Raw genomic sequence first — 70,368 nt, 5'->3', positions numbered from 1 at the left:
TTTCTCGAGCCAGGAGTCCGTACCCCACGGAGGAGAGTCCTGCACAACCGTAGCCCTGTATGGTGGGTCCTAGCACCCCCAGCTCGCCCAGCTCACGCATTATAGCAGGATCAAACACTGCATTGGAGATATACATGATACACCATCCACAGGATCAACAAGAGTCATCAGAAGATAACAAATCCCCCCAAAATTCGAAAACCAGATCATCTGACTGATACAGAAGTATTTCAAAGACAGGTACACCAATATGAAAAGAGTCCAAGACAAATTACTGCTGTGGAAACGGAAAAATAAAAATATTCTAAAAATCCCTAAATTTCTTCTTTGATAGGCATTTAGAAGTTGGAGTACTAAGTAAGGATAAGAATTTATGGATTGTCCATCCATAAATTCTTATCCTTACTTAATCCCTAAATTGCAAAACTCACCAATTAAAAACCTGGTCTTCATGTGTGCAAACTTTCATGAAAGAATACCTATTAGTTTTAGAGATATGATCCGGAAAAACAATGATTACGGACGGACAGACAAGCTGATTGCCATATCCCCCATAGTACATTCCGGGGGATAACAATGATTGAATTGTAAGACTTTGAATTTCATCATTTGCATTTCCTTGTCGATGACTGTTTGTTTGGGCTTGAAAAATGATTGAGTCTGGACCAGACATATCATTGATTGATATTTTGATTTATGATGTCCAATGTTGTCATGGTACTTTATGAGAGTCACATGATGAACCATGTGACTGGCTGTCAACCCAATCACCAAACCTGACCACCGATGTGACAAACAAGGTTGTTGGGGATCTATTCTAACCCAACAGGAACCTTATCAATGAATCACACTGATTAACTCATATATCATTCAAAACCTGAATTACACCATAAGAACAAATAGTTGATACATTGAAAGATGTCTCCTTCATGTTCCTATTTGTTTGTTGTTTAACACATCACTCAGCAATAGTCCAGCTATATGATGGCGGTCTGTAAATAATCGAGTCTGGACCAGACAATCCAGTGATTGACATCATTAATCGCCGCATTTGGGATACGATGACATGCATCAAACAGTTCAGCGAGTCTGACCACCCGTTCCTGTTAGTCACCTCTTACAACAAGCATAGTCACCTTTGACAGCAAGTATGGGTTGCTGAAGACCTATTCTACCCCGGTTCTTCATGTTCCTGAACTGATCATTATCATACAGCCCTCAATTTGATTTCTTGACAATTTGAAAAAGTCATTATTCAGGAACACAGAAAAACAACACTACTGAGTGAGTTAGTGAGTGAGTATGGTTTTACGCCGCTTTTAGCAATATTCCAGCAATATCATAGCGGGGGACACCAGACATGGGCTTCACACATTGTACCCATGTCGGGAATTGAACCAGGGCCTTTGGCGTGCTGATGACACTTTAACCACTAGGCTATCCCACTGCCTCTCAACACTATTGGACCTGTGAAGATCCAGGATAGAATACGAGAAGACCAACCCATACTTGCCGTAAAAGGCGACTAAGCTTATCGTAAGAGGTGACTAATGGGATCGGTTGGTCAGACTTGCTGACTTGGTTGATGCATGTCATATTATCCCAATTGCATGGATCGATGCTCATGATGTCAATCACTGGACTGTCTCATCCAGACTCGAATATTAACAGAATGCTGTCATATAGCTGGAATATTGCTGAGTGCAACATTAAACAGCAAACAAACAAACAAACAAACTCAACACTACTGACAAGGTCCTCTGCATGGGAATACCACTGGACTGTTCAAGCTGGATGAGTGCAGACTGTGCTATAAACATAAGACTCAGGCTTTGGATTACAAATCACATACTGTCGTCATACCTTCATTCCTGTTTGCAAGAAGGATCCTTGGCATGAGTTTTTCCTGGCAGTAGGATCGAAACTGGTCACGCACAATTATTTCCTCTTCCGTCAAAAGGCTGTTGAGGTTGAGGGCATCACGCCAGTCAAATGCCACTGAATGCAAGATCATAAAGACTTAATTTAATGTTGGTAAATCAACTGACATTCTTGTGTTATTGCAACAATTATCAAAGATACTTATCAGAGATGTCAATGATTTTGGTGAGGTGAGGTTAAATGGGGTTTTACGTTGTGTCAAAGATTATTGCACTTATATAGCAACGTGCATGTACGTGTGTGTGTGTGTTTGTGTGGCTGCTTGTACTAGTCCGGACTGATGCCAATTTGTAGTGCTAGCCCACTGAGATACCATGCAGCAGTCTAACATGAATACACCACTCAGACACAGTATACTGACTCCGAGCCGACCAGTCCTTGTTTTAGCCCCTTAATGCCGAGCGCCAGACAGGGTAACAACAAGTACCATCTTTTAACGTCTTTTGGTATGACGTGGCACAGGATTGAACCCTGGACCTTCTGCTCTCTGGGCGGACGCTCTACCACTAGACCACGGAGGCGGTCCCATGATTTTGTCACAGGTTATCATGGTTATAGGGTTAAATAAAATTCAGTATATTTTGTGTCATTTATCATGGTTATTGCATTAAAAACTTTGATTACCTTGGCTTTTGCTGGATTTGTCTTCCTTGTAAAGTTGCTCTGATAGTGTCAAGGTCATTAAACATTATGAAGCATGCATGAGGTGTATCACGCTGACTAGCATCACCTCTATTAATCATTGTGATCATCAATCATTGTTCTCATCAGCATACACAGTGGATACTGCAATGCCTAATCATGTACTGAGCAAAAAGCAGTTATGGCCCAAAAAGAAATCTGACTAAAAGGCTTCTGTATATTACCAAGACTGATTTAAAGAAAATGCTTTTTTGTTTGCTATTTATATATCTTTATTGTTGTTTTTGTTAGTGAAAAACAAATTTGTTACCATGATCAAGAGAGAAAATCTGATCATAATGTTATTGTTGATGCAAACAATAATAAGAAATGATGAGATCTGATTGGTTCACGTGACTGATAAAATACTACCATACTCCCTGGAACAGAAATTAATTTCTGAGCGGGAGAATAAATCCCTTATATCCCGCCACATGGAAGAGAGGCTCCACATGGTTTTCTGAGCGGGGGATAAAATCACTTATACCTCGCTTCAAAGAATAAGACCACAAGTCAATGAAAGTCACACGACATAGCACAAGTTAACCTTAGCTCAACTGAACAGCTGTTTTCTATCAATTTTGTTAATTCTTTTACAATGGCAGAATAAAACATGTTGGTAAGATAAATTTGTTGCAGCAGTATCACTTAGGGTGAATGTGGTTTTATGCATCCCTCATCAGGTTAGTTAAAAACTAAAGCGGGAAGCATAAAATAAAACCACATGTACCCCGAATGATACTGCTACAACTTGTATTATACAATTTGTATTATACATTACTGGAACCAAAAGAGTACTTGTGAAATTAACAATTGTGTTTAGAGGAAACTGGTTGAACACAGAATTTTAAAACAAATTTCATCTTTTCAAAAGAAAGTGTTTCTGGTTTTTTGGCCTGACAACTTATGGATATGATAAACAAATCACAAGCGAAGTGAGGTTTTCTCGCAAATGGAATTATCTGTTACTCACACTTTTACATAACTATATCTAAGCTTGCTCGGCAGTCAGTGACCTTGAAACACATTTCCAGCCAATCAGATACATGAACCAAGCACACACCTCCCAATCTTCACAACACAAGTCAAGTGATTATGTATCGGAAAATCTCAATAATTAACACACGTCATTATACTTGACAATGATTATCCCACAGAAACAAACTATGTTTCTTGATGTTACCGTGATACAAACTTGGTGTGCTGTCAGGACTTGCTAACTTGACTGGAAAAAGTTATAGCCCGACTGTTACAGTTTTGCCAAAAAAAACAACAGGTACAAAGTCCTCCGTTCTACAAAATAAATGGATACTTTCTGCTGTTGCCGTCGTTCCTTGAAATCTTCTCGATCCATTCCTGGCTAGATATTTACAGAGCGTCAGAGCAGACTTGTTCAATGACATGATGCAAACGTGTTCTCAGCCAAATGATGTTTACGAAACACACTTTTCGAGACAGTGTATTTGCGTTGGTTTTATCGACTATCGCGCTTTTCAAGGGAGACAACTCAGCGCGCGTCTTATATTGCAAGCTAATTAAAGTCAGCCAGTTCGCGTTTTTTAAGACTGCTTATGACACTATGATAAAAGGACATGCATACAATTTTCCATTTATTAATCAGCCCATATATCGTCAGTTGAGTGGTCATGTCGTTTATGTGTTTACGTTAGACGTGGCGGACGTCATATATTGTATTGAGATGGTAGTAATGCGATAAGTTTGTCTGACATTTATAGACAGAACCCAGCTACCGTAATGTTTTCGATATTACCGCCCGTGTTCTTTGAACACTTGTCTTCCCATATCTGCATATTTTGTTTTCCCACATTGCGAGGCATATTTAATTTTGTTTCAGTAAAATAGGTTTCATTATTTTTTTAGAAATCAAATGGTTGCTCGTTTTGCAAACAATAGTTGATTTTACCTTGATCTGCTTCACAGTTCTGATTTTTTCCGATTTGTGTAAAGTTTTCAAATTTGTGATTTAGAAAGTTTTAATCAGACATCACATAGCATCTTGCACCGACAGTTGATATAATATGAGCAATATAACGTGTCTTTATACCCAGTAAACATCTCGTCATGGCCTAATGTAATGTTAAAACCTCAGAATGTTAGAAAATAGGTAGGTTTATATAAGTACAAAATATTTAGCTTCTAATTGATTGATATTTTGAATATTACTTCAGATTAATATCATAATGTTCCACATGATAATTATATTGAGACTTTCATCCTAGGTTATGTATTATTAAACACTGGTTATAGGCCTATCTATTTTGTTTCAATTTGAAAGAGTTTCTTCAAGTGACTTATTATGGGAAACTTCAAAGAAAGACTGCATTAAAACATCAAATGTGTGTAAACAGAAAATAGGTTACTAGTATTGAAAAAGGTTACTATTTTTTATGACCTGGAGCACACTTTATGAGTCTGAAAGGATTGGAGTTTTTCGGTGTCTATTTATTTGATCGCTGTGCAGAGCTGTTATTATCCCCGTTAATGTGGCTGTGAAAATTGATTGATTATTTGGGAGCCTCTAGGATTTTTTTTGGGGGGGGTTAGTCGATATGGATGCCGAATCCTGTGCTTTTTGAGCCCGGGTCAGAGGACCCATCTGTGTAAATGTGGCACCAATTTGGCCATTTTCGTGAATGTATGTTAGTGTGGTGGATTTAGCGGTATTTGGATCAGTTTCTTTATTTAGTTTGGTGGAGAGAGATATGTTGATTTGGGGGGTTTGGAGTTTGGGTGTGAAGGTGTTATTTGGTGCTGTGTCTAGTTTTAAATTATTTAGGTTGTGTGTATTTAGGTAATTTATTATGCGATGAGAGATTGGTATTAATTGAGGGGTTTTGCGAGCTAGAGGTTGGAGTCTGGGGCTTATGTTGGTTTTAAGTATTTGTTGGATTTGTGGGTTTTGTTGGGTTGAAGCCCAGTAATTTATTGTTGGGTGTTCTCGGCGTAGATCCAGAGGTATTTCGCCTGTTAGAGCCTGTAGCGATATGCGCGGCGTGGCTTGCTGAGTGCGTGTAATTATTTTTAGTGCTCTATATTGAATTGAGTTTAGTTTATGGCTTAATGAGGAGTTTAAGGTGTTGTATATTTGGCATGGTTACAGGCCGGCAAAGCCACATTTCGAAAATAGATAGCCCAAATTGATGTGGCTCTCGCGGCAATGGTTATGGTTGCGTGATTGTATAATGTGGCTCTCGCGGCTATGCTGTCAAAACATGCTTTGTGATTCTAACAGGTTACCGTATATAACAAAACAAGGATAACATATTCATCAAAACTTTACATTGATGAATATGAATAGCATATGAATATCATAATGGATTTAATGTCATTACTGCAGATGAAGGAGGTCGCCAACGTGGTCAGCATATTCCATCTCACTCAGGTGTTGGTTCAGGAGCTGGATCTTGAGGGACGCAATACGTGCATCGATTGCCTTGTACTTCTTTCTTCGTGAAGGTTCTGACCACTGGTGAGAGACTCTCAGGACTGCAACCTCTTTGAGTGACTGCTCCCGCTGAAATAGCTTCACTACCTCGTAGATGTTCGGGTGGCACTTCTTGGTAAGTTTCTTTATCTTGTTGTGCCACCCTTCCAGGTGATTGTTCGTACGGTGGCCTTGGTTTTCGAAAGGGTTTCAAATCTCTGGCATGAAGGCCCCTCCTTGAACCCAACTGGTTGTCACGTAGTCCATGAAGGCAGTCACTTTAGGGCCAGCAGGAGAGTCAGCAATGGCATCAAGCCACACATCATCCACTTTGTCACGAGGTACTAGAGGGAGGGCAGCAGCTCTTCTCACCAGCTTCTTCACCTCCTCATCTTCCTTATAGTCCATCACCAGACCTTCTTTCTGCACCCTCCTCCAGATACATTGGCTGAAGTGAAAGAAACACCCTCTAACTAATGTCCCAGGAAATACATCAGTCACGGCATTGTGAGCTGCACGTTCAAATTCCAACTGAATTGTAAGTGGGGCAAAGTCTAGACCTCCTCTACTAGCAAAATCGCATAGGTACTGAAACATGTTGACAGAACACTCTTTTGTTCGATTGGACAACAAACAGTAAACTAATGGAAACATATGGCCAAACACCTCAGCATGTAAACAATAAATCTGATCAAACAACTTGGGACAGGCATAAAATGTACCATCACAAAATACAATGTCTGCAGTAAATGTGGGACACTCATTTAAAGGTATCGGTAATCGGATTAATTAATTACCCGCTAGAATAGTTGAAATGCACTCAGCTGAAAATGTGGCTCTCCCGGCAATAGCCATTTCTGAAATGTGGCTCTCCCGGCTAGACACCATTTGGCATCCATAGTCTATTTTTTTATATCTAATTAGTGATTTGTAAAGTGATACTAGGGTCTCCTTGGAGGCCCCCCGGTTTGAACCTGTCAGGCAGCGTAGTGTGTTTAGGTCTTCAGTGCATCTATTTGTTAGGTTTTTAATGTGAGCACCCCAGGTGAGTCCAAGAAATTTGGTGTCTTTTTGGAATTGTATGTTTTTTTTGTTTGATTGTAGTTTGGGGGTGTTTGCACGCTTATTTCTGTGTTTGCATACTATCCCTGTAGTTTTTTCGGCATTTAGTGAGAAGCCCCATTTATTTGCCCATATTTGAATCTTACTTAATGCATTCTGCAGTAAAATTTTAGCCATATTTGTGCTTCTGGTGCGGATCCAGGGGGCTCCATCATCCACATATTTGAAATTTCGAATTTTATTGGGTATTTCCTTGAATAGGTCATTAATCATAATGTTGAAGAGTGTTTGGCTTAGAATGCTACCTTGGGGTGTGACATTTTCTAAGGGACACTGGTCGGATAGCGTTTGGTTGACACCCACGGTTATTTTGCAAATAATTAGGAAGTCTTAAATATCGTTTATTATTTGGCCTATGATTCCTGCTTTTTTTAGTTTTTGTATTAGCCCGTTATGCCACACCATATCGAAAGCTTTAGAGAAGTCTAGAAATATGCCTACTGTGTATTGTCGGTTTAGTTGACCCGTTTTGATGTCTTTTTCTAATCGACGAGGTTTTCTAAGGTTGAGCGGCCTGGCGTGAATCAACTTTGATGCTGGTTTTTTATATTGTTTTGGTCTAGATACTGTTGGAGTCTATTTTTGACAATTGCCTCCATGATTTTACATAAGTTTGAGGTACTTGATGGTTTAATTGATGGGCTATCTTTAGATTTGTGTAGTCTCGTTTAGCTTTATTAAATGTGCTTTTGCGGTTTTTTCTAGTTTTTCTAATTTCCTCGGTCCACCAGGGTACCGTGGTTTTGCCTATTATTGGTGTTATGAAGGTGATAGGGTTTTTTTCTATGTTAATTATGCATTCTGTTAAGTTTTGGCTGTTTTGTTCGGGGTCTTTATTTTTTAGATCTGATGGGTTGATCTGTTTTACATAGTGCTTTGAATTGAACACTGAGTGTGCCTTGTTGTAATTGAATTTTGGTTCTTGGGGTTCATTGGGGGTTTGGATATTTATGTTTCCTATGGTTATGTGGATTGGAAAGTGGTCGCTGCCGAGTGGCTCCTCATGCACTTCCCACAAAGTGCTTTGGGCGAGATCAGGGGTACAGATTGTTAGGTCTGTAGCCCACATATTTGGGAACTTAACCAAATCTGTCTGTACTGCCAGTTGATACAGAGATAGGTTGTACTTATTAGTGTTGTATGTTGCATAGAGTAAAACAGCACTGCCATACTTTTCAAGCATTGTCCTTTGCCACTGTGTTGACAAGTAAGAAGGTGTTACCCGAGGTGTCGCTAAAATTTCAAGATACCTTTATACACAAATATCTTTACAAATGTCAATTTATCAAAGGCTGCATGCCATTGTATCCCAATTGCCTGAATCGATGCTCATGATGTCAGTCACTGGATTGTCTGGTCTAGACTCCATTTTTTAAGGGGTGAAACAACAAATGTTTAGATAAACAAACTTCAATATACCAAACACAGTGAAGAAAGAAATATGCTTGCAGCACTGGTCTATAATAGTTACTCTACTAAAATTCTTCATTTTTGTAGAAGTACTCCTTGCATTGTAGCCAGAGGTGAATCAGGTCGTTGTTCACTGTAAGTTAGTCAGTGTATGGAATTATTGGTTGCGGTTATGGTATCAGAAAACTAATATTATTCTCAAAAGGTCGTTATCAATATGATTTGGCTGAAAGTGAACGTAGATGCTTGGCATTACAAGTAAAAACGGATGGATGAATCATAATGTTTACTGTTAAATCTTTTTCAAATGTATTAAAAAAAAAGGTGCATCTATCCATGTTAGCATATGTGGGTCACATGTGACATCACTTTATATGTTTTGTATATCTTCAATTTTAACATAACGAATATTGGGGGCACGGGTGGCCCAGTCGTCTAAGGCGCCGCGATTCGCTGTGCTGAGTTGCCTCCCTTGGGCACGCCAGAAAGCTATGATTGTGGGTTCGAGTCCGGTTCGCCCCAATTATGTTTCTAGTTTTGTCAGCACCATACCCGTGCTCTGGATTTCACCGAAGTGGTAAACGTCTGAGACCTGTATCACTTGGGGCTTTCCTCCCACATTAAGCTGACACGCGGGGATATAACTGGAATACTGTTATACTGAAAGCAGCGTTAAACCCAATTCACCCACTCCATCACTCATAACGATTATTCCATTCATGGGGAATAATTCTTAGATTATAGAAATGAATAGAACCAGTTGTCCCAATAAAAGATCGGTGTACTGTTAGCTTATCTCCACTGTCATAAAGATAAAATGACTTCACATCCATGGATGTATCATTCAGTACAGACGTGGAGCAGGGCTAATCAGCACCTTGCGGCTGTTTGTTTATAGTAAGAGGCTTGTGCCATGGGGAGTGGACATCGGCATGTCTGATGACCATGAGCTCGTGACTGCTGATAAGATGCTGACAGTTTTATTACTAAACAAGATCCTTTTGGATGGGTGCACCGCTGGCGAAAGGCACAGGAGTAAGTGATCAATATTCTAGCATGAAGTGACACCCTACATTGGCATAAATCAGATGTGAGGAAGCCTCACAACCGAGGCGGGCTTTTTGCGTGACAAGCCAACGCTTCAACCATTCTACCTCACCACAACTGCCCCATATGAATACACGAGTGACTGGTGAATATTGTTTATCGCTGACATCACAAGTTCCATGTATTATAAACAGTTTTAATCCTTATTTGTTTAAAATGCAAAACAGCACATGAATTTGAATTGAAACATTTGTCGAGCGAACGTGCATGTTTGTTGAATCGTCATTCATTAAGTAGAGTAGAGGTTATGTGATCATTCATATCGTAGTATTGAAACAATATGGTTTAATTATAAAACACTACAGTGAGATGAACAAATGGTACTCCTACAGCTGTTGGTCATTTTCTACAACTGTCTCAAATGTACTGTTAAAATTAAATATTGGTGAACAATTTCTCTTTGATATCAAACCACATTGGGTAAATCGTCAGTCAACTTCTCATATACCAATCTAGAAACCTGTGCAGTCATATTAACATTAATGTTTACGCAGCAGTTAACGACATAACCTGTTGTTTCGTTCAGCTGTGTGAATGTCGTCGTATAAATCCTTCTTGGTTGGACTGAACTGCCGATTCGTTGAATTTGGTTCTGACGGCGTAAACTCCTTCATAAATTCCTCTACCCTTGCTCCAAGTTTTCTGGGTCGCGTTTCACCAGATTCCACGATTTCATGTACTTTGTTTATCACAATTTTGTCAACCCTGTTCGTGCCACCGCTCTCCTGCAAATTATTATTTTCTATAATAAACGGTCGATCGAAACATTCAAAAATGAGTTGTAAGGGGAGGCCCAAACTACCTGGACTCGCTTATAGGTTTCATGTGCATAAGTATGCTGTACTTAGACGTGAATGGGACAAAACAAATCTTCATACAGAGAGATATGGAAAGCTAATGTTGAATGTGTGTACCTACATAAATACTGAGGACTGCTGAACGTTGATATAAAATAACCATGCAAAAAATGTAGGTTACCTTTAAGGACATTAACAAACTTAAATGTACATCGATCGCACATCGTAAAAAAAATATTTCATGTTTGATACGCATTTCTTAGAAGTTGACGGGTGAAAAAGTAGACAAAAATGTTTTATGCATGGATACAACCTCTTTATTATACTGTTAAAAAGAGAGAGTAAATGCAGGGAGTCCTGCACAAAAAAACAATAGTGAACATTATTTATTATAGAGTCTACATTTAAACATATTGTTAATCAGTGCGGCTACAGGGTTTGACAAATCTTCGCACTGTATTAGACATTCCATTCGGTCTGTAGGTGACCAAGATCTGAAATGTGTGTATCACATCCAAATGTCGCAAAAATGCTAGGTTATGTTCTGTCAGCAAAATCACAAACAGTGTGAAACGCTCAGTGTAGACTTAAACAGTCGGTTTGTCCGTAACTTATTACCATTAATTTGCCCCCAGAGTTTTCTGAGCCATGTTTCCTTATCAATGCAGATTAAGTCTATACGTATTCAAAAGAAAAGGGTAAAACATGATCTATACAGTCATGAAAGCGGTAACTATAAAACATTAAACATGTTTATAACTGTGCAGTCCCAAGACTTTGGGAATTAAAATGGCCACCTTTGTACTAATTTAGTGAGCCTACTTTCTTCATAAGAACAGAGCTTTTCTTTCAAAAACGTTGAAATTTCAATTCTTTGTTTAGTAAAACTTGATATCCCACCATTTCACCCCTTACTGCCAAATATGGTGTTTTATTACCAACTCCCCCCCAAAAACCGATACGCTCTGTTTTGTATGACATTAATACAACTGAATTCTTTTGTACCCCAAATGGCCGAACTATATGATACAACAGGCTGAACCAAATTATAATACAAAGTATTAAAAAACCCATGATTCATACCGCCAACCCGTTTTCTTTACTGCATAATTCAAATCCAAATATTTCTGTAACCAAAGACCAAGATATTTATAAGACATTGCTATTTCTATAGTTTCACTACCACACGTAAAATGAAAAGATGACTTTACAGAGGAGGGATTACGGTAATGAAAAATCTTTGTTTTTTACTTTTTATCGCCATTTCTTACACCAGTTAGCAACACAGTTTAACATCAACTGGAGTGACATTTCATCCGCTGCTAATAGAGCAACATTATCGGCATACAGTAAAAGACTTATCATGGTGTTAAAAGTATCTACACCACATTACCTCTTGTACCAAGTCATTAATGAAAACCGAAAATAGTGTCGGCGACAAAACGCAGCTTTGTTTCACACCACTAAGAACAGCGAAACTGTCAATTTGCCATTTCACAAATACCTGCGAGCGATTATTTTCATATAATGATTTAACCCCCAAAAGACCTTCCCGTTTACTCCCAATTTTAATAGCTTGTAGTAAAGAGAATCGCGATTCACTCAATCGAAAGCTTTCATTTCATATATTTATATAGGGCGTCGGCGCTTTTGAAAACAGGTGTTAAACCGTGGTATATTGTCACTTTCTATCATTTTTAGAACTATTAAGAAATCCATCTACACTTTTGTTGCAGAAAGTACCTTTCTAGCTCGTCTAAATTCATTTTAAAAATTCGTTGAAAAATGGTCTCCAAAAGTCTGTTGATATTTATAGAAGGCGGCCATTATGGTCTCGAAAAGTAGGTTGGTGATATTTATATAGAGCGTGGGCGCTGTGGAAAACAGGTGTATATTGTTGTCACTTTCTATCTTTTTTTTAAAACTATTAAGATACCCATCTACACTTTTGTCGCTGAAAGTACCCTTCTGTCTTGTCTACATTCATTGTTAAAAAGCGGTAAAAAATGGTCTCCAAACTTCTGTTGTATGGGGGCGGTCATGTTTGTCTCCAAACGTAGGTTGGTGATATTTATATATAGGGCGTGGGCGCTTTGGAAAACAGGTGTCACACCGTTGTATATTGTCACTTTCTATCTTTTTTAGAACTATTAAGATGCCCATCTTCACTTTTGTCGCTGAAAGTACCCTTCTGTCTCGTCTACATTCATTGTTAAAAAGCGGTAAAAAATAGTCTCCAAACGTCTGTTGCATGGGGGCGGCCATGTTTGTCTCCAAACGTAGGTTGGTCTCGAAAAGTAGGTTGGTGATATTTATATATAGGGCGTGGGCGCTTTGGAAAACAGGTGTTACACCATGGTATATTGTCACTTTCTATCTTTTTTAGAACTATTAAGATGTCCATCTACACTTTGGTCGCCGAGTGCTATATTCCCATCGGGCGGAATAAAATAAGAAAAAGGGCTATATTCCTATCGGGCGGAATCAATGCATCTAATGGCAGTCATCGGGGCTACCTAATCAGTAATCTCTCAGCCAATAGAAGCAAGGAGCTACACTTCTTAAAAGATAAGACTCTTTCTTATGACCTACTACTTAAAACCCGCGACCTCTTAAGCTGTGTTTCTGCGATCTGTTCTAGGGTGAATTACTGTTTTGTCAGCTCTAATACACCATTTTTCAGCCATCTGTGACTCTTGAGGTAGTTGTCCGATTTTTCTCAATGTTCGATGTCATTGTGAGTTAGATACAGACTCAAAGGTCTGAATATTTAAGACTAATATCTATAAATTAATTAATTGCCGAAGTGATGCAGGTCTCAGACGTTTACCACTTCGGTGAAACCCACGAGCACGGGTATGGTGCAGGACAAACCTAGAAACATAATCGGGGCGAACCGGGATTCGAACCCACAATCATAGGTTTCTGGCGTGCCCAAGGGACGCAACTCTGCACAGCGAATCGCGGTGCCTTAGACGACTTGGCCACCCGTGCCCCCGCCGTAAAAGACGACACTGCTTGTTGTAAGAGGCGACTGACGGGATTGGGTGGTCAGGCTCACTGACGTGGTTGATGCATGTCATCGTATCCCAATTTCGTAGATCGATGCTCATGGACTTTTAGTGTCAGTAAACTCCCCCGCCCCGGGAAGATGATATCGGTGTGATGCTGACACATCAAGAATCATTATCAGACTAAATTTGGGATTCGAACCCATGATCAGTGGAACCTGGCTTGGAGGGAAAATGGAAGATACAGAATCTGTACTGAGGTGCGGATAACGGTTTCTGTGATAACTGAAAATAATTAACAAACTGTTTGCTTGTTTATTGTTTAAGGATGCAAAAAGCAATTTTCCAGCTGACTTAGCCAGTGACTGATATTTTGTGCAACGATCCACCGCGCCATGCAATCAATCAGATCACCGAGGTTGATCGCCCGATCCGTTTAGTCGCCTCTTAACAACACCGTGGTTAAGCGCGTCCATGCCAAACCGGAAATTGGTAGGTAGCAACTACCAACTCTTCTACCCCGAGTTCCATGCGGTCGTCACTGCGCCGGTCTATGGCAACTTCCATTTTCACGCTGAACAGTGAAACTTTTGATTTCACCCGAGCACATGGTGCATGATTTAGGCCATTGTTGATGCATGTCATCGTATCCCAATTTCGTAGATCGATGCTCATGGCGTCAATGACCGACATTTGCGGATTTGGTTATGTTTGTCACGAGCAGGGTGTTGGTGACGTTAGTTTTTCTTGCAGCTGTTCAGACAGGACTTGCTGGATTGTAACAAACAGACTAACCGATAATTGACAAGTCTTGCAAATTAAGGTATTATTGGTAATAGAATATTAATTTACAGCTTTCAGAAATAGACGTGTGCTGTGCTTGCAGCTGTCCAGATAAAAGCTGGGCTCATTTGTGACTGACGGTGACGTCGAAGCAAACGTGGGCGCATTGATGGTCGTCGGGGCCGGATGTTGTGCGTCTTCAGCCACATGTGTGAGTATCATGCTCCCAACAAACACTCAAACATCCAGAATGTCAGCCGTGTATGAACATGCACGTGCAGTTTGTGAACCACGACCTTAAAGTAGAAGATATGTCTTCATGAACACATATTGAAAGATTATTCAATTTAAATATTAAAATTTCAGAATAAATGTATTTATATTGATCTTTATAGGAATCAAAGTTACTTTTCCCCGCCAGTAAGGTTCAGACACCACTTTGTCTGCCAAATTAATATTAATTCACAGTTTTTGATTACTCTTACTGCAAAGTCTCACACAAAGAACTAATAATAATTATCTCGTCTGGAAATTGGCAGAAGATCGTTTAGCAGATCTCTCTTCACAGAAAACCCAAACACCACTTTGAACAGTGTGTCAGTAATGTCTTTGCATGAGAGGGAAAAAGTCTCAGATGTTTTCCAGTTTGGTTTAACCCACGCATATACTGGGCCATCTTCCCGTGGCAAGCGAGTTAACTGACTGTAAAGGTCCAGTTTTCACCCTTGCCGAACTAGGCTCGAATTATGGAGTTATATTTGGCTGGACTAACGAGTCTATGCATAGTCCAATCAAAGTCGCGTAACGAAATCAACATCCGGTTCGTAAACTGCCGTGAAGATTACGGTCGATTGTAGGATTTGCAAAGCATATTTTGCTAATCTTTTCATGGTTTTTTTATCAAGGTGCCCACGTAATTTGATGCACTTCTCGAAGTAAGACCCGTATTGTTACAATATAGATCTTGATGATAGATCCTATCGTCTTCACTGGGCGCCGCCATTTTGTTTGAAGCAAATGCAAGTGACATGAGAGGTGGAATCTGATTGGTCAATAGGAGGGACATACAAGGACATAATAGCCAATGGTAGCGCTACGATCGAACCCAGAAATTCCGGCCTAGTTCGGCAAGGGTGAAAACTGGACTTTTAGCGTCAGTTAAACCCCCGCCCCGGGAAGATGATACCAGTGTGATGCTGACACATCAAGAATCATAATCAGACTAAATTTGGGATTCGAACCCATGATCAGTGGAACCTGGCTTGGAGGGAAAATGGAAGATACAGAATATGTATTGAGGTGCAGATAAAACGTTTCTGTGATATCTAAAGATAATTAACAAACTGTTTGCTTGTTTATTGTTTAAGGATGCAAAAAGCAATCTTCCAGCTGACTTAGCCAGTGACTGATATTTTGTGCAACGATCCACCGCGCCATGCAATCAATCAGATCACCGAGGCTGATCCGTTTAGTCGCCTCTTAACAACACCGGGGTTAAGCGCGTCCATGCCAAACCGGAAGTTGGTAGGTAGCAACTACCAACTCTTCTACCCCGAGTTCCATGCGGTCGTCACTGCGCCGGCCTATGGCAACTTCCATTTTCACGCTGAATAGTGAAACTTTTGATTTCACCTGAGCACATGGTGCATGATTTAGGCACGTGTTTCGCCCTTTTATTTGATATTTTGAACTAAATCACACATATATCATGCTCCGAAGGGCTTCTTGACCATAATCGTTATAGTATTCGTATAGGACACTCATTAAAAAATATTATTTTTTTTACTTTACTTCCGATATCATTGACCAGGAGCGATAGAGTCGAGTCGAAAAACAGGTTGTTTTTTTTCACAGGGTGAAAACGACATTATCATTTCACACAAACGCATTTTTGAGTCAATTTTAGCTTCATGGGTTGTGTTAGTTTTTTTCCCGTGTATTACCGTTATGTGATGTAAATATTCTGAGATATTTAACAACACAAATGCTGTACTGACTTGGTTGTTGATCTTCTTTACAAGCTGACGCCATGTATGAGATATATATCCTTCTGGGGTTGATGGAAACCATTTTTATTGGTATAACTGATTACAGCGAATCATTTTCATGTGAAGTGACGGTATATTTTGACTTGTCTTCATGCACATTCACACACATCTTCCCGAGGCAAGAGAGTTAACTGACTTTAAAAGTCCAGTTTCCACCCTTGCCGAACTAGGCTGGTATTATGGAGTTACATTTTGGCTGGACTAACGAGTCTTTGCATAGTCCAATCAAAATCTCGCACCGAAATTGAAATCCGGTTAGTAAAACTGTCAAGCAGATTTCGGTCGATTGCAGGATTTTCAAGTAATGTGCACTGCTAACTCGTTGTCAACAGATATTTTCTTAATCTTTTCATGTTTTTAATCAAGGTGCTCACGTGATGTGGTGCATTTCGCGATGTAAGACACGTTTTATCACAATATAGATCTTGATTATCGATCTGATCGTCTTGACTGGGCGCCGCCGTTTTGTTTGAAACAAATGCAAGTGATACGAGGGGTGGAATCTGATTGGTCCATAGGAGCGGCATAGAAGCCACGTAACTCGTAATAGCCACTGGTAGCGCTCCGATCGAGCCCAGGAATTCCAGCCTAGTTCGACAAGGGTGGAAACTGAACTTTTATAGTCAGTTAACTCACTTGCCTCGGGAAGATGATTCACACATTAAATCATGTTTCTGTTTGACGTGAATGCTTGCTGCTAAGGAACTGGTGTTACACGACACACTTGACATTTCATTTGCCCCGAAACCATTTGGATTCTAAAAACAATTCAAAGCATTTGCTTTGTTTGTACAATCAGGTCAAACATTTGATTTTCAACTTTGTTTACTCCCAATCCCCAAAATAACGTGTATATTGAATTTGGACATTTAGTCAAGAATTAGGCATTCCCATTGGTAACGTTTTTTTGCTGGATTGTTTTATTTTGAAAATGACTTTCTGCTCGGTTTGGTGAAATGAAATCAAGAGAATTTAAGCTTCAGGTGTATCCCCGATCTGATGTCTTTGAATATTGGTTAAATAGTCAATTCCCTTCCACTGATTTGCCCACCTCATCTGTTTCATATTTAGATTTATGCATAAGGACTCAGAGTAACAAATACTATCCAGTCCGTATGACAGGGATGACTTCATTTTTCACACCCATTTTGCCTTTTACGTACAATGGAATCGGTTTCTTCGGACAATCGAGATTGGTTATTCTCTGGCGTTGACATATTTTATCAAACTTTCCAATATTCAACTTTTCCTTTATGTGGAGCAAAATGCTCGCAGCTTCATCCTTTGGTGTCAACATTTCCCAAGTTTCGAGAGACAATCGAGCATGCTCTTTCTTAGAAGATTTTAAAGAGCGTCATACGGCTGGTGCTCAAATGTTTGTTTTGTCAAGGTTACAAATTTAAGGCCTCAATAAAGCTATAGAACGTTTTGTGGTAGACATGTGGAGGACATATCCAAATTGTATGTACATGCACATAAAGAATACCAGCAGCTCTAGCCTTTAGTGTTTACATGTTACATCTACATTTTCAAACGTTGTGAGTCCCGGGTTACATGATAGAAAAAGTCATGTATACAGAAGGTTTAATAGTTGACATGTAGTGGACATTTGCAACGTTGAAGCATCAGTGACGAAAATGATGTTCTATGCATTTTTTCAAGTGAACAATTGACTTGCCTTTACATGTGTTTGTGAAGGTCACCTGTTGGGCAGGATTTGGGCATCACTATTTGATATTGGTTCATAACCACCCGCTTATGATGTAGTCGGGATCGTATAATGGACTCTGCTTTTAGAAGATGCTTATTTATGATTATTGAAATGACTTTTGTAGCTTTTACCCAAAAAATGATTGCGTTATTGTTCAACGCGACATGAGTAAGTCTGCAGCTATGTGCGGCCAAAACAAGGTAGTGAGGCACCAAATGTACAATTGTCAGAGTGGTACACAAAGTACGTGATCTAAACTACCAGTTGTCGGACTTTCATTTTGTGGAAACCTCTGTGGCTGAGTGGGTTAGATCGCCGACTTTGTGTGCTTGCGATTAGGTGCCTCACTCTAGAGAGTGTGGGTTCGAATCCCGGATTGGAGTTAACCCCAAAAGTACTAGAATTTGTACTTTACCAAGAAAGTATTATCCCAAATGTATAACATTTGTTACATTTGACTACTTTCTAAATGGCATTGTGTCCTCGCGTCCAAAATGTTTTCAACAAAAACAGCTTTCATCTATTCAAATCAATACAAAATTATATTACTACCTAAACAGTTTTTTTCCAACACCTCGATGGTAATTTGTTCACGCAGCCAACTACCATCATCTCGTCTTTTTTGTTTAATATCTCTGAATATATACATCACGCAATCCGAAAACATTGATACGAACTCAGACTCAGAAATCTAAGATTTGTACACAATTGCGCTGGTATTAAATAATGGCATTTTCACACTGAAGGAACCTTGACTGTCGTATGTGAATACCATAACGATTTTGATCCGGAAGCCTTTCGGTGCATGATATGTTAAGATTAGTTTAAAAATATCAATTAAAAGGGCTAAATACTGATCTAAATCATGCTACATGTACTCTGGTGAAATTAAGTTTTTTACTGTCCAGCGAAAAAATCGAATTTACTACTTACCAACTTCCGGTTTGGCTTGGACAGTGCTTACCCGCAATGGCTCATGACCTGCATAGGTTGCTGTAAGGACTACTTATAAGCCTGAATCTCCATAAACAAATAGAGACGATTGCAAAAGTCATCAACTTAAACATCACTTCTCACATTGCAACATGAGGCACACCTAGTTGATAACAAATCTCTGTTGAGAGAAAATCTCACCCAGGTGTCTTTTGATATGAAACATATATAAACAAGTTGATAAAAAACTCAGAGACTTCAAACCGATGATTTCACAATGGTCTGCAAAGCATTGCGATGCAATTTCATTGATTCAAGGAGATAGCTTGATCTCACCCAAGCGATATTTCCCGTGGAAGCTAGTTTTGGATGATCAATAGACTTCTTGTCATTGTTGATGACACCCTCGCCCTGGGTATTTTTATCGGTGCAGATGTTCCGCCTACACAGAGAAGCGTATGATCTGTATACCTACCTGAAAATCGACAGACCAATACCAAAGCTAGGACATTGACAGCCACCGTTTGAAGTCATGGATGATGTTTTGGACACCATCTCCTATGTGCGATAACGGTCGCCATGGCAACCGGAACACTCTAGTCCAGGCTATTTACCCATTAAATAAGACATATTCTTTTCTTCTTTTTCCATAGTAATCCTTCACCGAAGTGGTAAAAGTCTGAGACCTGCATCAGTTCGGGCTTTCCTCCCAAATTAAGCTGACACGCCGTTATATAACTGGAATACTGTTAAAAGCGGCGTTAAACCCAACTCACTCACTCACTCACTCCATAGTAATCCGTACAAAGAGAGATTGCTGTGTGCAGCATATGTACCCTGAAACCCCTGTCTCAAAGATTAACCATAACCATTAAAATACAATGACGTAAGGTCTTTCTTTATATTCAGAAAAAGTATTTGAGACAAGTGTATTTAATACTATGTGGATTCTCTAAAACAATTTGCTTGAATATTTGCAATCTCAAAACATTTGATTTTCAACTTTGTGCACCATTATTCCAGACGACTAACTTCATTCCTTAATCCATTGGGCATTTGTTTCTAAAGGTGGTCACTGTGGTTATAGTTATTTGTCTGTCTTCAGAAGTTCAGGACAATCTGAAGTTTACTGAGAAAACAATATGTGAAATGCTTGACTTCCTCATTGATAACATGTATGTAATATTTGGGGGAAAGACATTTAGGTATGAAGTAGGCATCGCCATGGGGCTCAACTGTGCCCCATGTCTTGCGGGTCTGTTTCTTTATGTATAGGAATCAAAATTGCTGTTCAGATTGTCAAAACAAAGGTAATTTGGCCAAGACGCTGTAAAGCTTCATGTTTATCGAGGAACCGATATCATTCAATAAATGTGAAATAACCAATCCCTTTCCACTGATTTACCTACCTGAGCTAGAAATAAAAGAGACCCGTGAGACCTAAAGTCTGTTTCATATTTAGACCGAAGCATAACTATTCAGAGTGAGAAAACACTCACTACAAGACTGTATGACAAGAGGGATGACTTCAACTTTCCCGTAGACAACTTTCTCTTAAAATGTCCAGCAATATTCCAGTAGCTCCAGCCTTTGCTGTCTACATTTCACAACTTTTGAGGCGCAATTGAGCATGTTCTTTCTACAATTATTTCCAAGAGCGGCATAAGACTCTTACACAAAGGTTGTTTGATCAGGGTTACAACATTCAAGGCCTCAGTAAAGCTTTCAAAACGTTTAATGGTAGATGTCGAGGACATTTCCAAATTTAACGTATCACTGACAAAATTGATGCAATTACCTATTTTGTCTTGTTTCATATATTCCCATGTTTTTTGCACGTGTTTGTTGCCACCAATGGGGCACGATAGTATCACCACTATTTAATAGTGATTCATAAAACCATGCTCATGATATGGCTCTTAACCCTCTCGCGAGAGATGCTTCTATATTCTCCTTGGTGGTGGCAATTGAAGGTCTTCCTGGCCTTCGAGAATCTAAGGGGCTATCTTTTCCACTCTTGAACTCCACTGCCCAACTCGTAACAGTGTCAAAGGAAGTAACATTCCCCCCTGAAGTTGACACCATGATGACTGTTGGAGTTAGCCCTTTCACATGGATATACTTGATGACAGCACAGTAGCAAATTGCGCACATTTTCCTCAACATAGAATACGTAGTCACTTTAACGTCTGCAGACATATCCTGCCTTGTATTTGGTTCGAATGCAGCATGTAAGCATGTAATTGTACTTAATATATGTATGCAAACTGTTGAGGATATACTATCCTGCGTAGTTAGGCTTAGGACTTTTCAGCCAAGTTTTCGAGTTTTCTCATAGTCTCCTCGAAAGCCCCTTGTACACTAAACCGTGGGAATCAACAGCCCAAAGCTACAATGAGCAGAACTTAAACTATGAACGATAACGTACTCACTGGATGTGAAGACAATTCCTCAGCCAAAAAGCCGTGTATCGTATTCCATGCCCAAACAAACAGAAACGCATCATCCAAAATATACAAGTAAACTAGAACGTCGTGGACAAGGTTATCAGTAAATGAATCCGTTGTGTTTGTGTCTGTGGGTCTTTGTTCTTATTGTAAAGGAAGGGAACAGCTGTTAATTATTAACTGTTTATCAATCAAATTGATCTCATCACGTAGTTCATCTAAGGCACCATGCTTTGTGACAGAAGTAGAAATATTTGCATGAGGCGTGTCATCTCAGAAGAGAAACTGTCATCATCTGGAGTATGCATCAACCTATGTGAGTCACTGATTGAATAAATACTCCCACCTCGGCAGTCATTAAGGTAGACCTGAGACGACCATCAGTCACAGCTGTTGAAGGAGACAAAACAATTGCAGTCAACAACGTTATATCTCTTCATTGGAGAAGACAGGAACTTCGCAAGGACTTCCTTCAACAAAAGGTGTCAGTAATCACTAGCGATGGCGACTAGATTCATCAATGTTATTCGCTCCTTCTCCATGTCTCTGACTGGGGGGAGGGAGCGTTCTGGTCCACAGGTCTGTCGTCTTCTAGCATGTGGCCCAAAAGATATAACTCAGGCGCTCAAGCAGACCTTCGAGACACAAAGCCAGAGGAAGTCGGCATCTCTGGACACCCTCAGCATCAGCAGACTTCAGGGCCTAGCAGCTGGGTTGAGCCGACTCACCGTGAGCATGAGTGACGCTTTCATTCTAGTCTTCTACATGGACGATGAAGAATGTTTCCAGACCATATCAGCGTTCAGGGAATGTATAAATGAGTTGAAGGGAGAGGACGTGCCATTGCTAGTTGTTGGCTACAACCGCGCCACATCCGCTCCGCGCATCATGGGCCCAGAGACCGCAGACTGCCTTGTCACTATCGAATGGGGACTGAACTACAAGGAGGCTTCGTATGGCCAACCGGGTGATCTAGAACAGGTGATTGAGGAGATGTTGAACATTGTCAGAGATAAGAAGTCATCGAAAACGGCAATTGACCGCAGAATGACAACGTTTTGATAACCTGAGAGGTAAGGCTACCACAGAGACCTTTTCTCAATAATGTAAAGAGATGGGTTGTAATTTTAAGGGAATTGGTGACTTCTGTGGACCTATGGTTGAAGGAGCCGCAACTGCTGTCAGGATCTGCATGTTGTTCATATGTATGATGTTCCATGGTCTGTCAACTTCTGCTGTTTTAAGTGTCCAGGAGCTACGACCACATTCTTTTCCAAGAAAACTTTGAGCTGACACGTCATGTTATAACTGACATTCTCTGCAAAGCTGTGTTGATATCGACAGACCTATTACGATTCTATGGAAAGCAGGTATTACACATCTGATTGCTATGTAAAGCTAAATTGGCTGGTCTGTTCTCAACCACTGAACCCCTACGTACATAAACTTTTTGTTGGAGAAATGCTGCGATTATAATAACAACGGTTTAAATGTTAATAAAGCATGTACTGATATGTTTGTGTTTCTGATCTTTTACTGTACCAATGAGGGAGTTTCACAGGTCTTAGGTTACTTACGAAACCTAGGAATGCATTCTCTGCAGAGGGGTGAAAGTGATGTAGGTTGGCAAGTGTCTTGTCAAAATCACACAACCTCCATGTACATAAACAGTTCGTGAAATGAATTGTGCTGTGAACTTAAAATGATTTAATGTGATTTTTTTTATCTCTGATTGTGTTCAAGAAGGGTAGAAGAACGTCAAAACTATGATAGGCTTATGTCGAGATATGCATGGAAATTGTGACCCATTTGGATATAAGTAATACTATTGAATTGTGGAAAATGTTTACGTTGACAATCTCATGTAATTATTTGACAAACAGAACAAGAGGTGAAAATGGCAATACCAATATATTTTTCACACGAAGCCTTTGTTCATATAGAAGTATAAAATGTTTTCGAAGAAGGCGGTAACTTGAAATAGTGTCAGGTATAACCCGAGGTGAATCTTGAATAATCAATAGCCATCACAATTCGATATCCTTCTCTTAAGGTGAAAGTGACGTGGCGAATAAGTAAATGCACGGAAAGGGAACTGAATGTGAAATAGCGATTTCTTCGAATGTATACTTATAAAACAAAACATGTTGTTATATCCGCCTGCAGGAAAACTGACCTGAATGTTACCAATATAAACAAAGACATTCATGGCTGCCATCTGACGTCATGGATGAGGTGCTGGGCACCACTACCACACGCGATACATGTCGCAATGGCAATACAACTTAAACACTACAAGTACCCGCTATGCACCCATAATCATAAATTAGCACATACTGTCCTCCCTGGTTATAATGCCACCTTTCGTTCAGTGGAAAATATGGCATTATAACCAGGGTGGCGTTAAAACCAGGGAGATAAAACTAGACTTTCCTGACATGATATGTGGAAGTTTAAAGAAGAACAGCATCCTCTGGCAGTCAAAAGTTGGGAGGAGGTGAGGACGCAGAATTTGGTCTATGTATTGGTTTGCTGTAAGATTGCCCTGAACAACCACTAACTGTGATCTACCCGTGTAGGATATGGCTCCCCACACCATGACACTCCCTACACCAAATCGGTTGTCTTCCATCCCGTCGTTGAAGAAAATAACGTGTCTCATCGCTGAACCAAATGCGTCGTCAGTTCCTGAGATCCCATGCCTGTATTCTGTTGCACCACTGGACACGTCGTCGACGGTGTAGAGGTCGCAAGACAGGTCGAACTTTTGGTTGTCTCGCTCAAATTCCCAATTCCCTCAGACGATTTCTGATGGTTCGGAAATTCTTTGCATACCAGGCACTTGTACTGCACTGTAGCAATTCGATTCCGAAGGTGATGCAACCGGATGTACCGATCATGAGCAGGGATGGTCACTCTTGGTCTTCCACTTCTGGGATGATCTTGAGTTGAATTAGCGCGGGTATATCGGTTGCATAGTCTAGATATGGTGCTTTGGTGAATGTTGAAGTGTCTTGTAACGGCAGACTGGGACTCCCCTGCTTCCAAACATCCAATGGCTATATTTCAGTCAGCTGCAGTTAATCTTGACATTTTTCGATCTCCATTCACGTCAGAAAATTCGTTATGAACTGATGAATTTTGTACGGTCTTTTATAGTCAGTGTCTCTACTCTTGTTTCCAACACTTTGCACATGCATGATTCTGAAAACTTTTTCTGAAAGCAATTTCCGTGCATCCTTTGCATTTTTGCTGATAAACGTTTACAAAAAAAACCATTTTGAGATGTGTTTGCGCACAATGCACAACAAACATGACATGACTAACGGGAATCAAACATAAGAATTGTCTTTATGACTTTTGCTGTGAGAAAAAATCTTATTGGAATTCTCAAAACATCTATGCATTTCTTTTTTTGAAGAGTGTAATTCAGTATGGTTTGAGAACATCTTATTGAATGTATGCACCTGAAAAGTATTTTAGCACTACCAATATCAAAATGATTCATAACCATAAAGAAACAGATAAACAAGTACTTGAGCACTTCTTGCCTGAATGTCCTATCCACAGATTTAACATAGTTGACATCTTGGTGTCTGGAAGTCTAGCATTTGCATATTTCAGATGACATTTTAAAAAGATTGTCCTGAATCTTTCAAAATAGAGATGTACGCTTACCTATATGTGTGGTCACCATGTTTGTTGACGCATTCCTCATGGTTTAAAGAAATAGGTTTTGCCTTACGTTTGTCATGTGGGATACTGATGCACAAAGTTAAAAGAACAATAAATTTGACAGGAATTTGACAGAATTGAACTTGCAGATGTCTGCCTTAGTTAACATATTGGCCTTATATGTGACATTATTTGATATGTCGCTTATACAAAGTTGTTTAATTGAACAATTTATGTAGTGATGTTTTTCACACACCAAGAATCTTGTACGCTAGGAAAAGCAAGCAAATGCTTGTTGCAAAGTATAGCAAAATATAGCTAAATACAGCAAATCCTTTACCAAGGTTTGTGTATTGTAAGAAATTTGTGTATATTCCTGCTTTTGGCGCAATAGGGAAGATAGAAGATCTAGTTCTTTTTGTTTTTGTTCTCTACAAGCTTCTTTTTGCTTTTGTTTTTCTTCCAGATAGTCCCATGCTTGTCTTTTCCATTCTTCTGTATGTAGACATTCTTGTATGTCTTTAGGCAGAGGTTTCTTTATTTCGTACATGTTTAGGCCAACGGCCGATGGTACATATATTGGTCCACAGTATTAATTATTGACTCACGGTAGATAAAGGCATAATACAAATACATTGCGGTATTTCGAATTGTACTTTGGTTACAGTCAGACATTAACATATTAAATTTATCCAGGGTAGGATGGACATAAAACTTTTCATGGATATCTTGTTGTCTTAAATTATCATAGGCTTTGCAAATTAACAAAAAGTGGAATTCATTTTCCACATAACCAATATTACATAATTTACAAATCATCAAGTTTCTAGGTACACGAAAACGAGCTATTACCGATCTAAATTTACCAATAGTTACAGCAGATATATATGGTTCAACACAAAATGACATTTTAAATAATGAATAATGATACATTTTAGAGCTTCCGAAAATTGCTGACTGCGAATCCTGTTCATAAATACATTTTAGACGTGATACAAATTCAGTAATAAACAAGTATGTGGAATCAACACCCTGATTTTCCCAAACATAGCCAAACCCAAATTTATACAAGAGCAACTTGATTTTAGACACCCAATTACATTTACCATTAGAGGCTTCAAGAAACAACATATTGTAGCTCTCTTTAGGGTAACGGGAATTGGGCATATTTGAAATCTTACACCAATATGAAATGCAGCGTTGATAAATTGAGATATATAAAGGATATCGTCCACATTCACCACGGACAGTATGGTCTGATGTGGAAGCTTTAACACCCCAAAACTGCTTACAGGCTAACAAATGGACAGATTCAATTTCCTTGTAATTATCTACTCCCCAAGTTTCTGATCCATATAAAACAATCGGGGCCACTTTAGCATCAAATATCCTTAAAAATACATTATAATCATAAGGTTTCACATTCCTTAGTGATTTTAACACACAAAACAAAAGTTTTTTAGCCTGTAATGATGCATTAGATACATGTTTAGTCCAATTTAAATTCTTAGTAAACGTTACACCTAAATATTTATAAGAAGATAGACATTCTATAGGACTATCTCCATAATACCATTTTTCATATTTAGACAAAACTCCACCCTTTTTAAACACAACTATTGTTGTTTTATCTAGATTTACATTGATTGAATACCTATTACAAAAATCTTTGAGAAAATGATTACGTTTCTGTAAACCATAGACAGTATCAGCAATAAGAGTGATGTCATCAGCAAACAACAAGAGAAACAACTGAAACGACCCTGGATGGAACTGAACTCCTCCTTCAATGTTAATGTTATTCCCGAGATCAGAGAAGTCATCATTTCCCAGCCTGTCCGCAAGGTCATCACTAACTGATTAAGGGTCAGTACCCGTTCTTGTGTTGAGATCACCGCCCATTAGAATATGGACATCACCATTTTTTTGCAATACATCAAAAAGCGAGTCAAATAATAAAGTTATTCCACATCCAGAGAGTTGGTTTGCATACCATGATGATCCATTCGGGTTAACGTAGGAACATACAACCAACAAGTCTTTGTCTACATCAAGTACTAACTTATCAAACACTAAAAACACAGCATTTTGACCAATTACATAACCTTTCACATAGTCTTCTAATGTTTTCCTAACAAAAACCACAATAGCTGGTAGTTCATAATATAGGAATAGACCTGAGAACTGATCACATTCATGCTCCTTGCACCAAGTCTCACTTAGACTAATAACATCAAACTGGTGTATATAATCAATGAAATCATTGTCGTTTAATCTGTTTGCAGTAAGTCCAGATATATTCCAAAATAGAAATTTCAGTGGATGGTTTAGATGGGCAGAACTACCAAGGCCACGTCCACACCCCTATATGTAACCTGTTGCCTTCTGTTGATCTTGAGAGCTGGGGTTTTGCCTGATTGAGTCAATTTCCCCACGGAATTATCTTCACGTCGTCCACGTCGTGACAATGAGAGGTTATCCTCGACAACCAGTCTGCCATTTTTGAAGTAACCTCTCTTATTCTGTTGGCGTAGATTCTGCAGTAGATTTCGCTGTGTCAGAGTTAGATCATTTGAAATCCCTATGCCTGAGTCCTTAAGTTTGCTTCTCAGACGAATAGCTTGAAGTTTTATGTCCATACTAAAAAAACGCACAATAATAGGTCATGTACGTTGTGATTGTTTTGTCTTGATGCAATGTACGTTAACAAAGTCAGAGTGTTTGAAGGCTTGCTGATCACTTGTTAACGTGGAGTTCAAAATATCACAAACTGATTCTTTTAAAGTATCACTGGTCTCATTGCCATTATCAGACACACCAAACAGCAATATGTTTAACCTTTCTACTGCAATGTTCCAAGCGATCAATAGTAATTTCCATGTTTTTGACCTTCTGGAGAATTTCGGAGTTATCATCAGTTGAGGGTATTTTCGACTCGAGACCATCCATACGATCTGATATCGCATCCATATGCAGGCGCATCACAGTTTGTTGTTGTTTTAGATCTTCCCCAATACTAATGTTCATTTTCCTAGTATCAGCCTTGACTTCACGTATTTCTCTGGACAGTTCCTGTAAAATATAACCTTTGAGTGATGCATATTCATCAACGTTTGGTGGCCCCGGGTTTAATTCGACATCACCTGACAGCAATAAACAGTTTCGTGTCTCAATTAGAATTACACTCAAATAAACAACAGTACAAAGAACCAGAAATGTACCTGTGAGCCGATAGCCAAATACATAATTCAACGACCATCTCGTCCACGGAGTATACTGTCCAACATGGCCAACATTTTTCGTGTGCCTCTCGGGTGGGAGAAACTGCCAATCCGTACGTCTTGTAGATAATTTCCTCTATCTTTCGTAGACATGGTGTATAATTATCTTCCTTTTGCTATTCCTGGTACTTCTTGCAGATTGTATTTGGCCATGTCTGTACCTATAGCGTGGCATTTTGCTGTTCTCCATTCCCTCTCTACTTTTTCTGTAGGTGGCAATAGAACACTTGGAGACACTGCATTTTTGTGTAGTTGTGTTGGCTTTTTGCTTGCACACAAGATAGTTTTTGTATCTTTTGTTTTTGTATAGCAGCATAGAGGACCTAGTTCTACACCTTCTTCGTTTGCGGATAGAATTTCTACCTGGAATATTGGGCAGTTTCGGAAACCAAAATCTCCTGTAGCCCATCGTATAGCTCTATTCCATTTTCTGTCGTCTTCAACAGACATTGTTGTTGGACAAATTCGTACTCCAGCTATTCTTCCAGTTGTATGTGCATACCAAGCTACAAATATAGTTCCTTGTGGGCGATCTGCTAGCACAAAGCAACGATCTAGGCAACAAGCAAGAATTTCCCATTGTTTTGCGGGTGGTTGTACTACAAACAAAGGGTTGTTTGCTGGGGAAACTATCCATAGAGCATCTTCTACCAAATAGTCTGCTGTTTCTGTATCTCGTAATTCATCGTTGCAAGCATACAAAGAAACTTCTATACGTGTGCAGCCTCTAGATTGTACTTGTGGGTGTAGAAATGTCTTGCCCAAATGTTTGTTTGGACAGTCTACATAGTCTGCAAGATGTCCGCCAAGATGTCCTGGTATTTCTCCTGCTTCGACATTGGGCACGACTTTGTTGTACAACTTCGTTCTTGTTGTATAGCCATCGTAGGTGTGTACCCATGTACAAACATGTTTTCCAACGCTATCTGTAATTGCGAGAATAGTTGGAGTATTTTCTTGCATAGCTGCTGCGAGGTCGCCTTGTTCTGGGAAACCATGTTCTTTGCAGAGATATTCTTACTAGTGTACCAGAAAAGTCCCTCGTGTAGTCTAAAAAATACAAACTGTGTGGTGGTAGTGGTCTTTCGAAGTCTGGCAAAGCGGCATGCCATTCTTCTATAGGTATTTCAGAAACATCTATCGTTACTACAAACAAGCCATGTGCGTCTTTTTCTGGATATAGTTCTTTCCACTTCTTTTTCGCTTTCTGCTCTGTATCTTGCTCTATTGTACTCCGTATGGCACTATTTTTGGTTTCGGTATGTGCAGAAATAGTATGCAAAATTGTTGTATGGATATGTCCTCTTTTTTCGCCATCTTGAGTTTCTCCCATACTTGTTCGTACTGCTGTAGAGATTCTAGATACAATAGGGTCAAGGTAGGCCTTTTAACTTTTAAAAGTTGCTTGGTTGAATTTGTCATGTCAGAAAACATATTATTAGACACTAAAATCATGACTATCGGACAATGTTAACTGTGTTTGTGAATTTCACTGACTGCCAAAAGTGCGTTGACCTTTCAACGTTTTTGGCCATAGCTCATATATTTCTAGGTTTCTTATGACTGGACGAGTAATTTGATATGCATATCGACACAATTTTGAATTTTGACCCCTGTTTGTCCTTTGTTGACCCTTCCCAAAAATGCCCGGGATTTTCAACCGGGCAGCCCAAGTCAAAATTGTTCAGTATACATCAGGAAACTCAAAAACATTTTCAAACCTTTGTTTCCATGATTTGGTCACGGGACCTACAGGTTGGTCCTTGACTATAAAGTTGTATGTTTTTTTTTCTTCGAGTCTTTTATGCATAACTCTAAATATGATTTTACTGGTCTCTTTTATTTTTAGCTCAGGTGGATAAATAAGTGGAAGTTAAGTAAAAGAACGGTACACCACACGAAGGGACAGTATTTCCTATATTCACGCATGTTAGAGTAATGCGAGGTCCACATGACCAGCGTTTGACATGTACATATCACTTGGCCGCCACATTTGCACACTGTACGCAGGTCTTGAAATAAATTAGCGACAAGTGACTATGAACATATATGACAGAGGTGTGAAACAATGGCCTTCGTTTTTATGTATTTTCTAGTGATAGTGCAGTAGTCGTTACTGCTGTGCACATATGACACAGATTGTAGTACCTTTGAAATCTCGTATGACAATGTTGAGTTTCATCCGATGTTCATATGGAAAAGACCCATGAAGATCTGGGTTAGAATAGGTCTTCAGCAGCCCATACTTGCCGTAAAAGGCGACTATGCTTGTCGTAAGAGGCGAATAACGGGATCGGGTGGTCAGGCTCGCCGACTTGATTGATGCATGACATCGATCCCAATTGCATGGATCGATGCTCATGATGCCAATCACTGGATTGTCTGGTCCAGGCTCGATTATTTACAGACCGCCGTCATATAGCTGGAATATTGCTGTTTGCGGCGTTAAACAACAAACAAACAAACAAATGTCATGGAAGATTGCCATATTAGTATGTTTTTCAATGTCTCGATAGTAGAACTGCAGTATATTGCTATCTTGGCTCCTTAGTGTGTGGAAACTACGTCAGTGGCGTCAGGAGGTAATTAGTAACATATGGCGAGGAAATACACTTTGCTGTGCACTGACAGTTCCCACAGTCCAAATGTTCGCAATGCAAAATTCCCTGTTTTATGCCACCCTGTTTCTAATGCCATGGTTATGTTTCTTAGACCAACCGTTCAAATACCCTGGTTACAATCATGGAAGTCCCAACATCATAAACTCCAGCTTAATCTTCTGATAGACCGTATTGACACTACTAAACTGCCCGCAATAAGGATGATGTAATAACCCTACGCCTACCATCAAAGTCTACATGCAAACACTACATCACGGAAGTGATCAGGAGTTTTGAGGCACAGGCCAATCCACAAAGGAGGATTTTGGGGTAGGGCTTATACTTGATTGACCCACTGACATAATAATCAGCTATGTCAACGACTCTCTTTTTAAAATTACAATTGTCTGCATTTGACCCCAGGGTTGGCAATATGTATGGATGCAGTCCTGTTTGAAAAAAGTAACATGTATTGAATGGATGTTTCTTGGATCTTCTTTAAACTTCCATATATCATGTCAGGAAAGTCTAGTTTTATCTCCCTGGTTTTAACGCCACCCTGGTTATAATGCCGTATTTTCCACTGGACGAAAGGTGGCATTATAACCAGGGAGGACAGTATGTGCTAATTTATGATTATGGGTGCATAGCGGGTACTTGTAGTGTTTAAGTTGTATTGCCATTGCGACATGTATCGCGTGTGGTAGAGGTGCCCAACACCTCATCCATGACGTCAGATGGCAGCTGTGAATGAATCACTTACACCTTGAGAGAAGGATAACGAATCGTGATGGTTAATAATTATTCAAGATTCACCTAGGGTTATACCTGACACAATTTCAAATTACTGTCTTCTTCGAAAACATTTTATACTTCAAATGAATAAACCGGTCTGTGAACAAAGGCTTCGTGTGAAAAATATATTGGTATTGCCATTTTCACCTCTTGTTCTCTTTGTCTAATAATTACATTAGTTGGTCAACGTAAACATTTTCCACAATTCAATAGTATTACTTATATCCATATGGGTCACGATTTCCACGCATATCTCGACATAAGCCTATCATAGTTTTGACGTTCTTTTACCTTTCGAGAACACAATCAGAGATAAAAATCACATTAACTCATTTTAAGTTCACAACACAATTCATTTCATGAACTGTTTATGTACATGGAGGTTATGTGATTTTGACAAGAAACTTTCATCCCTCTGCAGAGAATGCGTTCCTCGTTTTCGTTCGTAAACTAAGACCTGCGAAACTCCTTCATTGGTACAGTAAAAGATCAAAAACACAAACATATCAGTACATGCTTTATTAACGTTTAAAACGTTGTTAATACAATCCCAGCATTTTCTCCCACAAATAGTTTATGTACATGGGGGTTCAGTGGTTGAGAACAGACCAGCCTATATAGCTTTACATAGCAATCAGCTTCTTACCTGCTTTCCATAGAATCGTTATATGATAGCGTGTTGATATTAACACAGCTTTGCAGAGCATGTCAGTGATTACATGGCGTGTCAGCTCTAAGTGTTCTTGGAAAAGAATGTGGTCGGAGTTCCTGGACGTTCATCACTAAGTCTTTAAACAGCAGAAGCTTACAGAACATGGATCACCGTACATATGAACAGCATGCAGAACCTGACAGCTAAAAGATGCAACTGTACACTATGAGTTGCGTATCCCTCGACCATAGGTCCACAGAAGTCACCAATTCCCTTAAAATTACAACCCGTCTCTTTACATTATTGAGAAAAGGTCTTTGTGGTAGCCTAACCTCTCAGGTTATCAAAACGTTGTCATTCTGCGGTCAATTGCCGTTTTCGATGACTTCTTATCTCTGACAATGTTCAACATCTCCTCAATCACCTGTTCTAGATCACCCGGTTGGCCATACGAAGCCTCCTTGTAGTTCAGTCCCCATTCGATAGTGACAAGGCAGTCTGCGGTCTCTGGGCCCATGATGCGCGGAGCGGATGTGGCGCGGTTGTAGCCAACAACTAGCAATGGCACGTCCTCTCCCTTCAACTCAATTATACGTTCTCTGAACGCTGATATGGTCTGGAAACATTCTTCATCGTCCATGTAGAAGACTAGGATGAAAGCGTCACTCATGCTCACGGTGAGTCGGCTCAACCCAGCTGCTAGGCCCTGAAGTCTGTTCATGCTGAGGGTGTCCAGAGACGCCGACTTCCTCTGGATTTGTGTCTCGAAGGTCTGCTTGAGCGCCTGAGTTATATCTTTTGGGCCGCATGCTAGAAGACGACAGACCTGTGGACCAGAACGCTCCCTCCCCCCAGTCAGAGACATGGAGAAGGAGCGAATAACATTGATGAATCTAGTCGCCATCGCTAGTGATTACTGACACCTTTTGTTGAAGTATATAGAAGCCTTTTAGTCTCGTGTTGTAGCTTTGTATGGAATATTTTGAGCTCCTCTTGAAACGGTTCAGTCCTGGCGAGGTTCCTGTCTTCTCCCCTGAAGAGTTATAACGTTGTTGAATGCAATTGTTTTGTCTCCTTCAACAGCTGCGACTGATGGTCGTCTCAGGTCTACTTGAATGACTGCCGAGGTGGGAGTATTTATTCAATCAGTGACTCACATAGGTTGACGCATACTCCAGATGGTGACAGTTTCTCTTCTGAGATGACACGCCTCATTCAAATATTTCTATTTCTGTCACAAAGCATGGTGTCTTAGAAGAACTACGTGATGAGATCAATGTGAATAACATGAATGTTTATAATTAACAGTTAAGCCTTTTCTTTACAATAACAACAAAGATGCACGGACACAAACACAACGGATTCATTTACTGATAAGCTTTTCCGCGACGTTCTAGTTTACTTGTATATTTTTGATGATGCATATCTGTTAGTTTGGGCATGGAATACGATACACGGCTTTTGGGCTGAGGAATTGTCTTCACATCCAGTGAGTTAGTTATCATTCATAGTTTAAGTCCTGCTCATTGTAGCATTGGGCTGTTGATTCCCACGGTTTCGTGTACAAGGGGCTTTCGAGGAGACTATGAGAAAACTTGAAAACTTGGCTGAAAGGTTCTGAGCCTAACTATGAAGGATAGTATATCCTCAACAGTTTGCATACATGTATTAAGTACTTTTGATGGGTTTTGGAATAGTTTCTAAGAAAGGTTTGATGAATAAGTAGATATGTGCGGAATATATTTATATGTATTTATTATACATAAGTCAAACTTTGTGATGAATCTGACAATTCTTCTTTCATTATGGTAACCGCAAAGCATAACAACAAGATGGACGCCCTTTACGTCCAAGTTAAAAATATTTAGAAATATTCTTAAGAAACCTTATACGGTAAGTTGAATACATACATAGGCGGGGAGATACTGTAACTCCTGTCTATGGTATTTTAGAACCTAGTCCTTCTTTGCTATCATATATTGCACGCACTGTTGAACAGGAGGCACAGCAGGCGACAGGAGCTCAATTCTTGCACATTGATAGTCATCCTTTTTTTGTTATCCTATACGAATCTTTTTCATACACTTGTATCACCAATGGGATGCAGAACTGAAGAATTTTCCTCACTCAGCTTCAGTCAAGTTATCTGGAACCACAGGTGTTATGTAGCCGCCTGTTTGAACTTGGAGAGCCCGTTTACTCTCAAGAAATGAGGAATAACTCCGAGGAATGACGAGAGAATGCGAATGAAAGATACGGCAAAAACAGTATAAATAACACAACGAAAGCCTCTTGGTCGTGATCCTCCTTTGTACACCACATCCATGCATTGAACAGGGTGTTAGCTTATGATTATGGGTGCATGGCGGGGCCTGGGAGCTAGCTAACATCACGTTTTTAACATTTCTGACCCACCAGGAGGAATGGGGCCTTATGGAGTGAGTGAGTTGGTTGTAACGCCACTTTTAACAGTATTCCAGTTATATCACGGAGTGTCAGCTAAATGTGGGAGGAAAGCCCGACGTGATGCAGGTCTCGGACGTTTACCACTTCGATGAAACCCACGAGCACGGGTATGGTGCTGACAAACCTAGAAACATTATCGGAGCGAACCAGGATTCGAACCCACAATCAAAGGTTTCTAGCGTGCCCAACTCTCTATACACTCTGTGAAAACTGTATACACTATGTACAAAAAGACATGAATTAATCTTAAATTGTTTGTTCAAAATGTCTGCCAACATTACGCATGCACAAAACTTGAAATTCAAGGACTCCTTATTTTTTTACACTGACGTCAGTCCGTTTCTGAATAAGAAACATTTAGAACTGGCTGACAAAATTGCTATATCATTGTTTGTTATAACTGTGCTATTAAGGAAACCACATAACTATTAACCAGAACATAACTAAAGTATTCTTATTGTGACTCTCCTGAACCAAACCACCATCCTATGAGGCATAGCCAGCCTATGCCACCAATATGTATACGTGCATTGACACCCTGTCTAACTGTACAAAACATCGCCATTTGACGTGATGGATGACCAAGCTCAATACTGTTCAAATCGGCGTTAAACTCACCGATCACTCACTCACTCCTATAACAACTAACGGATCCTTTTTCAACGTGACGATGCATGGCCACATACAGCATGCAGTATCCTTTTCTTTGTGCAGATTATTAACATCAACGTTTTCTTTTGGCCTTTGGACACTCCTTGCACGTTGCCAGTAAAACATCTCTAGGACCACCTTGATCATCTTCCCGAGGCAAGGGAGTTAACTGACTGTAAAAGTCCAATTTCCACCCTTGCCGAACTAGGCTGGCATTTCTTGGCTGGATTATAGCGCCACCGGTGGATATTACGAGTTACGTCCCTTCTACCACCCTCCTATTGACCAATCAGATTCCACCTCTCATATCACTTGCATTTGCTCCAAACAAATGGCGGCGCCCAGTCAAGACGATCTGATCGATGATCAAAATCTTTATTGTAACAAAACGGGACTTACGTCACGAAGTGCATTAAATCATGTGAGCACCCTGATTAAATACATAAAATGATTTGGAAAATCATCTGTCGACGCCAAGTTGACGGTACAAACCCTTTGCAAATCCTGCAGTCGACCGAAATCTGCACGTTGAAATCCGTGTTGTTTACGAATCGGATGTAGATTTCGTTACGCAATTTTGATTGGACTATGCATCGACTCGTTAGTCCAGCCAAAATATAACTCCATAATTGCAGCTTAGTTCGTCAAGGGTGGAAACTGGACTTTTACAGTCAGCTAACTTGCCATGGGAAGATGCACCTTGGTGGTCAGATCAGAAAAACGCTGCTGCAAACAAATGAGATATAAAACAGGCACCATGGAAAGCCCTTCCTGGCGCACCTCAGTTTTATCCCTTGGATTCGGGTTTTCAATCTCATTCAACCCGCTGACGTATTTTATCCAACACAATGGGAATGTTGACTATTTGAAAGTTCAAGTATCGATCAATCTTCAAGTATCGATCAATCTTCAAGTATCAATTCAAGCACTTAAGAGGCCTATAGTACATGTGACAGAGATGTTGCACACATTTTAACTAATATTTACACATTTGGTTCTTTATAACAGTGCGTGGAATATATATATGGCTAAGGTTTGTATTATGTGTGTTGTCGGAATTTCACAATATTTGGATCATTAAAGTAGTATACAGGAATGTATATTTTTTCTCACAGTGGAGTTCAATGGACATACAAGTCAAAAGTGATATTCATCCTCTATATCTCGGCTCTTACACATTTTACATAATCGTTCTGACCTTTCAGTTTTTGTGTATCTCCCACTCTCGATGCATATATCATAGGATGAACATCGAAATCTTGCCAATGAATTGCGGTATTTCTTTATATTCACATAAAACAGACACTCTTAGGTGTATATATGAGTTTTCAACATTATATAAATTCAAAATTTATTTGATAATGTCAACGAAAATGACCACGATTGCAGATAAATATCTTTTAGCCTCTGTAGAAATGAATTGGTATATACGCTTTCAGATTGTACAAATTGATCATACCAAACATTTCCAAAACCACTATTGAATAACATTGTTTTCACATCAGTTACCCAATTAGTCTTTCCATTCGTATCGTATAACATTATCATATTGTAACATTTCTTAGGGAAGGAGTTTCAGCCAGTACTTTATGACTTTCAGCTGTGAATATACAAGTAGAGGAAATCTACCACATTCCCCATAAACCATTGCGCTAGATGAGTTGGGTTTTACACCAAGAAATGTTTTACATGCAAATAAGTGGACCTATTTGATATAATTAAATTGTTTTAATCCCCATGTTTCAGCACCATAAAGTAAAATTGGGTTCTCTGCCGTCAACAAGTTAAACCGACTTTCATCAGTAAACAGCACTCGACGACAATTTCTCACTTGCCAGCGTCGAACCTGCCTCGCCCATCGCAGTCTCAGGCGTCGATGTTGAGCAGTCAGTACCATTCCTCGGAAAGGACCACACGCTCGGATTCCAGCAGCACGAAGTCGTCGTAGTAGTGTACGTTGGCTAATGGGATGTCCCAACGCTGTTGCTGCCTTCGCCGTCGCCGTCGCTGTCGCCGTTACGAATCTGCTTCGCAGGTGAATGAGTCGTATCTGACCGTCTTCCAGTGGTGTTGTCACTCGGGGTCGTCCGGTTCTAGGCCTGTCCTGTGTGCCCCCTGTCTGCCTGTACCGTTGAATCAGCCTGACTACTGTCAATGGTGTACAACCAAACCTTCTGGCAATTTGGACCTGTGTTGCCCCCATTTCGGTCATACCGATGGCTCTCTCTCTCTCTCTGCTCCTGTGACAGTCGTGGCATTTCTTTTGTGTGCTTTCATCACGTGTGGTTATACCCTGCAGAAGAACGCATTTATACAGCTAACATGCACGTGCAGTTTATGCCATAGGCGGGAAACCTGTTTTCACCAATTTTTTTTGTCACCGCACGAGCGCCGCCAAAGGTGGTGCGTTCGGGTGAGGTGTTTTTGGTACCTGTTCCTGGGCAGTCATATTCCTAATACCCACTTTCCACTAGTTATCGCTGTTTTAGGAAAATTACAAATTGCCAACCTATACTTTCTTTTGTCGCTTAGTTTAGATAAGCCGAATGTATAAATAATTAAAACATGGCGACATCTATTCCTGGAGATTTGTTACATTTTAAATGATGGATGCTGTTTAATATTTCGTCTTTTGTTTTTGGCATATTGAGAATATGCTCTGCAATATCTTTAGTGACATAATCATTGGTACAGTCATCTTGTAAGATTCTCGGAAAGTCGTCCGGCAAAGTTGATGTTTGCTCACCAGCAAACATATCTCTAAAATGTGCAAAAAAGTGAGCAATCTTAATACTATTTTGAACATAATTCTTACAATTCAAACTTTTTAATCACAGACCAGAAATTCTTTGAGTTCTTAATGTTATTCTCCATATATTGCTTTTTGTGTTCAAAATATTCATTCCGTTTTTGCCTGCATACAGCATTTTATTTGTTTCTTATGTAGTTGTAATCCTTCAACGTGTGACTATCCTTATATTTTCTAAACCTATTCAATGCTCTAGATCCTTTACGTTTCAACAGTTCACATTCCTGCACATCTGAGGCGACGACGTACTGTTTTTGAAGATATTCGTCGAAGGCCAGGGATGCTTCTTGCAGTCACTGTTGCTGGCTGGAATCGATTTCGTAGGTGTGTTGTTCGAATCCAGTTGTCTTGTCGATTATTGGTTACGCGTGACCTGCCACTCCGAGGATGGTCTCTGACTGCATTCGTCTGTTGCCAACGTTGCCATAAACACCAAATGGTGTTTCTGTGGACGTTAAATTGTCTTGCAACATCACGTTGACTCGATCCTGCTTCAAGCATACCAATGGCTCGCAGACGCTCATTTTCGGACAGGCGTGGCATTTCGTAATGTTGAATAATTGCATAATTTTGTTGTTTTTCTGAGTGGTTGTTGTCAGCACGATGCTAAACAATACATATGGAATACCGTTAACGCACATGTTTTTATACCCATTCTTGAGTAGTGAAATGCATGGGACTTGCATAAAATTCAACTTTTGCATGGTATGCATGCTTTTCCGTAGCAGTTGCGTTTCTGTGACATGATTCCATACATGTACTACAATACTGAAAACCAACTTTACTTGTTTGAATTTGTTTGCAAAAGTAGCAACATCGAAAGCAGACAGAGTGTTGCCGACATCCATACGAAATGTATACCACATATGAATTGGTCATTTCTGCATGGATTGGGATTGAATTGTGTGAAAAGGATGAGGAATCGCAGAAAAGATGGAAATATCACAAACACGCAGCCACGTGAGAACCTGGCGCCGAAACACAGCAACAGGACATGCACGTGCAACATCACTTGTTGGGTTTTCATTTGCATGCCATCACAATCTTACAGCAAGTGAACAGCGAAAACATGCCACGACTGACGGAAGCTCAGCGCAACAACGCCACTGGCCGACTGCAAACAGGGTAGGCGGACAGCAAGACAGTGATAGAGGGATAGATGGAGAGCAAGACAGTGATGGGGGGATAGATGGACAGCAAAACGGTGATGATAGATGGACAGCAAGACAGTGATGGAGGGATAGATGGAGAGTGATGGAGGGATAGATGGACAGCAAGACAGTGATTGAAGGATAGATGGAGAGTGATGGAGGGATAGATGGACAGCAAGACAGTGATGGAGAGCAAGACAGCGATGGAGGGATAGATGGAGAGCAAGACAGTGATGGAGGGATAGATGGAGAGTGATGGAGGGATAGATGGACAGCAAGGCAGCGATGGAGGGATATATGGACAGCAAGACAGTGATGGAGGGATAGATGGAGAGCAAGACAGTGATGGAGGGATAGATGGACAGCAAGACAGTGATGGAGGGAGGGATGGACAGCAAGACAGTGATTGAGGGATACATGGACAGCAAGACAGTGATGGAGGGATAGATGGAGAGCAAGACAGTGATTGAGGGATAGATGGAGAGTGATGAGGGATAGATGGACAGCAAGACAGTGATCGAGGGATAGATGTACAGCAAGACACTGATGGAGGGATTGATGGACAGTAAGGCAGTGATGGAGGGATAGATGGACAGCAAGACAGTGATGGAGGGATAGATGGAGAGCAAGACAGTAATGGAGGGATAGAATAACAACAAGACGGTTATGGAGGGAAAGATGGGGAGCAAGACAGCGATGGAGGGATAGATGGAGAGCAAGACAGTGATGGAGGGTTAGATGGAGAGCAAGACAGTGATTGAGGGATAGATGGACAGCAAGACAGTGATGGGGGGATAGATGGGGAGCAAGACAGTGATGGAGGGATAGATGGAGAGCAAGACAGTGATGGAGGGATAGATGGACAGCAAGACAGTGATTGAGGGATAGAATAACAACAAGACAGTTATGGAGGGAAAGATAGGGAGCAAGACAGCGATGGAGGGATAGATGGAGAGCAAGACAGTGATGGAGGGTTAGATGGAGAGCAAGACAGTGATTGAGGGATAGATGGACAGCAAGACAGTGATGGGGGGATAGATGGAGAGCAAGACAGTGATTGAGGGATAGATGGACAGCAAGACAGTGATTGAGGGATAGAATAACAAGACAGTTATGGAGGGAAAGATAGGGAGCAAGACAGCGATGGAGGGATAGATGGAGAGCAAGACAGTGATGGAGGGTTAGATGGAGAGCAAGACAGTGATTGAGGGATAGATGGACAGCAAGACAGTGATGGGGGGATAGATGGAGAGCAAGACAGTGATTGAGGGATAGATGGACAGCAAGACAGTGATGGGGGGATAGATGGAGAGCAAGACAGTGATTGAGGGATAGATGGACAGCAAGACAGTGATGGAGGGATAGATGGAGAGCAAGACAGCGATGGAGGGATAGATGGAGAGTGATGGAGGGATAGATGGACAGCAAGACAGTGATGGAGGGATAGATGTACAGCAAGACAGTGATGGAGGGATAGATGGACAGCAAGACAGTGATGGAGGGATAGATGGACAGCAAGACAGTGATTGAGGGATAGATGGACAGCAAGACAGTGATGGAGGGATAGATGGAGAGTGATGGAGGGATAGATGGACAGCAAGACAGTGATGGGGGGATAGATGTACAGCAAGACACTGATGGAGGCATTGATGGACAGTAAGACACTGATGGAGGGATAGATGGACAGCAAGACAGTGATGGAGGGATAGATGGAGAGCAAGACAGTGATGGAGGGATAGAATAACAACAAGACAATTATGGAGGGAAAGATGGGGAGCAAGACAGCGATGGAGGGATAGATGGACAGCAAGACGGTGATGATGGGATAGATGGACAGCAAGACAGTGATGGAGGGATAGATGGACAGCAAGACAGTGATGGAGGGATAGATGGACAGCAAGACAGTGATGGGGGGATAGATGGACAGCAAGGCGGTGATGGAGGGATAGATGGAGAGCAAGACAGTGATGGGGGGATAGATAGTCAGCAAGACAGTGATGGAGGGATAGATGGACAGCAAGACAGCGATGGGGGGATAGATGGAGAGCAAGACAGTGATTGAGGGATAGATGGAGAGCAAGACAGTGATGGAGGGATAGATAGACAGCAAGACAGTTATGGAGGTATAGATGGAGAGCAAGACAGTGATGGAGGGATAGATGGACAGCAAGACAGTGATGGAGGGAAAGATAGACAGCAAGACACTGATTGAGGGATAGATGGACAGCAAGACGGTGATGATAGATGAACAGCAAGGCGGTGATGGAGGGATAGATGGAGAGCAAGACAGTGATGGGGGGATAGATAGTCAGCAAGACAGTGATGGAGGGATAGATGGACAGCAAGACAGCGATGGGGGGATAGATGGAGAGCAAGACAGTGATTGAGGGATAGATGGAGAGCAAGACAGTGATAGAGGGATAGATAGACAGCAAGACAGATATGGCGGTATAGATGGAGAGCAAGACAGTGATGGAGGGATAGATCGACAGCAAGACAGTGATGGAGGGATAGATGGAGAGCAAGACAGTGATGGAGGGATAGATGGACAGCAAGACAGTGATGGAGGGAAAGATAGACAGCAAGACACTGATTGAGGGATAGATGGACAGCAAGACGGTGATGATAGATGAACAGCAAGACAGTGATGGAGGGATAGATGGACAGCAACACAGTGATTGAGGGATAGATGGACAGCAAGACAGTGATGGGGGGTTAGATGGAGAGCAAGACACTGATTGAGGGATAGATGGACAGCAAGACGGTGATGATAGATGAACAGCAAGACAGTGATGGAGGGATAGATGGACAGCAACACAGTGATTGAGGGATAGATGGACAGCAAGACAGTGATGGGGGGTTAGATGGACAGCAAGGCGGTGATGGAGGGATAGATGGAGAGCAAGACAGTGATGGAGGGATAGATGGACAGCAAGACAGTGATGGAGGGATAGATGGACCACAAGACAGCGATGGGGGGATAGATGGAGAGCAAGACAGTGATGGAGGGATAGATGGAGAGCAAGACAGTGGTGGAGGGATAGATGGACAGCAAGACAGTGATGGAGGGATAGATGGACAGCAAGACAGTGATGGAGGGATAGATCGACAGCAAGACAGTGATGGAGGGATAGATGGAGAGCAAGACAGTGATGGAGGTAAAGATGGACAGCAAGACAGTGATGGAGGGATAGATGGACAGCAAGACAGTGATGGAGGGATAGATGGACAGCAAGACAGTGATGGAGGGATAGATGGAGAGCAAGACAGTGATGGAGGTAAAGATGGACAGCAAGACAGTGATGGAGGGATAGATGGACAGCAAGACAGTGATGGAGGGATAGATGGACAGCAAGACAGTGATGGAGGGATATATAGACAGCAAGACACTGATGGAGGGATAGATGGACAGCAAGACGGTGATGATAGATGGACAGCAAGACAGTGATGGAGGGATAGATGGACAGCAAGACAGTGATGGAGGGATAGATAGACAGCAAGACACTGATGGAGGGATAGATGGACAGCAAGACGGTGATGATAGATGGACAGCAAGACAGTGATGGAGGGATAGATGGACAGCAAGACAGTGATGGAGGGATAGATGGAGAGCAAGACGGTGATGATAGATGGACAGCAAGACAGTGATGGAGGGATAGATGGACAGGAAGACAGTGATGGAGGGATAGATGGACAGCAAGACAGTGATGGGGGGATAGATGGACAGGAAGACAGTGATGGAGGGATAGATGGACAGCAAGACAGTGATGGAGGGATAGATGGACAGGAAGACAGTGATGGAGGGATAGATGGACAGCAAGACAGTGATGGGGGGATAGGTCGGGAGCAAGAAAGTGGTGAAGTTGAACTTAGTACGTACTAGGTAAGCTATAAATGCCATCTTTCGACATATACTATGAATAAATCGTATTGAATTGTGAATAGATGTCGGATGACGGATGACGCACGCCGTACAAAGACGGATGGCAATACGTCACAAAAGCCTTTTCGGCCATCTTGCATGTAAGGAAAACAATTAAACTAACAAGAACTGTTCTAAACCTCCCGCAAACGTACGATAAAGTTAACATGCGTTTCCAAACGTACCTCTGCAATCGCATTGGAAGACATATTCTCAACCTCTGTTTTTCATCTGAAGATTACATGAAATAGAGTAGAGTAGCAATCAAAAGTCTTCATCATTCCACTGATATGGTAAAAATAAGACCTCTGGTGTTGAGTTCGGCGTCACATAACATGTCATTATACAGATTTTCAATAAACTTAAATATGGTTTATTATCCAAATTTCGACTAATCAGAGAAATACCTTTTCTGGCTTGTCTAAATTAATTTTTAAAAATCGTTAAAAAATGGTCTGTTGGTGATATTTATAGAAGGTGGCCATTATGGTCTCGAAAAGCAGGTTGGTGATATTTATATAGGGCGTGGAGGGTTTGGAAAACAGGAACGGAAAGGCGCAAAACCATGGTATCTTGTCACTTTCTATTTTTTAGAATTATTAAGATGTCCATATACACTTTTGTCGCAGAAAGTATCTTTGCAGCTTGTCTAATATAATTTTAAAAAATCGTTGAAAAATGGCTTCCAAAAGTCTGTTGATGATATTCATTGAAGGCGGACATTATGGTCTCGAAAAGTAGGTTGGTGATATTTATATAGGGCGTTGGCGCTTTGGAAAACAGGTGTTAAACCGTTGTATATTGTCAATTTCTATCTTTTTTAGAACTATTAAGATGCCCATCTACACTTTTGTCGCCGAAAGTACCCTTCTGTCTTGTCTATATTCATTGTTTAAAAAGCGGTAAAAAATGGTTTCCAAAAGTCTGTTGAAGGCGGCCATGTTGGTCTCGAAAAGTAGGTTGGTGATATTTATATAGGGCGTGGGCGCTTTGGAAAACAGGTGTTAAAACGTGGTATATTGTCACTTTCAATCTTTTTTAGAACTATTAAGATGTCCATCTACACTTTTTACGCTGAAAGTACCCTTCTGTCTCGTCTATATTCATTGTTAAAAAGCTTTAAAAATGGTCTCCAAACTTCTGTTGTATGGGGGCGGCGATGTTTGTCTCCAAACGTAGGTTGGTCACGAAAAGTAGGTTGGTGATATTTATATAGGGCGTGGGCGCTTTAGAAAACAGATATGACAGAGTGGTATATTGTCAATTTCTATCTTTTTGAGAACTTATTAAGATGCCCATCTTCACTTTTGTCGCCGAAAGTACCCTTCTGTCTCGTCTAAATTCATTGTTAAAAAGCGGTAAAAAATGGTCTCCAAACTTCTGTTGTATGGGGGCGGCCATGTTTGTCTCCAAACGTAGGTTGGTCTCGAAAAGTAGGTTGGTGATATCTATATAGGCCGTGGGCGCTTTGGAAAACAGGTGTTTCACCGTGGTATATTGTCTCTTTCTATCTTTTTTAGAACTATTAAGATGTCCATCTACACTTTGGTCGCCGAGTGCTATATTCCCATCGGGCGGAATAAAATAAGAAAAGGGCTATATTCCTATCGGGCGGAATCAATGCATCTAATGGCAGTCATCGGGGCTACCTAATCAGTAGTCTCTCAGCCAATAGAAGCAAGGAGCTACACTTCTTTAGACTACTTAAAACCCGTGACCTCTTAAGCTGTGTTTCTGCGATCTGTCCTAGGATGAATAACTGTTTTTTTTCAGCTCTAATACACCATTTTTCAGCCAACTGTGACTCTTGAGGTAGTTGTCCGATTCCTGTCAATGTTCGATGTCATTGTGGGTTAGATATAGACTCAAAGGTCTGAAGATTTAAGACTATTATCTATAAATTAATTAATTAAAACTGATTTAACCTGTTGTTCCTAAACAGTCCAGAAAATGCATGATATTTTGGAGGCTTTGACTAGATCACATGGGTTGGCAGCTATGTTAGATTCATGATTGAAGTATGTTTGGAACTAGAATTCTCATGCAGTCTAGAGTGTCTGAATGCATGGTTAACGATATTTAAAGCATGGAGCCGTGAACCTCGGAGCAGGGGGATTGTTGGAGGGTGTGGTCGGTGTGTTATTGCTAATGACCACCACGATCACGAAACGGGTTGTCGGGTATTTGTTTCATCACATTTCCACGACTGGAATATTACTCTATAACATACTTTACTCCTTGGTGGCGTATTTATTTAGCTTTATTAGATGGTTTTAGAAGGGGTGTGATAATGGCCTCTGAAAGTCTGACTATTTCAATAATGTCACATACAGACCCTGACAAAAGAATACACGAACATGTGGAAATTGGCTCTTTTCTATTTGTATATATATATATAAATAACAATTTAGTAAAATACATATTTTATATATTTTATTATAGCAGCATTTAGTAGCCAATACGTATATGCCGTGGGCACGGGTGGCCCAGTCGTCTAAGGCGCCGTGATTCGCTGTGCAGAGTTGCGGCCCTTGGGCACACTAGAAACCTATGATTGTGGGTTCGAATCCCAGTTAGCCCCGATTATGTTTCTAGGTTTGTCAGCAAGATACCCGTGCTCGTTGGTTTCACTGAAGTGGTAACCGTCTGAGATCTTCATCACTTCGCGATTTCCTCCCACATTAAGCGGACATTAAAAGCGGCGTTAAGCGGCGGGTGAATTGACACGGCAAGATGACATCGTGTTAATTGACCACATTGTCACCCTTGAATGAGGACTAGTCGGAGAGGTATGGTGGTATGGCAGACGTAGATGTAGAGACGTCCACTGTGGGTAAGATAAGTGTGGTAACCACGGAAATATTTTAAGATTACAATTTGTACCAGGAAATACTTTAAAAAACAATTGCCTCAACTTCTACACACAAAATAATGGGATACACCCAACTCGCCTAAAATCCGACTCGCCTAAAAAGATTTTGACCCGACTCGCCTAAATTTTTTTGAGCGAACTACGGTCGGTTTTTGTATTTTAGAATAAGTATGTAACTATCAGAAATTCATAGTAATGCATTTTATACACATAATGTACCTAAATGTTAGTTTTGTAGTCTCGGTCTCAATAGCGTAATCGACTGGGCTCTGACTCACTGACTCAACATGAAGTGCAGATGTAAATATGACAGAAGACAAATTCTATCGATGATACGTTGTTTTTTTAATATTATTTCCATACTTGTGTATGAATATACTAGTAATTGTGATCATTAGACCTAACCTAAGTTATATTTGCCAAACGCATACCAAAATATTATATATATTTTTTAGGCGAGTCGGGTCAGATTGTTTTAGGCGAGTCGTATTTTAGGCGAGTCGGGTGCAACTCAAAATAATGATTAAAGGACGTGGTGAAAATATTGTGTTCTGAAAGAAAGTCGGACCCTTATATTAGAATTTGTTTCTATGAAGCAGGGTGAAAAATGTGTACGATGAAAATAATTTTATTCAAATGGTTGTTTACGATATTGGGAAATATTGTACTATCTTAAATAAGAATGAAATTACAAACACGTCCTAAATATGCACCTTGACACATTCAAATTCTCACAAATATATATGGAGAATTCCTGGACACTCCCAAATCGAAGACAAAGTTCTGGGAACTCGTAGACAAAAGACATATACATGTAGTAGGTAAATATACTTAACTATTGATTTCTTACATTTAGACAATAAATATTATTGCTATCATCTTGTCCTTCCCTGCTTGGATATATGTATCTATTTACAAAGGATACTGCTAATGTATTCAAAACAAAAGTGGCCTTACCATATCTTTTATTTAACACTTTTAAAAGTAAAAAAACCATGCAAACGAAACACTCAGAAACATAAACGAGGCCGGTATGCCGATAAGTAATAATAATAATATTGCTAAGATTACTTATCATCATTCAATTCCAATATCTAAAAAAAATGTGTCTTCGAATTCACTTCCGGTTTGTGTTCGTGGTGGCGGTGTCGACGAATTCACCGCATCCATATATAACATTTCTTGTTTGCCAGGCGACAGAGCGATAACAGCGCACATGTATTAGCCGAGCGCACATAGAATAACAGTCAAACTGAGTTGTACGCGCTATGAAGAACTATACCACTCGATAAAAACGGTACACTACCGCGGTCATGAAAAGTGTGTAATAGCGACGACCAGACCAGACGAGTCTACTTCCTGTGTAAAATGTCAAGTCAAAACTTCTAACAGAGATGTCCTAAAAGAATATTGCTACATTGCGGGGCCTATCTTCGCTGTTGGGAGTTCCACGCGCACCTGTTTTAAGCTCCTCGCAGCGATAGCCCGTTCGCAGAGCTCTCTCCATCGCTGCCACCAGTCCAGACTGGTTCCCGTTCGTTCCTGCGACAGACTGGAAGGTGGTCACAACCATGCTTGGCGTTGAACACGCAACCGATGGACAGTTATGATTACAAACAAGCGATGACTGTCGTGACGCCGAATACTCTTACCCTAACTAAACTGTTTTCTTTGTTTGTCAATTTGAATTTCTATTTCATTTCAACTGTCATGTGAAGAGTGAGTGAGTGAATATGGTTTTACGCCGCTTTTAGCAATATTCCAGCAATATCACGGCGGGGGACACCAGAAATGGGCTTCACACATTGTACCCATGTCGGGAATCGAACCCGGGTCTTCGGCGTGACGAGCGAACGCTTTAACCACTGGGCTACCCGACCGCCCCTCATGTGAAGAAGAAGAAGTTTATTCACGAATGAAGGCCACATGGCCCAGAGTTTATTTACATGAATATTGTATACTATGCACAAGCACATGTGGTCTTCCTGGTCTTCCTACATGGGTCTGTCGTGTTGTACACACACAGCATCATGACCCAGCGCTTTTAACATTTTTTAATACGTTTGACTTAAAAAATGATGTTTGGCATCAAATGCCAACATATTGTTATTTGTACACATATAGATACCTTGGTTTAGAATAATTATTTACAGACCGCCGTCATATAGCTGGAATATTGCTGAGTGCGGCGTTAAACAACAAACCAAACAACCAATTAAAATAATTGTACGAGTATTAGAAGGTACAACATTACCTGCTGAATAATTCACCACATACTATGAAAGTTAAAAAGTCTCAATGAAATTATAATGTCAGTGAGTACGTTAAACTGTGTCTGAATTTCTTAACTTTAAATGTAAGTACTTAAATATATCCCGAAAGAAGGTAGGTACATACAGCTGCTGACGAAGCAATTTACATAGGGACCTTTACAATTTAGAATTACACGTAATTACCATTTACGGTAGGTAAGTAACATGAACACAAATAAACATATACGACTCTGGTGCGTCGTTTTGCAAATTACTCCCTGTTTATATATATATATATATATATATATATATATATATATATATATATATATATATATATTTCGTTTATTGATATCGCAAATTATATTCTATGATATCATACATAGATGTTACAAATTTTGATTTTTAAACATGATTAATGATATCATAAAATCGAATTTTCAAAAATATTTTTGATTTTGTGATACCTTAAAATACTGAGAAAGTTCAGTTGTCAATAAATCAATACTTCTCACACAAGTACCAAGAAAAATATGCTTAAAGTTGAAAGCCGGATAGACACGACAGACAACAACATTAACGACTGGTAGTTTATTAACTGCGGTGTGTGGTATGTGTACCTAGATGTGAATTATTGATATCACATTCTTTTAGATATCAATAATACGTTTCGAAATTGTAATATCTAAACCTGATTTAATTATATCAAACAATCGAATTTGTGATATCAATAATTCAATTTTTATATTGATAACTAATCCTATTCTATATCTAAAACTCAAATTTGTTATATAAATAAATGAATTATTAATATGAAAAAGGGAATAGTTAGAAGACGCATCACGACCCAACACTGCCTGGACTTTAGTTATATGTTGGTGTAACTGTTCTTATAAACATGTGAATGTAAGTAGGATAAGCAATCACTCAAAATCAAAACTTAACGATTTTGACTTGTTTCTTTGAATACAGTATTTCTATATATCGTATATATATCGACACGGTACGAAGATCAAGTTATAGTCGCACAACACGTTAATCCCGTTATTGTTGTACACATAATGTTGTTAGAATTCAATGTTCTCGTGGATACTTTACCAATAAGTTCGCAATAAAATATTATCACATAATAAGCACACTGAAATACCAAAATGTCTTGGAAATATATGCGTACGTGTAGAATCCAACTGATTATTTTTAGCGCGTGTACGGTCATCCAACGAAAAAATGTCGTGTATGGGTTAAACAGACAATGTGTTGACATCTAGTTATATATATTTATGAATTGGTCAATATTTCGACACATGTTCCTGCGATCAAACCCTATGATTGAGTGAGTGAGGTAACAGCACAATTACATCGACCGCGACCATAACTATGGCGACCATATCACTGATCAGGGCATCCATGTAAGTTTTATATATAAGATTCCTTGCTCTGAGTGAGAATCTATATTATTTAATGTAACATCACACACTTTCAATAAATCTGTATCATACTTTTTAACACATGATTTATAAACTGTTTGGTGTGGTTTTTTAAACTTATAGGAGATACGTAAAGCCACATTTGAAACTTAAATAGACTCTTTACGCCAATCAAGCAAATGCTCAAGTGTGCGCAAACATAACGCCTTTGAGAATTGAGAGGCATTTAGAAGTTGGAGTACTAAGTAAGGACAGAGACCACATACCGATCGGTATATTCATGGTCTCTGGTAAGGATAAAATGTATGGATGAACAACTTCTTTATTACAATTAGGAGCGACATTTCGGTGTAACACAGTTATCAAGCACCGTCGCACCTAATTGTAATAAAGAAGTGTTCATCCATATATCTTATTCTTACTTTTTGCAAACATGTTGAAGTAAAAAACTTAGGAAGTTCGCTCAAATTTCCTCCAAGTTGTGTGGCAATTTTTCTTCGAATAAAATATACAATATAAAAGACATATATATATATTTTAAAATCACAAAATAATTGTGTTATTGTTTTTTGGAACAGTCTATCTCTCGACTGACGAAATAGATTGAAACTAATATTGTGTGTCAGTTTCACAAGCAATGTAACCGGAAGCTGTTTCGTTTTAACTGTTGGTCGGTTTTACAATAACCCAAAATGGCTGACTTGAAACTCGTGTTGCAGGCTGTCGCTGATACCGGCGGTGTTGACAGTTTAGAACTTGCTTCTAAGTTAAATACAGACCACCAGAAGGTTGTAGGCGCGGTAAAGAGTCTACAGTCACACGAAGATGTAAGTATTTGTTGTTGTAGTATTTATTTTCACGGCAAGTTTTGAACAGATTCGTCTGCTAGAAACAAATGGCTGATGAAATCATCTTCCGCACTTATGAACCAGTTGACAACTAGGCTAACTGCACTCCGACCCTGCTTGGGAACTAACGGGATAAACTCTGCAGTGTATATACGGTGTGTTGCAACTTGTGTAAATTGTCCAATCTAAGCCACCTGAAAACCTGTCTTTGTTGCTTGCAGAGATCTGGTTCTATCAGTTAGGGTTACCCTTAGGCATAAGACGATATGTATGACCATCATGTTTTGTTTTGTTTCTGTTTTGTTTTTCATTGATCGTGATAATGAATGAATGCCATGCTTATGTAGGCCAATCAGATTTGATTATGTGATGTATCAGTGAATCGTCCCACCCTAATTACTCCCTACTTCAGGACTACGTATACGTGATGTATCAGTGAATCGTCCCACCCTAATTACTACCTACTTCAGGACTTGGTATACATGATGTATCAGTGAATCGTCCCACCCTAAATACTCCCTACTTCAGGACTTGGTATACATGATGTATCAGTGAATCATCCCTCCCTAATTACTCCCTACTTCAGGACTTGGTATACATGATGTATCAGTGAATCGTCCCTCCCTAATTACTCCCTACTTCAGGACTTGGTATACATGATGTATCAGTGAATCGTCCCTCCCTAATTACTCCTTACTTCAGGACTTGGTATACATGATGTATCAGTGAATCGTCCCTCCCTAATTACTCCCTACTTCAGGACTTGGTATACATGATGTATCAGTGAATCGTCCCTCCCTAATTACTCCCTACTTCAGGACTTGGTATACATGATGTATCAGTGAATCGTCCCACCCTAATTACTACCTACTTCAGGACTACGTATACGTGATGTATCAGTGAATCGTCCCACCCTAATTACTACCTGCTTCAGGACTACGTACACGTGATGTATCAGTGAATCTTCCCTCCCTAATTACTCCCTACTTCAGGACTTGGTATACATGATGTATCAGTGAATCGTTCCTCCCAAATACTCCCTACTTCAGGACTTGGTATACATGATGTATCAGTGAATCGTCCCTCCCTAATTACTCCCTACTTCAGGACTTGGTATACATGATGTATCAGTGAATTGTCCCTCCCTAATTACTCCCTACTTCAGGACTTGGTATACATGATGTATCAGTGAATCGTCCCTCCCTAATTACTCCCTACTTCAGGACTTGGTATACGTGATGTATCAGTGAATCGTCCCTCCCTAATTACTCCTTACTTCAGGACTTGGTATACATGATGTATCAGTGAATCGTCCCTCCCTAATTACTCCCTACTTCAGGACTTGGTATACATGATGTATCAGTGAATCGTCCCTCCCTAATTACTCCCTACTTCAGGACTTGGTATACATGATGTATCAGTGAATCGTCCCTCCCTAATTACTCCCTACTTCAGGACTCGGTATACTTGATGTATCAGTGAATCGTCCCTCCCTAATTACTCCCTACTACAGGACTTGGTATACATGATGTATCAGTGAATCGTCCCACCCTAATTACTCCCTACTTCAGGACTTGGTATACGTGATGTATCAGTGAATCGTCCCACCCTAATTACTACCTACTTCAGGACTACGTACACGTGATGTATCAGTGAATCTTCCCTCCCTAATTACTCCCTACTTCAGGACTTGGTATACATGATGTATCAGTGAATTGTCCCTCCCTAATTACTCCCTACTTCAGGACTTGGTATACATGATGTATCAGTGAATCGTTCCTCCCTAATTACTCCCTACTTCAGGACTTGGTATACATGATGTATCAGTGAATCGTTCCTCCCTAATTACTCCCTACTTCAGGACTTGGTATACATGATGTATCAGTGAATCGTTCCTCCCTACTTCAGGACTTGGTATACATGATGTATCAGTGAATCGTCCCTCCCTAATTACTCCCTACTTCAGGACTTGGTATACATGATGTATCAGTGAATCGTCCCTCCCTAATTACTCCCTACTTCAGGACTCGGTATACTTGATGTATCAGTGAATCGTCCCTCCCTAATTACTCCCTACTACAGGACTTGGTATACATGATGTATCAGTGAATCGTCCCACCCTAATTACTCCCTACTTCAGGACTTGGTATACGTGATGTATCAGTGAATCGTCCCACCCTAATTACTACCTACTTCAGGACTACGTACACGTGATGTATCAGTGAATCTTCCCTCCCTAATTACTCCCTACTTCAGGACTTGGTATACATGATGTATCAGTGAATTGTCCCTCCCTAATTACTCCCTACTTCAGGACTTGGTATACATGATGTATCAGTGAATCGTTCCTCCCTAATTACTCCCTACTTCAGGACTTGGTATACATGATGTATCAGTGAATCGTTCCTCCCTAATTACTCCCTACTTCAGGACTTGGTATACATGATGTATCAGTGAATCGTTCCTCCCTACTTCAGGACTTGGTATACATGATGTATCAGTGAATCGTCCCTCCCTAATTACTCCCTACTTCAGGACTTGGTATACATGATGTATCAGTGAATCGTCCCTCCCTAATTACTCCCTACTTCAGGACTTGGTATACATGATGTATCAGTGAATCGTCCCTCCCTAATTACTCCCTACTTCAGGACTTGGTATACATGATGTATCAGTGAATCGTCCCTCCCTAATTTCCTCTCTACTTCAGGACTTGGTATACTTGATGTATCAGTGAATCGTCCCATCCTAATTACTACCTACTTCAGGACTACGTATACGTGATGTATCAGTGAATCGTCCCTCCCTAATTACTCCCTACTTCAGGACTTGGTATACATGATGTATCAGTGAATCGTCCCTCCCTAATTACTCCTTACTTCAGGACTTGGTATACATGATGTATCAGTGAATCGTCCCTCCCTAATTACTCCCTACTTCAGGACTTGGTATACATGTTGTATCAGTGAATCGTTCCTCCCTAATTACACCCTACTTCAGGACTTGGTATACATGATGTATCAGTGAATCGTTCCTCCCTAATTACTCCCTACTTCAGGACTTGGTATACGTGATGTATCAGTGAATCGTTCCTCCCTAATTACTCCCTACTTCAGGACTTGGTATACATGATGTATCAGTGAATCGTCCCTCCCTAATTACTCCCTACTTCAGGACTTGGTATACGTGATGTATCAGTGAATCGTCCCTCCCTAATTACTCCCTACTTCAGGACTTGGTATACATGATGTATCAGTGAATCGTCCCACCCTAATTACTCCCTACTTCAGGACTTGGTATACGTGATGTATCAGTGAATCGTCCCTCCCTAATTACTCCCTACTTCAGGACTTGGTATACGTGATGTATCAGTGAATCGTTCCTCCCTAATTACTCCCTACTTCAGGACTTGGTATACATGATGTATCAGTGAATCGTTCCTCCCTAATTACTCCCTACTACAGGACTTGGTATACATGATGTATCAGTGAATCGTTCCTCCCTAATTACTCCCTACTTCAGGACTTGGTATACATGATGTATCAGTGAATCGTCCCTCCCTAATTACTCCCTACTTCAGGACTACGTATACATGATGTATCAGTGAATCGTCCCACCCTAATTACTCCTTACTACAGGACTTGATTATGTGTCCCCTAAGTCATTACAATCTTCAACATGGATTTGCTTTGTATAGTTCTTGTGATGGATGTTTTTTTTCATCTGAAGTCTTCTTCTTCTTATTCTAACAGCTCATCAAAGTTGAGCAGAGGCAGAGTAAGAGATGGGACATAACCGAGGAGGGCAAGGAGGTGGTTGCCAACGGCAGTCACGAGGCCAGGGTGTACCAAGTTGTGCCAGAGGAAGGCATAACACAGGCTCAGATCATGGTAATTACCTACTTTCTGGGCAAATATTCTCAATGGAGGGTGTCTGGGATTTTGTATTAAGATTATAGGGCTGGGACGGGTAACTTGGGTACCCGGGACGGTTGGGTACTGAGTAGGACCCGGGTACCCACAGGACTATGACAAAATTTATCTAGAACTGTATGGTTACACTACAAGTCACTAATGTTTGCATTTCTTTCTGACTGTGCACACATTTCTTCTGATTTTTCATATGGTTGAATAAAGATATAACTTAATTCAACTTCAGTGTATGGATGACCAGTTTATTTAATACATGTATCTAAATACGTTTTGCCAGGGCTATGCTAAAAATATTCCCAATCGGACATTTTGAGATATCTCCTGAGACCTACAGTGGGTACCCGGGGAGTGTCCGGTAATATGGAGATGGGTACCCGGTAGTAAATTTGGACTCGTCCCAACCCTATAAGATTAGATATTTTTTCAGCAACAACAATAAATCCAGATATTTTTATCTTAAAACTATCATTTAGTGTTGATAAACTCCGATTGCTGTTTCTTTGTGTTTCAAGGTTGTACATTCTTCTTTTCAGAGCTCTGTTCCAAATGCCAAGATTGGTTTCAGTAAAGCTATGTCTGCCAAGTGGATAAAAATGGACAAAAAGGCTGAAGGAGGACCTAAAGTTTTCAGATCAGTATGTCTCTGATGATACTGTAGCTAAAGAGTTCAGATCAGTATGTCTCTGATGATACTGTAGCTAAAGTGTTCAAATCAGTATGTGTTTCTGATACTGCTGTAGCTTAAATTTTCAGATCTGTATTTATCACAGTTCTGTTCTAAATAAGTTCTTGTAATTTGATAGCTTACTCAGGCCTAGCCTTTGATTATTGTCAACAAAGGCAACAAAAAGATAGAGATATTTTCACTTTTTTTCGAATTCCACTCTCAAATAGGGGAATATGGATAGAGTTGATGAAAGGTAAGAGTTATAAAGAAGTACAAGATGGTCTGACAGTAATCATTTCTTTGCCCCTTCAGTTGTGCTGGTGCTGTAATACTGCTACTAGTAATACAATATCAATCAAGTGAATCATTGTGAAATAGTGAGTGAGTGAGTTGGGTTTACCGCTGCTTTTAACAGTATTCCAGTTATATCACGACATGTCAGCTTAATGTGGGAGGAAAGCCTGAAGTGATGCAGGTCTTAGACGTTTACCACTTCGGTGAAACTCACGAGCACGGGTATGGTGCTGACAAACCTAGAAACATAATTGGGGCAAACCGGGATTTGAACCCACAATCATAGGTTTATGATGTGCCTAAGGGATGCAACTCTGCACAGAGAATCAACACCCATGCCCCCCATTGTGAAATAAGTCGCCTACTTTTGCTATAATTTCCACAGTTCTAACATGTTGGTCAAGGCTATCTTGGCTCAGTGAGCAAAGTAGGGGTGACTATTGGTCTGGAAATCACTATTGCGATAACTATTGATATTGCAAGCAACTATTGCGATAAATATTGATATGGCAAGCAACTATTGCGATAAATATCTATAGTTTTCAGTGTATCATTTTAGATGGATTTTACAGTTGAATTAAACCTTGGAACTGAAGTTTCCTTTGAATGTGATAACCATAACAACAAATAAAAAGTAAAGTTTGTGATTTGACTGATTTTCTTTTCTTTTCCCTAATAATTTAAGAAAAAGAAACTTCCACATTACCATGTGTAAATTACTACCACTATCAAAAGAAAAACAAATTTGAACAGCATTGCATGTATTTCATTGATTTGGTAAATACAATAAAAACTATTGATATTCCTAACGGATATCGATACTATTGATCGGGAACTGATTTAACAATCGATTTATTGACTTTAAGTGCTTACCATAGCAATATATCGATATTTCAATTTATCTTGACACCCCTAGAGCAAAGTGTTCACAACAATGTCAAAAATAACTGCCTGCACGCCTGCCTGTAGACTAGCATCTAATCTCTGAAATGAACATATACAGAAAAAAAAACAGTTGTTAAAAATATCCACATTGTCACTGCAGGGAACACCAAAAACTGTAATCACACATGGGGTCTTTGGCCTGGAGAGTGAATTCTTTTACCACCCGGCTGCAATGAATTGCCTCAGAGAATGTCTTTTTATCAAAAGGGATGAATATGATTGTGATGTGGTGCAAGTTGGCATGAGCCTACTTGCCCGAATCAGCTTGTTTGATGTTAAAGGTATCTCAAAGGCTAGTAGAATGTCAGGGTCTCAAGGTGGTGTGTCCTTACATGATATCACATTTCATGCTTGTATTGTTTCAAGTTTGGGGGGGCACGGGTGGCCCAGTCGTCTAAGGCGCCGGGATTTGCTGTGCAGAGTTGTGTCCCCTTGGCACGCCAGAAACCTATGATTGTGGGTTCAAATCCCAGTTCGCCCCGATTATGTTTCTAGGTTTGTCAGCACCGTACCCATGTTTGTGGGTTTCACCGAAGTGGTAAACGGCTGAAACCTGCATCACTTCGGGCTTTCCTCACACATTAAGATGACATGCCGCGTTATAACTGTAAACTGTTAAAAGCGGCGTTTAACTCACTCACTCACTCACTCACTCACTCACTCACTCACTCACTCACTCACTCACTCACTCACTCACTCACTCACTCACTCACAATAGCTAGAGACATAATCATGCTACTTGGTGATATTGAGTGTAAACCTGCCATGAGATGGTTGTGTGTGTTTCTAGGCAGACACCATAGAGGACAAGGTTCAGCTGTGCCTCCTCAAGATACAGAATCTTCAGCTGGAGGACGTCCCACAGGACCAGAGGGCCGAACTCAAGAAGAGGAAACTCATCTCAGAAGTGTCAGTGTGTCCTCCTCATTAATCAGAACTAGTTTGTGTTAAAATTATCAAAGTGGTGTACCACCCAGGTCGGCATGGATATTGTCATCTGGCACATTTATACAAAAGATGTTAAACATATTATAATGTGGTTTCTAATCTTGAGTTCCAGTAAACATGGTAATACATTTAAAACTGTTGTTCTTTATTTTCAGAAAAGTTACGAGCTACTTCATTTCCAAGGGAGACAAGTTTTCTCTGACTGTGGCAAAGGCTGATGTGGACCTCACCCCAGAGATGATCTCTAGGTAGGCTACACAGTGTAACATGGAGCACAGTGGGAGGGAAGAGGCTACACAGTGTAACATAGAGCACAGTGGGAGGGAAGAGGCTACACAGTGTAACATAGAGCACAGTGGGAGGGAAGAGGCTACACAGTGTAACATAGAGCACAGTGGGAGGGAAGAGGCTACAGAGTGTAACATAGAGCACAGTGGGAGGGAAGAGGCTACAGAGTGTAACATAGAGCACAGTGTGAGGGAAGAGGCTACACAGTGTAACATAGAGCACAGTGGGAGGGAAGAGGCTACACAGTGTAACATAGACCACGGTGGGAGGGAAGAGGCTACACTGTGTAACATAGAGCACAGTGGTAGGGAAGAGGCTACACCGTGTAACATAGAGCACAGTGGGAGGGAAGAGTCCACACAGTGTAACATAGAGCACAGTGGGAGGGAAGAGGCTACACAGTGTAACATAGAGTACAGTGTGAGGGAAGAGGCTACACAGTATAACATAGAGCACAGTGTGAGGGAAGAGGCTACACAGTGTAACATAGAGTACAGTGGGAGGGAAGAGGCTACACAGTGTAACATAGAGCACAGTGTGAGGGAAGAGGCTACACAGTGTAACATAGAGTACAGTGGGAGGGAAGAGGCTACATAGTATAACATAGAGCACAGTGTGAGGGAAGAGGCTACACATTGTAACATAGAGCACAGTGTGAGAGAAGAGGCTACACAGTGTAACATAGAGCACAGTGTGAGGGAAGAGGCTACACAGTGTAACAGAGAGCACAGTGTGAGGGAAGAGGCTACATAGTATAACATAGAGCACAGTGGGAGGGAAGAGGCTACACAGTGTAACATAGAGCACAGTGTGAGGGAAGAGGCTACATAGTATAACATAGAGCACAGTGTGAGGGAAGAGGCTACATAGTGTAACATAGAGTACAGTGTGAGGGAAGAGGCTACACAGTGTAACATAGAGCACAGTGTGAGGGAAGAGGCTACACAGAATAACATAGAGCACAGTGGGAGGGAAGAGGCTACACAGAATAACATAGAGCACAGTGTGAGGGAAGAGGCTACACTGTGTAACATAGAACACAGTGGGAGGGAAGAGTCCACACAGTGTAACATAGAGCACAGTGTGAGGGAAGAGGCTACATAGTATAACATAGAGCACAGTGTGAGGGAAGAGTCCACACAGTGTAACATAGAGCACAGTGTGAGGGAAGAGGCTACATAGTATAACATAGAGCACAGTGTGAGGGAAGAGATTACACTGTGTAACATAGAACACAGTGTGAGGGAAGAGTCCACACAGTGTAACATAGAGCACAGTGTGAGGGAAGAGGCTACATAGTATAACATAGAGCACAGTGTGAGGGAAGAGGCTACACAGTGTAACATAGAGCACAGTGTGAGGGAAGAGGCTACATAGTATAACATAGAGCACAGTGTTAGGGAAGAGGCTACACTGTGTAACATAGAGCACAGTGTGAGGGAAGAGGCTACATAGTATAACATAGAGCACAGTGTGAGGGAAGAGGCTACATAGTATAACACAGAACACAGTGTTAGGGAAGAGGCTACACTGTGTAACATAGAACACAGTGGGAGGGAAGAGTCCACACAGTGTAACATAGAGCACAGTGTGAGGGAAGAGGCTACATAGTATAACATAGAGCACAGTGTGAGGGAAGAGGCTACACAGTATAACATAGAGCACAGTGTGAGGGAAGAGGCTACAGAGTGTAACATAGAGTACAGTGGGAGGGAAGAGGCTACACAGTGTAACATAGAACACAATGGGAGGGAAGAGGCTGCACAGTGTAACATAGAGCACAGTGTGAGGGAAGAGGCTACACTGTGTAACATAGAGCACAGTGTGAGGGAAGAGGCTACACATTGTAACATAGAGCACAGTGGGAGGGAAGAGGCTACACGGTGTAACATAGAACACAATGGGCGGGAAGAGGCTGCACAGTGTAACATAGAACACAATGGGCGGGAAGAGGCTACACAGTGTAACATAGAACACAATGGGCGGGAAGAGGCTACACAGTGTAACATAGAACACAATGGGCGGGAAGAGGCTGCACAGTGTAACATAGAGCACAGTGTGAGGGAAGAGGCTACACAGTGTAACATAGAGCACAGTGTGAGGGAAGAGGCTACACAGTGTAACATAGAACACAGTGTGAGGGAAGAGGCTACACATTGTAACATAGAGCACAGTGGGAGGGAAGAGGCTACACAGTATAACATAGAGCACAGTGTGAGGGAAGAGGCTACACATTGTAACATAGAGCACAGTGGGAGGGAAGAGGCTATACGGTGTAACACAGAACACAGTGTGAGGGAAGAGGCTACACAGTGTAACATAGAGCACAGTGGGAGGGAAGAGGCTACAGAGTGTAACATAGAGCACAGTGGGAGGGAAGAGGCTACATAGTATAACATAGAACACAGTGTGAGGGAAGAGGCTACACTGTGTAACATAGAGCACAGTGTGAGGGAACAATCTGAGTATCATACATATCTTATTTTATTTGTATAACTCCTCTTGTTTGTGATGTAACGTGGCTTTCTTTCTTCAGTGGGTCCTGGAAAACGAAGACATTCAAGCCGTATAACTTTGATGCTCTGGGGATCCAACCACCCAGCGGACATCTTCACCCATTGCTCAAAGTGCGTGCCGAGTACCGCCAGATCTTCTTGGAGATGGGGTAGGTTTGGTCAAAGTGTGGGCTGTGTACCAACAGTTCCTCCTGTAGATGGGGTAATTCTGGTGGCCTAAGCAGATATGGATACAGACCTATTGCCATATTTTATCAGAAATGTGTCAATCTCATTAACATCAGAACTTGGTTCTCGCTACAGCTGAACAAAGATCTGAGGACATCTCATTACAGGTCACGTCAGACTGACCGACCAATGGAATGACTTACATGAAGTCGACATTAGCCAATCAGAAGGCTGTTAAATGATGAAAAAGACATATTATTGTTAACAAAGATAATAAGTTACACTCATACAAACGTGCACAGTCATGGATGTTGAATTTGTGAAACGTTCTCTGATTGGACTATCGATATTAGCAATAGTCCAGTCATGTTTAGCACAGGTAAGTAGGTTTGATGTGGCAAGGGTGGAAACAAGATTTTGATAACAGGGCTAGTGGACACTCTTGCCTCGGGAAGATGGGAATGACATGAATCAGATGTACTGCGACTGCCAGTTGCCCAGTTCCCTGTTTAAGACAAAGGTTTCTGTCATGATTTTTTGTTGACGTGTATATTTAGGGTTAAGATATATGGCTGAAAGAAGTTATCTCACAAAAGTTATGTGTACATTTGTCTGCAGATTTTCTGAGATGCCTACCAACAACTTCGTAGAGAGTAGCTTCTGGAATTTCGATGCTCTCTTCCAGCCTCAGAAGCACCCGGCCCGAGATGCCCACGACACTTTCTTCGTATCAGGTGCTTGTTACAATCATTCTTACAGTAATGTTCAAAGGGATTCATCCTCATATTTGTTTTACTGCCCTTAAAACTGTTTGGCCAATAAACCTTTGTGATTGCAATCTGATTTCAGTTATGCCAACGAATAATTGTTAATGAAAATAGCAATATAATTCATGATTGTGATTCTCACAGGAATGTCATGAGAGTGCAATGTATAATGTGGCAAGATGTTTGGTTAGGTCATCGCTTGACCACCTGATCTCAATGCCTCTTACAAGAAGCATTGCCTCTTACAAGAAGCATTGCCTCTTACGTCAAGCATTGCCTCTTACAACAAGCATTGCCTTTTACAACAAGCATTGCCTCTTTTCACTTTTGTGAAATATGACAGGAATCTTTAACATTTTAAATCTTTTAAATGGGATCAAACTACAAACCAGTCAGACTCTGAATAGTGTTTGTTGTGGCTACATTTTGAGTTTTGATTGACATTATACCAAGCATTGAGAATCAATAGAAAGAATATACAAATTTTGTCCAGACTATAATTTGAAAAACTAAAACTTAATATCTGTGTATAACATTGTTTTTCACTTTTTAAGAACACATCCTGGTAACTGAAAACTATTTTTTTCTAGACCCAGCAAATGCTCAGATATTTGAGGAGGATTACCGTCAACGAGTGGAGAAGGTTCATTCAGAAGGAGGTTATGGATCTCTGGGGTAATCTTTTCATTATTTGTTTATAAATTCAACATGTTCAATGCTTCACTAAATGTTGGTAATATTTGATGCATAATGGTCACATTGATGAAATGTTTTCAATATTTATAACAGCATTTCTTCACAGTTTGTTAACTTTTGAAATCTTGTCCTCTCTCATATATCAATCTGTGACATTGTCAGACTTGGCGCCTGTGTTTACCATTCTCTGTGTCTGTGACATCATCAGACTCAGCGCCTGTGTTTACCATTCTCTATGTCTATGACATCGTCAGACTTGACGCCTTTGTTTACCATTCTCTATGTCTGTGACATCGTCAGACTTGACGCCTGTGTTTACCATTGTCTATGTCTGTGCAGGTACAAGTGTGAGTGGAAGACTGAGGAAGCCAAGAAGAACCTCCTGCGAACACACACAACGGCCGTCAGCGCCCGCATGCTGTATAAGACTGCTCAGGCGGTAGGTGTTCCAGGAACATGAGTGTAGAGAACTAGACTGTGACAATCACAAGTGATAGTCTCCTAACAGAGGTAGCAAGGATTGTTTGTATCATTCTGCAATAGCTTCCCTTCAGAAATCACTTTATGCACATGGGTCTATCAGTTTTAATTCAGGAAAGAAAATGAGCAGCAAATATTCATCATATGCTTGGGATGCCCAAGCGGTTTAAGGCTTTGCAGAGTTGCAGCTCTTTATTATGCCAGGATCTGCTGATTGTTCGAATCACAGAATATGACCTGGTCTGTCAGCACCTGGGTCAATGGGTTTCACCTGCATCACTTTTGGCCTTCCTCCCACATAACTCATCTTCCCGAGGCAAGAGACTACAAAAGTCCAGTTTCCACCCTTGCCGAACTAGGCTGGTATTATGGAGTTACATTTTGGCTTGACTAACGAGTCTATGCATAGTCCAATTAAAATCGTGCAACGAAATCGAAATACAGTTCGTAAACTGTTGTGCAGATTTTGGTCGATTGCAGTATTTGCAAAGCATGTGCACTGCCAACTCGTCAACAGATATTTTCCAGATCTTTTCATGTTTTTAGTCAAGTTGCTCGCGTGATTTGATGCACTTAGCAATGTAAGACCGGTTTTATTGCAATATAGATGACTATCGTTCAGATCGTCTTGACTGGGAGCCGCCATTTTGTTTGAAACAAATGCAAGTGATACGAGAGGTGGAATCTGATTGGTCCATAGGAGAGGCTTAGAAGGGACATAACTTGTAATAACCAATGGTAGCGCTACAATCGAGCTGAGGAATTCCAGCCTAGTTCGGCAAGGGTGGAAGCTGGACTTTTAAAGTCAGTTAACTCTCTTGCCTCGGGAAGATGACATGACTAGCTGCGGTATAACAGTTCAAAGCTATGTCAAGCCCAAACTTGATTGTATACTTTAATCTATAGACATACATCATTACAAAGTAATTCTTCCAGAAAGCATGGTATCAGGAAACAATGTAACAAACTACGGTTTTGAGAATTTACAATGTACTTAAATGTTTAACTCTCTAAAGCAGATGTCATCTAATACTTTGAAAATGAAAAGTTGTTTGTTTTGTTTTTCATTTTTGGTTTTCTCATTCACCACCATGAACATGATATGAATGTTGTGTATATGATCTTCCTTCCAGAACTCCCTGCCAGTGAAACTCTTCTCCATTGACCGAGTGTTCCGCAATGAGAACCTGGACGCCACACACCTGGCGGAGTTCCACCAGATTGAGGGCGTGGTGGCTGACCGAGGACTCACCCTCGGGGACTTGATGGGCGTGATCCATGCCTTCTTCCTCAAGCTTGGTCAGTGTTGTTTCTTTGTTTGTTGTTCTTTTGTTGCTTAACACAGCATTCAGCAATATTCCAGATATATGACGTTGGTCTGTAAATGATCAAGTCTGGATCAGACAATTCAGTGACAATATGAGCATCGATCTGCGCAATTTGAAAATGATGCCATGCATCAACCAAGTGAGATGCCTGACCACCCGATCCTGTTAGTTGCCTCTTACAACAAGCATAGTCATCTTTAAAGACAGAAATAGGTTGCTGAAGACCAGTTCTAACCCGGATGTTCACAGGTAGCTTGGTCAGTGATCAGGACTTTGCTCAACACCTGTTCACGAAAACTGACAAGTTAAATAGTTTGATAACTGTTAAGAAAGATGGCTTTACTCATGATGTCAACCACTGGTTTGTCTTCCCCAGAAACAATTTAGTTACAGAAGTGAGTATGGCTTTATGCCTTGTTTAGCAAAATATCCACATTGTCACTGCAGGGAACACCAAAAACTGTAATCACACATGGGGTCTTTGGCCTGGAGAGTGAATTCTTTTACCACCCGGCTGCAATGAATTGCCTCAGAGAATGTCTTTTTATCAAAAGGGATGAATATGATTATGATGTGGTGCAAGTTGGCATGAGCCTACTTGCCCGAATCAGCTTGTTTGATGTTAAAAGTATCTCAAAGGCTAGTAGAATGTCAGGGTCTCAAGGTGGTGTGTCCTTACATGATATCACATTTCATGCTTGTATTGTTTCAAGTTTGGGGGGGCACGGGTGGCCCAGTCGTCTAAGGCGCCGGGATTTGCTCTGCAGAGTTGCGTCCCTTTGGCACACCGGAAACCTATGATTGTGGGTTGGAATCCCGGTTCACCCCGATTATGTTACTAGGTTTATCAGCACCATACCCGTGCTCGTGGGTTTCACCGAAGTGGTAAACTTCTGAGACCTGCATCACTTTGGGCTTTCCTCCCACATTAAGCTGACACGCCGCGATATAACTCGAATACTGTTAAAAGCGGCGTTAAACCAAACTCACTCACTCAACTGTTTCAGGCTTAAGTTGCATCCCTGATGTTGTTAATGTCGGAATGTTTTACAAAATATTGGACCTGGATAGTTAAAGGTGGTTCATTTCTTTCTCATTATATATTTTTCAGGTATCACGAAACTGCGTTTCAAGCCGGCCTACAACCCCTACACGGAACCCAGCATGGAGATCTTCAGTTATCATGAAGGTAACGACACTCTAACAGAGCACTGCAATATAAAATTAACATGTTTCACATACCATAATGCTTTTACTGTTTTGTTTGTAACAGGACAGACAATAAAGTGCCAACAGTTGATGTTTAGAAGAAATACATTTAATTTATGCGAGTAGAGATCCATTTCCAGCCCATGTGTGATAATGATGTCACATGCTCTACGGCTCACATTAGTGCTTTTGTGATTTGAGATTTTGTGACTTGAGATTTTGTGACATCTAGTAGATCACGATGCAGTATTATTGACACTGTTAGGTTCTTGACACGGTTCTGTCTATAGAAGATCTATGGCTGTTTAGCTAATAAATACAGAGTTACTGAAAGATGTGACGTCATTTATAAATTGAAAATGGTCACAATGTATTTTTCAAGTCCTGACGAACAAAAGTATGACTGAATCATTAATTTATTAAAATTGCAGATAACGGACACTTTTAGTCTAGTCTTAAATACAATGTACACTCAAATATCAGGGTGTCAATGGTTGACTTCTTTCTTCTGACATTGAAATCTGAACCTATGAGCATGTGCAAAGATACGTCATCATTAAACATCTTGGAAATCACCTGTCTGGTGCTAGGCATTAAGGGGCTAAAACAAGGATCGGTCGGCTCGGAGTCAGTATACTGTGTCTGAGTGGGGTATTCATGTTAAACTGCTGCATGGTATCTCAATGGGCTAGCACTATAAATCAGCATCAGTCCGGTATAGTGCACGCGCGCACGTTGCTATATAAGTGCAATAATCTTGGATGCGACTTTAAACTCCATTTCACCTTACCTCTTGGAAATCAAGTGAAGGATGACACAAGTCACCTGCCTAGGACTCCTGTGTTTATGACTTGACACCTAGAATATATTACTGGACTCCAAATGGACAGACCCAGATAAATCTGTGCTAAGTGCTGCCTGTCCTGTTTTTATTAGGCTTGAAGAAGTGGGTGGAGATTGGCAACTCTGGAGTGTTCAGACCGGAGATGCTGTTGCCAATGGGCCTGCCTCCCGATGTGGCCGTCATCGCCTGGGGACTGTCTCTAGAAAGGTAAACAGTCGTGTACTTACTAATAAGTGTTGTATACTCTCCCCAGGGAGCTGAGAAGGATGGTTGAATGAGGCTAGTTGTACACTACCACCCATCATGAAACAACATGCTGAATCTGAATGAATAGCTGTCAGAATGAACCTAACTTGAGGGACCAGTTCAAAAGTTTGATGTCGGATAAAAATCTCAATTATTTGAGTTTAGGGATGGGGTTGTCAATGGCCCTGCAAGTTTTCCTATCAGACAAAATCAACTTACCTGATTTTTCAAGGTTTTTTAAAGGAACTTAACTAAACCGATCCTGTTTTTGTTCATATGAATTGTCTGTTATGAATTGTCATAAATACATCCAGTCTTTCCACAAGGTATAGTTTTATCATCGCCAGCAATAGTCCAGCTAGTACAGTGCGTAATATATGACAAATTTGTTGACAATCCAACATCTAGTAAATACTTTCATTTGATGAATGTTCCGAAAAAGCAGTGCAAAACACAAGAATGCTTGACAAAAGAGGCCACTAAACCCGGATATTCAACATTTTCAGAAATTAAGTTTTTTTCGGGGCTAGGGGTATGTCTCAAAGCTTAAGTTTTTTTTTTATCCAACATCAAACTTTGAAGTGGTCCCTAACCAGTCATGAAAGTTGAAGACACACTCATTGTAAGTCACTTGGGACATGGAGAGTTTCCTGGCATGACAGATTAACTATAGTAATATGAAAGAAGCTATCATTATATGAAAGAATCGGTTGCCAGTAATATGAAAGAAGCTATCATTATATGAAAGAATCGGTTACCATGACAGATTAACTATAGTAATATGAAAGAAGCTATTATTATATGAAAGAATCGGCTGCCATGACAGATTAATTATAATAGTAATATGAAAGAAGCTATTATTATATGAAAGAATCGGTTGCCATGACAGATTAACTATAGCATTGTATAGTAATATGAAAGAAACTATCATGATATGAAAGAATCGGTTGCCATGACAGATTAACTATAGTAATATGAAAGAAGCTATCATAATATGAAAGAATCGGTTGCCATGACAGATTAACTATAGTAATATGAAAGAATCAGGTGTTCCTTAACTTCCTTTGAGTGGTATATATTGTACTTGAGTGTATATGTTGTACCCAGTTCACAGTAGCATCATTAGGTGGGTTGTTTATAACTTGGTTCATGGGGCCACTGAAACTTATCAAGAATGTGGACAGACAGTTCCCAGTTAAAAGCTTTTTTTGTTAATGCCAAGCCTGACATTCATGTCTGCCTGAGACAAATGGTACATGCTTAAAAAACTGCAATTGGTTGATGAAATAATATTCATAGCTACACTGGTTCTTCAAGCAGTAAATGTGTGGTGTGTACCAACTGTATTGATTTGTTAACATTCTTGGGATGTTTCAGTCACAGAGAGAATTGCATTGATATATTCCCTTCCTACCAACCCTATATTCTTACACAAAAAACAAAGAAAATCATTTAAGACTATTTGTAACTATTTGTATATTTTTATTTTGAAAAATAATCTGTGGACCAAATAATACAAAAAAACCTTGTTGCCATGTCTTCCTGACTTTGCAATGTCTTTATCTTGATTAGGGTAAATTATACCATTTTGACTGGATCATGATGAAGTGAACCATCTTTATTGTTATGATGTACCAAGAACAATAAACATGTTTGTTTCAGACCAACAATGATAAAGTATGGCATCAACAACATCCGTGATCTTATTGGTCCACGAGTCAACCTTCAGATGGTTCACGACAACCCAATGTGCAGACTAGAGAAATCTCGGACGGCATCCTAGGTCACAATATATAATACAATTTATTTAAATCACTTGGCTGTGCCAATCTTCTGACCCTTGTTTGGGGGGTCAGTGTCGGATATCATGGTAAAATTCATCACTTCAGCAATTTGGAGAATGCATGAAACCAATTATGTCATTAAACTATGTGCGTCTATGACTTTATTGTCCAGGTGTTTGTTGAATAATGCTACACTACTAATATTCCCACAACCAGTAGATGTAAATAATCTAGCCTTGGCCAGACAAACCTGTGATTATTATTATGAGTGAGTGAGTGAGTGTTACGCTGCTTTTAAGAGTGTTCCAGTTATATTATGGCGTGTCAGCTTAATGTGGGAGGAAAGCCCGAAGTGATGCAGGTCTAAGACGTTTACCACTTCGGTGAAACCAATGAGCACAGGTATGGTGCTGACAAACCTAGAAACATAATCGGGGCCAAACGGGATTCGAACCCACAATCATAGGTTTCTGGCGTGCCAAAGGGACGCAACTCTGCAGAGCAAATCCTGGTGCCTTAGACGACTGTGCCCCCTATTATTAATATGAGGAACGATGACATGCAATAACTAAGTCACCAATTCTGGAAGCGTATGCGATTAAGTGGCCTTGTACAACAGGCATATATGGCTTGGTACCAATTCAATCTGGAATCTCCTCGGGGTGAAATGTCTGGGTGCCATTAAGAGACCTTCAACTACAAGCACAGATTGGATTCGATTCCACCTGGAATCACTTTGTGGTGTAATGTCCAAGTGATGTTTAATACTCAATATAACTTCTGTTTATCTGTTTGTTGTTTAACGCTGCACTCAACAATATCCCAGCTATATGATGATGGTCTGTAAATAATCAAGTCAGGACCTGATAATCCAGTGATTAATAACATGAGCATCGATCAACACCATTGGGATACAATGACATGCATCAACCAAGTCATCGAGCCTGACCCCCCCATCCCGTTTGTCGCCTCCTAGGACAAGCAAAGTCGCCTTTTACAGCAAGCATGGGTTGCTGAAGACCTATTCTATCCCAAATCTTCTATACATAACCAAACATTTACACCACTTTATATATGAAGCAGAGTTACTTTTTTTCCGTCAGTATACATGTATAAACAAAAGAGTCTTTATCAGGCCTACCAAAGACAAAAACTAATGTGTGTCCTAAAACAGAAATTTGTATGCTATTTATTTTATTTTTGTTACTCGCAATTATGTGTAGATTTTGCACACTATTCGCTGGGTTGAGTTCGAGTCGACAATGTATTCAGAACAATGATATGCAATCCAGCTGCTTACTCGTTTTCAGAATACATTGTCGACTCGAACCCAATCTCATTAAAGATTACACTACACATAGATTGACTCCACCCAGCGAATAGTTTAAGTGTACAAAATCTACTCATGTTTCTGCAAGTGGATATTATAGTGTGGAATACAGACGAACAGCTTACACATAACTCGGCAATCAAGATCAGCTACTCTGTTAATGAAAATATCTCCATGGTCTAGTAGAGAGTCCGCCCAAAGAGCGGATGTCTGTGGTTCGATTTCTTGGCCATGTCATACCAAAAGACGCCAAAATGGCTCGGCATGAACCAAGGTGAAGTGAGGTGAAATTGGGTTTAATGTCGCGTCCATGATTATTGCACTTATATAGCGACGTGCATGCACATGTGTGTGTGTGGCTGCTTGTACTAGTCCGGACTGATGCTAATTTATAGGTGCTAGCTCACTGAGATACCATGCCACACTTTAACATGAATACCCCACTCAGACACAGTATACTGACTCCGAGCCGACCAGTCTTTGTTATAGCCCCTTAATACCGAGCGCCAGACAGGGTAACAACAAGTACCATCTTTTGACGTCATTTGGTATGACGCGGTCGGGGATTGAACCCCACACCTTCCGCTCTCCGGGCAGACGCTCTACCACTAGACCACGGAGGCCGTCCATGAAACAAAGACTGGTCGGCTATCAGTATACTGTGTCTGAGTGGGGTAACCGTGTCAAACTGTATCTAAATGGGTCAGCATTGTAAAACTGGACTAAAGTAGTCCCGGAAATATAAAGAAACATGTGTCCTCTTATTGCCATCTTAGAATGTACATCTTAGACAAAATATGAGGCTGCATTTGTTTTGTCAACACTGCTCCCATGATGTGGATAGCATTATACGGTCATATCCCTAGCTTTGTACACAACTTGGAGTCTGTAGTAGGAAATGTATACCAATTCTTTACACTTGAGAGGGATCGATGGAAACCATTTATTAACCTGCATAGTGTATAGTGTGTATAGGGTGTATTACCAAAGTGCCCAAGCTCTGCGGTTTTCGATGCCAACAAGTCTTTGGTATAAAAAGAACCAAGACGGTAGGGGTCGTCTCAAAAACAAAACCGGGACGTAAGAGGA

General features: G+C 40.5%; 4 protein-coding genes across 4 annotated transcripts in view; 2 read left to right on the top strand and 2 right to left on the bottom strand.

The window, feature by feature from the left end:
• The window catches only part of LOC124114803 (glutaryl-CoA dehydrogenase, mitochondrial-like), a 19,320-nt gene extending 15,205 nt beyond the window's left edge, over positions 1-4,115 (bottom strand). The window contains exons 1-4 of the mRNA XM_046475565.2: positions 3,935-4,115; positions 2,566-2,604; positions 1,864-1,998; positions 1-117 (exon numbers count right to left, since the gene is read on the bottom strand). The exon at positions 1-117 is cut by the window's left edge and continues 7 nt beyond it. Of these exons, the coding sequence (XP_046331521.1) occupies positions 1-117; positions 1,864-1,998; positions 2,566-2,604; positions 3,935-4,025 (382 nt within the window). The 5' untranslated portion in view covers positions 4,026-4,115. The remainder of the gene's footprint in view (positions 118-1,863; positions 1,999-2,565; positions 2,605-3,934) is intronic.
• A 17,822-nt stretch (positions 4,116-21,937) lies between these two features.
• LOC124114794 lies at positions 21,938-22,498 on the top strand. Its single transcript, XM_046475552.2, has one exon. It carries the CDS (start codon positions 21,938-21,940, stop codon positions 22,496-22,498), a length of 561 nt encoding a protein of 186 aa, XP_046331508.1.
• Positions 22,499-32,782: 10,284 nt separating this feature from the next.
• Positions 32,783-33,343, bottom strand: LOC124114793 (ras-related protein Ral-B-like). The gene has a single exon (XM_046475549.2). It carries the CDS (start codon positions 33,341-33,343, stop codon positions 32,783-32,785), a length of 561 nt encoding a protein of 186 aa, XP_046331505.2.
• A 17,310-nt stretch (positions 33,344-50,653) lies between these two features.
• Positions 50,654-68,108, top strand: LOC124114801 (phenylalanine--tRNA ligase alpha subunit-like). The gene is made up of 13 exons (XM_046475561.2): positions 50,654-50,816; positions 54,590-54,727; positions 55,303-55,404; positions 57,466-57,584; positions 57,779-57,871; positions 60,448-60,576; positions 61,214-61,329; positions 61,953-62,037; positions 62,398-62,497; positions 63,672-63,837; positions 64,978-65,055; positions 66,012-66,126; positions 67,828-68,108. The coding sequence occupies exons 1-13, from the start codon at positions 50,682-50,684 to the stop codon at positions 67,946-67,948; spliced, it is 1,497 nt and encodes a 498-aa protein (XP_046331517.2). The 5' UTR covers positions 50,654-50,681; the 3' UTR covers positions 67,949-68,108.
• Positions 68,109-70,368: the final 2,260 nt, after the last annotated feature.

This window comes from Haliotis rufescens, unplaced genomic scaffold (genome assembly GCF_023055435.1).
Source record: "Haliotis rufescens isolate VD_foot unplaced genomic scaffold, xgHalRufe1.0.p SCAF_2, whole genome shotgun sequence".
NCBI lineage: Eukaryota > Metazoa > Mollusca > Gastropoda > Lepetellida > Haliotidae > Haliotis > Haliotis rufescens.
This window is presented reverse-complemented; position numbering and strand designations above follow the sequence as displayed.

Excerpts from the sequence above, each read along its gene's own strand:
- LOC124114794 (XM_046475552.2), top strand. The coding sequence starts at position 21,938 with ATGGCGACTAGATTCATCAATGTTATTCGCTCCTTCTCCATGTCTCTG.
- LOC124114793 (XM_046475549.2), bottom strand. The coding sequence starts at position 33,343 with ATGGCGACTAGATTCATCAATGTTATTCGCTCCTTCTCCATGTCTCTG.
- LOC124114801 (XM_046475561.2), top strand. The coding sequence starts at position 50,682 with ATGGCTGACTTGAAACTCGTGTTGCAGGCTGTCGCTGATACCGGCGGT. Across the intron at positions 60,577-61,213 it reads CAGATCTTCTTGGAGATGGG|ATTTTCTGAGATGCCTACCA; the intron begins GTAGGTTTGGTC and ends ATTTGTCTGCAG. Across the intron at positions 65,056-66,011 it reads GATCTTCAGTTATCATGAAG|GCTTGAAGAAGTGGGTGGAG; the intron begins GTAACGACACTC and ends TGTTTTTATTAG.